This window comes from Triticum aestivum, chromosome 2D, assembly GCF_018294505.1.
Source record: "Triticum aestivum cultivar Chinese Spring chromosome 2D, IWGSC CS RefSeq v2.1, whole genome shotgun sequence".
NCBI classification, from domain to species: Eukaryota; Viridiplantae; Streptophyta; class Magnoliopsida; order Poales; family Poaceae; genus Triticum; species Triticum aestivum.
The window spans coordinates 587,715,306-587,786,423 of record NC_057799.1 but is presented as its reverse complement, the minus strand read 5'-3'; the positions used below and the strand labels follow the sequence as shown (position 1 = coordinate 587,786,423).

Genomic DNA, 71,118 nt, shown 5'->3' with positions numbered 1-71,118 from the left:
AGCACACTTCGCATGACATCTATTCCCTCCATTTCTAAATATAAGTCTTTTTAGAGATTTCAATGGAGACTAGATACAGATGCATATAGACGGATTTTAGAGCAAGATTCACCCGGTTTGTTCCGTATGTAGTCTATATTAAAATTTCTAAAAGGACTTATAATAGGATTGGAGGGAGTATATCTAAGTCAATATAAAAAGACCCAAAGGAGTAGATACAACCAACCTCAGCCATCAAACCATGTCTATCCAAACAATCGAGATTGCTCCAATGATGTACTCAACATGTTTAGTGTGTAGGAGTAATTAATATCATATCAAATATAAATATCAGCATTAATTACATAATTAGCAAGAAATTAATATTCCACATAATAGTACTTTTCTGTTTTCAAATATGAGTCTTTTTAGAGATTTTAATATGTACTACATAAGGGGCAAAATGAGCGAATATATACTCTAAAATATGTCTAGCGTATATTTAAAAACAAAGAGAGTACTACGTGCAATTAATATTCTATCAAATATCAACGTGCATTACACGCAAACATTTATTAGTGAAAAGATAGGGAAGTGTGCTGCTTGAAACTTGGTCCAAAGTGAAATTGCAGTTATTAATGAGAATTGAGATATAGACAAGCTTTTTCGAATGGAGGGAGTACAACCTAATGAGCACGTGTGGTGGAATCACGCACCTTATACCAAAAAATTGAAAAACTTCGGAAAATCGATTCACCCAAAATTTGAAATTCATTCACTGGAATTGGAAATAATAAAAGCAGGCAGCACAAGTGGACGCCGCGAGGCACGGTATAAAAACCCGGCTCGCTTCGGCGGAAGAGCGAGAGCGACCGCGTTCACAAGCCCCACACGGTCCCTTACCTCGCACGCCAGCAGACTCGCCGTTACCGCCGCCGCGTCGTCGAGGAACTCCGATGGCCTCCACCGGCGGAGGCACCGGCGGAGGCCGCCACTGGCTCGAGGACGAGGCGCCCGACCTCCGCTCCCGCATCCGCCAAACCCTGTGAGCAGCCACCACTCCTCCCTCAGCTCCCCCCCTGTCCGTGCACCCCCGTCCCCAGCCCGTACAGCGTCCCCCGCCGGTCCCCGCCCGCGGTCGATCGCCTGGGGGATAGAATTTCTGGCGGATCCCCAGGCCCCGCCCGGATCTGGGAGTTGGGTCGAATGGAATTGAGCGGATTGGTTGAGGGCTTAGGGGTTTCGCGTAGCCGGCGGGGGTTCAAGCCTTCCTCTCCTGGTCGATTTTTTCGCTGCTTGCTGCCGCCGCGATGCTATTTAATTTAGGCAGGTCGGGAATTGGTGAATCCATCGGGTGCGTGCGTGCGTGCGCCGATGACGGCTTTGTCAGTGCTGAGTGCCACTGGAGCTCAGCTTGGTTTTGATCCGGAGGCAGTAGGGTGTCTGTTAATTGACTTTTTGGGTGTCCATTACTTGGTCTTTTAGCAATGCTGTTTAGCTGGTTCGCTCCCCTGCTAAGTACATTGTTAATGGTTAATTTGATGGTGTGCCTCAACTGTCGACACACCTTTTTCATATGCACCTGAGGCTAATTTTCTTCTTCACAAACTGGAAACTGTTCTCGGATGAGTTTGTCAGTATTTATGGTTAATTGTGGGGCTAGGTTCCAAATGTATATCTTGTGCTCAGAGCTTCAGAGTGTTGTTGTAATACGAGCTCTTGCTTTGAAGTATCTTAACCTCATTTCTTTCTAATTCTATCCAGAACGAGCAAATTGGCCCGATATTATCAGCCTAGGTATGCCCCTGATTCCCAGGAGGCCCAGAGATTTGTTGCCAACTTCGAGGAGGTGGCATTCAGGGGGACCAACAGTAAGGTGTGTTTATCCGCTCTGTGCTTCCTTGCACCAGTCAGTCAGCATTTTCCTGCTATGTTTTAAATCAAGGCAATCTAGAATTTTTCATATCGTGCAGCCAATTTATATGTTTCTGCTACTTATTTGGACAATGTGAGGAAGCAACGTTACGCAGCTGCACTAATTGTGTTTTCTTTACTCGGCTCACATCTGAATTTTATTCACTTTGTGTCATGCTGTAAGGATTTAATTTAACTTTTGATCTGTCCAGGAAGACTACATGAGAAACATATCAAGCAAGTTGCTCATTATGGAGAAAAAAACAAGTGGACTCTTAGAACGACGAATGCAGTCACGTAGTCAATTGCGACTTGCCAATGCAGCTCAGGCTTTACAGGGAGGCAATCCTTCTGTAAGGCCAGAGGCAGGGATGATGGCTACTCCAGGGCCAACTTCTCAGCCTATGACGCCTCAAACTTCAGGCCTAGTGCCCAACCAGCAAATGGTTTACCCTCGCAACAAAAACTTGCAGACCGAGGTTGAGCAAAAGCACCCTGGCGTCATGAAAATTCTGGATCAGCGTCCAAAGTTTCAACCCAAAGAGATCACTACAGTAGGGCCAGGTGTCAGTCTGTGGCAGATGCAATCAGGAGCCAGTCAGAGTCAGAGCCAACATGCGTCCAGGCAAGCACAGACTACAAACTATGTAGGTTGCAGCCCACCAAGTGTGTCAAAGCCAGCTGGGGGACCGAATTCTCTGCAAAATCACCTACTTGGCCAAAATGGTAGTTCCGTTGGAAGGCAGCAGCCGCAGCTGACAAGTATGAATCAGCGAAGTTCAAGAGCCAACCAACAAGAGATGGGCATGCAAAAGTACCAAATGCTTGGAGCACAACAAACTGATATCTCCAAGATGCAGCCCAGTCAGCTTGGAGGATGGAATAATCAGAAGGATACTAGAAAGACAAATCTGTTACAGTCATCGGTCAAGGCATCTGAACGTGAGCCTATGACTCCACCTCTACAACAGATTGCCGGTGCTCAACAAAGCACTTTGCTTTGTCAGAGCTCCCAGAATACTGGTACTGACTGCTGCTTTCTTTAATTAAAAACTGTGAATGCCATAAAACTTTGCTCAATGTTTTCCTTTGCATTGGTTGCTGTTCATAAGTTAAAGTATTTGTTATTTCAGCTATGATGGGCAGTGCTAGAGAATACGATCTAATTGAGGGGATGTTTTCGCAGGTGAGAATCCTCTATTTTATACGTGTTGAGTAAACCCTGTTTAGTCATTTAAGGTTCTTGTATATATAATGGGTGTTGGTTTTCCTGTCCTTGTATTTAAACAAAGTGTTACTAGCTGAATGACTGAATCAAGTTGAGGTTGTTTTGTTAAATTTGTACAGCTCGGCCTAATTATATTGTTGCAATGTTTCATTGCAGATCAAGTCTTGGAAGGATGCTTATTTTTCGCAGTTTGTGGAACTGGAACGTCGAGTTGTTATTCCAACACTAACAGAGGTCCCTGTTCTTTTTCTAGAGATGAATCTTCATTCATTGATAATTTGCAGCGCATCTCTGTCACTTACAACCTTTGTTCCATCTCCATACAGGAACAATTCTTGTCACTACCTGCAGCAAAAGCTAATGAATACAAACGTAAAGCATATGCCAAGAGATCAATCAGAAAGATACTGAATTTCTTGCTGTTGGAGAAAAGTGATGTAAATGAGGGTTTGAAGTTGGACTTCCCCAAGTACAAAGAAGACGTACAGAAATTGGTGGCTTATATTGAGAGGGGTAAAGCTCACAATGCAGAGATGAATACAGGATATCAGTTGCCGAATTGTCGTGAGCAGCCTCAAGTAATTAATCTTCCTGGCAATGCATCCTCAACCAGTGGTGGTAAAAGGTAGGAAAAAAGCGGTAGCTTGGAAAAATCTGGAGATATTAAGATCAACTCTTCTGTTTGATGCTATTCTATGTATTTATTCTGAAATATCGAAACAGAATGCTAAGAATATCAAAACAGAATGCTAAGGAACATTTATTCTGAACAATATGTCATCCTTAATAACATGAATTTTATTTCTGTTTAACATTTTTATAGTAACCAAAGTCTAGCAATTCTGTTCACTCTTACTCCCTATTCTTCAGAACTTGACATGACAAATGTGTGTAATTCCCTTTATTTAATGTGTTTCTCCTATTTCATTTGCAGTAGACAGCAAAAGCAACCTGCAGACACAAGCATTTTGCAGTCAAGGCAAACATATATGGCTAGAACACCACCACCTCGTGAACAGAGCAATGGCAACCACTTTTCTTCCAGTATGCTTGAGTCCTTGACCCCCTCACCAGTTGCAAATCCAGTGATAGCACCAGCATCACGTTGTGATCCGCTGATCCCAATGGACGTTGACAGCATATCTGCCTTCTTGTTGCACGGAAATTCAGCAGCACCAGCACCAAAAGCAAACGGTTCTAACCAAGTCACTCCTACTAAACCGACATTACCAGCCTCACCACGTCAGGCAGACATAGCAGCTGGTCAAGCAGAGGTTCAGGCGGGAGCTGGAGACAGAACATCGGTGACTGAAAAGCCCATCGACCGCCTAATGGCTGCGGTAAGTGTACCACATGGCTGAGCTCAGTCCAAGTTCATGAATTGTTGCAATCACTTATACTGACGGTTCTGTGCTTATTTTGTATGTAACATCAGATACGATCTTCATCACCGGCAGCTCTACGCAGCTCAGCTAATTCAATTTGGTCTGTCCTCAGCATGAGCGACACTATACCACATGGGCAAATTGGCACAGTTTTGGATGGCACATCCTCTCAGCAGCAGCGGGGTGGATCTAATACTGCGAGAAAAATGAAGCGAGTTTTCAATGATACAGCAGCACACTCTGAATCGCTACCACTGGGAAGCATGGATGGCAGTTGCATGACATTTGAGTGTGACGCCTCAGACTCTGGATCCAGCAGCGAGCAGAACATTAAGCGGCCGAAAACACAGGTAACACGCTTGGTCATTAGTTTCTTATTAAGTTTCTAATCAAATGCCCATATGTTCTTTTATCTATTGAAGCCCACTTGACTTTCTGTTTGTCATCACCTCATGACAGTCTTAACATACCTTGAACATTTCTTGGCAGAATGTTAATGATGCTCTGTTGAAAGAAATTAAATCTATTAATGACACACTGATCGACACAGTGGTCAGCATATCTATGGATGGGATCGCCCCTTACGATGGCGGGACAACAATCAAACTGTCTTACAGCGCCGTATCGCTTTCACCGACCGTGAAATCACTCTTTGCAACATCTGAAATGGTACTTTATATTTCAGAGTTCAGACACTTTGCTGCACCTTACGCCACATCCTGCAGTTACCCCGATGTACTGACTGATTTTCTCCTGATGCAGTCCCTTGTCTTGCCCGTGAAGCTATTCGTCCCAGCAGATTATCCGAGCAGCTCTCCGGTGCCTATCAATGACGAAGGAGATGAGGTGCCAAGGTGAGTTGAGCATGTCCATGCTAGTCTACTACTACTGCATCATCAGGATGTCCAAAGTTGCCCCTGCTTCACAATAGCTTTGCCTACCCACAGGAGGAATTCCACCACCATCTCAGCCTCGGTAGACGTGGCATTCCGGCACGCCCTCCGTGGTCTCCTGGAACCCTGGTCGATTGAGGCGGTGGCCAGGGCATGGGATGCCTGCGTGCGAAAGGCCGTGACACAGTTTGCACACCGGCTTGGCGGGGGGACGGTCAACTCGATATTTGGCGGGTGGGAGAGATGCACTGCCGCATGAGAAATGGATCAGATATAGGAAAGAAATTAGTGGGGATCATAACCATCTTGGGTACAGGGCAGTAGCAGAAATGTAGAGACTTGCGTTTTTGACATCTGGGGCATATTTGTAGATGTAAAGTGTTGTTTTGGAAGGGTTAAATGTAGAGTGGTGAACGCCAGTGGATGACTGCAGATATGTGAAATTTGTTGTGCAATTGTAGACTCTGAAATGAGAAACAGTAAAGCCGAAACTGTAGATATGTGTTTGAAAATTGAAATTTGTTCTGAGTTCAAAGAGTGCAAAAATTGTTTTTGTTTCCAATCTTATTCTGATTGGGCAAGAAAGCCGGCCTTTTACTGTATTGGCAACTTATTTTGTTGACTCTGACAAGTAGTGAGAGCTTGATATATACTCCCTCCGTTCCTAAATATAAGTCTTTGTAGAGATTTCACTATAAACCACATACGGATGTATATAGATGCATTTAGAGTGTAGATTCACTCATTTTGCTCTGTATGTGGTCCATAATAGAATCTCCTTCAAAGACTTATATTTAGGAACGGAATGATTTCTGTTCCAAGTTCTAAGTGGTTACAAGCTTTGACAAAGAGGCATTCTTCTGTTGATGGGACAAGAAAGATGGTGCGTCGATCACTCGTGGTCATGGTAGTAATAACTATATTAACAAACAATTAGTTAGTTAGAAGGCCTGTTGGAACTCGAAAAACGACACCCTATGGTCTGCTTGTGAAGTGAAGCTTTCAGAAGTTGATACGTAGTTGATGGTTGGTTCCCACATATACGGGGCATTCTGACTTTCGTAGTTTAGCCGGCCTTTTAGTGGTCGACTGATACTGGTGTGATGCATATTTTCTACTCCTTAGTAATCTAAACGCTCTTATATTAGTTTGGAGGGAGTACTAGTAATGTGCATGTTTTGTTGAATAACTTTGGGTCTGAACACGTGATGGATTAGATTTTACATTCATCAAGTTTGATACCTCATGTTTTGAGAAAGCTTGACGCACATGACCAGTAGCAAAGAAAACACAGAAACTTCCCTCAATTTTATACTGTGTCCTCTGTTTGCTGTTAGGTCCGTCTTGTGCAAGCCCACCGCAAAGGGATTTGCAAGCATCTGTGAACAGTTTTGCCTTCTAATGGATGTAATAACCTTGACGTTTCCCTTAGTTTATAGGCCTGTACAATGTTAAATGTTCTTGAACTGAACCTGAACTTGGTTGCCAAAGGTTTCATTTTCGTATTGAAAATGGAAACAGTCGTCTGCCAACTCTGATATGATAAACCAGAAGAAAAAAGAGTATAGGATGAGACCTGCAAGTTCCAGATAGATAAGGACTGTTCACCTGAAGAAGAAATGAAAACATGACAGACGGCAAAACATAAAACTGCAACATGCTGATCATCGCGGAAGACAGACAACGTGTGGTTCTTCACTCCTCAGGGCCATGTCTTTGCAAAGAAACGCTTCAGATCCTCGTTGCCGCCGGAGAAGTCCATGGAGTTCATGGCCTCCACCCGCTCCTCGTCCATATACGCCCGGGTCTGGTCCCTGCCGACGATGTACTCCTCGGCGACCTCGACGTAGCCGCGCTCGGCGTACTCGCTGCGGACCCAGGCCTGGAACCTGCCGGCCTCCTCCTGGGTCTCGATCTGCGCGCGTGGGCCGTACATGTCCGTCTTCTCCTCCTCCTCCAGCGACGGCCACTGGTCGCGGCTCAGGCGCCTCAGGGCCTTTACCTCGGGAGGGTCGTGGTCGGGGTCGTCGCCGTGGTCCTGGGCGAGGATCCAGTCGACCTCCTCCTGCGGCAGCCGCGCCAGCTTCTTCCCGGACGCCCTAGCCCCCTCGTACAGCTCCGAGAAGCCGATCCCGGCCCCGGCCTCGGCCGCTTTCCTTTTGTTTTTGCGCACCTTGAGGGGACGTGGAGCCTTCTTCTTGGCGCGCCGCTTCCTTGGCGGCACGCTCGTCCGCCGTCATGCTCCTTGTGGTGCGACGGGAGGACGAACCCTCCGGCCGAGCATCGTTTTTGGTCGATGCGATCTACCACGCCGCGAGATTCTGGGGAGGATTGAGGAACGATCCTATATATATATTCCACCGGCGGATCGTGCGGGAATATCGGCCCTCGTTCCGTTCGCAGAAAAAAGGATTCGTCCCGCGCGCGTGGTCGCCTACCTACTTCGGCGCCTTTGTCTTGTTCTTCCCATTTTTTGCTAACTATCTTCAGGAAAAAAAACATAATACTCCTTGCACCATTTTTTTGCGGCTGCTCCTTGCACCATTCTTTGGCATACAGAACTTTCGGTCTCCTCAGACCATAAAGTATTTTGCGCTCGGGTCATTTGGTTTATCTTATATTTTTAGATTTACTGGGATAAATTAACATTTGCTACGACTTGTTGTAATTCTAAAGAATAGTGCTAAAAATTGGTGTGTTAATGGCCACCAAATTTTATCCCAATAAATCCAATAATTTGGTGTGTCATAGGCTAGGGGACCATTTGTGGGCATGAGCCACCAAATTTTAAGTAATAAGTGAGTATCGCAAAACCCCAATTTTCGCTAAAACCAAAACCCCAATCGTCACAAAGCCTTGTCTTTCGTAGGGTTTATCACTTAAACATAGTTTTTGGGCTAGCTAATTTCAACTTATTTGGCCATGGTTTAGTAGGTTTGACATGTTTGTTGGCAGTTGGTTCACTTCAGGTGATGTGGCGTTAGTAGTCGCCACATGTGCATCTAATTTTTCTTGTGAAAAGGCAGAAGACCATAAATCAAATAAAGCCAACCCTTACTAGAACTTCCTTACAAAAAATAAGAAATTAAAAGCAAGTTTTTTAAGAAATCATCACCATCTTCCTCTGTATCCATTGGCGAAGCGCCGTGTGAGAGAAACTCGTTGCCTCCTCTGGGCCTTTGTCTCACCGGAGCAATCTTGTTGAAAGTCATGATCTTGTAGAAGCAACGACCGGGAAGCCATCGATGTAGGCAAGAAGACGATGGCAACCACAAATTGAAAAAGATTGTCGTTTGAGAGAAGCACGCACCAAGGAGGGCCAAGAGATAATCTCGACTCTAGATAGACATTAGAGGGGGACAAAATCTCAGACGTCCCCCGATAGAGTCGCGTCGCTGAGCTTCATCGGACGGAGATGGAACCATAGAACAAAAACACACCGCAATGACCACCACTTCTCCTCTTATGTTACACGCCACACTCTATCGTAGTGTTGGGACTCGACATGCCTCGTCGTGGCAGATGTTGCATCTGGCTCGGGCTAGTCGGCCCAGACAACCCATCGTTCCATGCCAGCAAGAGTGTTTCACTAGTAGAAAACTGGGCTTTGGTCACAGGGCAATATTCACATTAGTCCCGGTTCAGTCACGAACCGGGACTAGTGTGAGCATTGGTCCCGGTTCGTGCGGCTAGGGGCCTGCCGGGCCTCGTGGGGGCATTGGTCCCGGTTCGTCCGGCCCCTTTGGTCCCGGTTAGTGGGACAAACCGGGACCAATGGGCCTCGCTCCTAGCCCACCACCATTGGTCCCGGTTGGTGGCTTGAACCGGGACTAGAGGCTCACCCTTTAGTCCCGGTTCATACCACAAACCGGGACTAAAGGGTTGGTCCTCGTTGCGGTAAGAGTTTAGTCCCACCTCGCCAACCGAAGGACGCTCACACCGGTTTATAAGCCCGTCCCTCTCTGCCTTGTTGAGCTCCTCTCAAAGTGAAAATAGATGCCCTTATACAGGGAATTTGACCTAAATTCAGAGTAAATTTCTTTGAATTTCATAGAAATTTATTATGAATTTAGGTTGAATTTTCTCTATAGGCGCATCTATGTTCATTTTTTATAGTAAATAAAATAAATAAACCTTAATAAAATAAATAAAAATAAATAAACCTTAATAAAATAAAATAAACTATAGTAAATAAAATAAATAAACCTTAATAAAATAAATAAAAATAGCAGCAGTAAAATAAATAAAAATAGCAGCAGTAAAATAAATAAAAATAAAATAAATAAAGTAAAATACATAAGTAATTAGAAACAAAATGGAATAAAATAAATAAGTTTTTTGTTGTAAGTAGAAACAAAACAAAATAAATAAAGCAAAAGAGAAAACAAAAAACAGGGAAAAAAAAATTATGCCACCTACTGGGCCACCACGGCCTGAATACGACTTGAAATCCATCCATGTGCCAGGATTCAGGCCCGCAGAAGGCCCAGTAGGCCCCACAGGCAAAGAGAACGGGTAGGCCCGAAAGCCTGCAGTTGAGAGGAGCTCGAGAGGGTGGGCGCAGCAGCGCTTATAAACCACTCTCGAGCTCTCTCAACTAGCGAGGTGGGACTAAACTTTTGATGCGGGACAGCACAAGGCCTTTGGTCCCGGTTGGTGCCACCAACCGGGACTAAAGGGGGCATGCGTACCGGTTCGTGGCACCAACCGGGACCAATGCCCCCCCTTTAGTCCCGGTTGGTGCCACGAACCGGGACCAATGAGTTGCCTATATATACCCCATCGCCACAGCAGAGCACTCCACAGTGCTCTGTTTTTTCTGGCCGGCGAGGGGAGGGCATTTGGGTGCTCTAGCTCACCTCCTATGCACATGAGGTGTTCGATGAAATGTCTGAGCCACACTAGTTAATCTTTCTCCTCTCGAAACTCGACCTCCGAGCTCCATTTTCCCCGAGATTTGTCTAGGTTTAGCGGTCCGTCACGTCCCGTCCCCGTCTTCACCGCCGTCGATCGCCCGCGCCGATCTCGTCGCCAGCACCACCGTGGTGAGCCTCTTGTTCTTATCTTCTTTTTGAAAGAAAAAAATTCTTACTTTAGATAGATACTTGTCTAATTTTGTTACTTTTATTATTCCTTCTTATTACATAGTGCGATGGTTTTGGTATCCGCCCCCGTCGGCCCTCGTCCTGTCTATGATTCGGATGTGGTATATATTATCTTTTTATAACTATTTGGTTCATTTATTGTTTATGACAAATATGCCGACCAATGTGACATAGATTTTATTTATCTAGGAGGTGATTGAACCGGAAATTCCAACCGACCCTATTGTCGAGAGGTTAAATTTAGTTGAAGAAGAAAACAATTACTTGAAGGAAAAAATAAAAAAAATTGAGGAGGAGAAGATGATATTGGAGTTGCATGTTGCGGATGTCGTCGATGATCACAAGATCAAGATGGATGCAATGCGCTTGAAGATTAGAAAATATGTCATTCATACCGAGGCTTGGTATCATTATGCCGTTGGATCAATTGTTACCTTGGTTGCGATTATGATCGCATTTGTTTTCGCATTGAAATGTTTTACATAGTTTCAATGTATGGTTTAATTAATTAGATGCTCTGGAGAGCTATATATATGTTGTTAGATGAGAACTATATATGCACTTTGGTTTTAATGTGATGATGAACTTCTATTAATTTGGTCACTTAATTATCTATTCATGATGTTCTGTAATGGTTTTTGACACACTTAATTATATATAATGCACGCAGATGAACCGGCAATGGATGTACGGTGACAGACACACCTCCGAGTACATTAAGGGCGTGCATGATTTTCTCGAAGTGGCTGAGGCAAACAAGCAGAATGGTTTTATGTGTTGTCCATGCCCTACATGTGGGAATACGAAGTCTTACTCTGACCGGAAAATCCTTCACACCCACCTGCTTTACAAGGGTTTCATGCCACACTATAATGTTTGGACGAGGCACGGAGAAATAGGGGTTATGATGGAAGACGGCGAAGAAGAAGAGGACGATGACAACTATGTGCCCCCTGAATACGGTGATGCTGCAACAGGGGAAGCTGCTGAAGATCAAGAGGAACCAGACGATGTGCCCAATGATGCTGCAAGGGGGGAAGCTGCTGAAGATCAAGAGGAACCAGTGCCCGATGATGATGATCTCCGCCGGGTCATTGTCGATGCAAGGACGCAATGCGAAAGTCAAAAGGAGAAGCTGAAGTTTGATCGCATGTTAGAGGACCACAAAAAAGGGTTGTACCCCAATTGCGAAGATGGAAACACAAAGCTCGGTACCGTACTGGAATTGCTGCAGCGGAAGGCAGAGAATGCTGTGCCTGACAAAGGATTTGAGAAGCTATTGAAAATATTGAAGAAGAAGCTTTCAAAGGATAACGAATTGCCCGACAGTACATACGCAGCAAAGAAGGTCGTATGCCCTCTAGGATTGGAGGTGCAGAAGATACATGCATGCCCTAATGACTGCATCCTCTACCGCGGTGCGTACAAGGATCTGAACGCATGCCCGGTATGCGGTGCATTGCGGTATAAGATCAGACGAGATGACCCTGGTGATGTTGACGGCGAACCCCCCAGGAAGAGGGTTCCTGCGAAGGTGATGTGGTATGCTCCTATAATACCACGGTTGAAACGTCTGTTCAGAAACGAAGAGCATGCCAAGTTGATGCGATGGCACAGTGAGGACCGTAAGAAAGAAGGGAAGTTGAGAGCACCCGCTGACGGGTCGCAGTGGAGAAAAATCGAGAGAAAGTACTGGGCTGAGTTTGCAGCTGACCCAAGGAACGTATGGTTTGGTTTAAGCGCGGATGGCATTAATCCTTTCGGGGAGCAGAGCAACAATCACAGCACCTGGCCCGTGACTCTATGTATGTATAACCTTCCTCCTTGGATGTGCATGAAGCGGAAGTTCATTATGATGCCAGTTCTCATCCAAGGCCCTAAGCAACCCGGCAACGACATTGATGTGTACCTAAGGCCATTAGTTGAAGAACTTTTACAGCTGTGGAATGGAAAGGGTGTACGTACATGGGATGAGCACAAACAGGAGGAATTTAACCTGCACGCATTGCTGTTTTTAACCATCAACGATCGGCCCGCTCTCAGTAACCTTTCAGGACAGACAAACAAGGGATACCACGCATGCACGCACTATTTAGATGACACTGAAAGTATATACCTGGACAAATGCAGGAAGAATGTGTACCTGGGCCATCGTCGATTTCTTCCGACCAACCATCAATGTCGAAAGAAAGGCAAGCATTTCAAAGGCGAGGCAGATCACCGGAAGAAGCCCGCCATGCGTACCGGTGATCACGTACTTGCTATGGTCAATGATTTACACATAATCTTTGGAAAGGGTCCCGGCGGACTAGCTTTTCCGAATGACGCTGAGGGACACGCACCCATGTGGAAGAAGAAATCTTTATTTTGGGACCTACCCTACTGGAAAGAGCTAGAGGTCCGCTCTTCAATCGACGTGATGCACATGACGAAGAACCTTTGCGTGAACCTGCTAGGCTTCTTGGGCGTGTATGGGAAGACAAAAGATACACCCGAGGCACGGGAGGACCTGCAACGTTTTCACGAAAAAGACGGCATGCCTCCGAAGCAGTATGAAGGTCCTGCCAGCTACACTCTTACGAAAGAAGAGAAAGAAATCTTCTTTGAATGCCTGCTCAGTATGAAGGTCCCAACTGGCTTCTCGTCGAATATAAAGGGAATAACAAATATGCCAGAGAAAAAGTTCCAGAACCTAAAGTCTCATGACTGCCATGTGATTATGACGCAACTGCTTCCGGTTGCATTGAGGGGGCTTCTACGGGAAAACGTCCAATTAGCCATTGTGAAGCTATGTGCATTCCTCAATGCAATCTCTCAGAAGGTGATCGATCCAGAAATCATACCAAGGCTAAGGAGTGATGTGGCGCAATATCTTGTCAGTTTCGAGCTGGTGTTCCCACCATCCTTCTTCAATATCATGACGCACGTCCTAGTTCATCTAGTCGACGAGATTGTCATTCTGGGGCCCATATTTCTACACAATATGTTCCCCTTTGAGAGGTTCATGGGAGTCCTAAAGAAATATGTCCGTAACCGCGCTAGGCCAGAAGGAAGCATCTCCATGGGCCATCAAACAGAGGATGTCATTGGGTTTTGTGTTGACTTCATTCCTGGCCTTAAGAAGATAGGTCTCCCTAAATCGCGGTATGAGGGGAGACTGAATGGAAAAGGCACGCTTGGAGGGGACTCAATAATATGCACGGACGGATATTCTTGGTCTCAAGCACACTACACAGTTCTACAGAACTCTACCTTGGTGACCCCGTATGTTGATGAACACAAGAACAGTCTGCACTCCAAACACCTGGAGCAGTGTGACGACTGGATTACATGTGAACACATCAGGACTTTCAGCAGTTGGTTGGAAACACGTCTCAGAGGTGACACCACTGTTTGTGATGAGTTGTACTCATTGTCCAGGGGACCATCTTCGACTGTATTGACTTACAAAGGATACGAGATAATGGGAATACATTTTACACGATCGCCCAAGATCAAAAGAGCACCAACCAAAATAGCGGTGTCCGCTTTGATGCAGCAACCGAGAGGGGAAATGACACATATTATGGTTACATAATGGACATATGAGAACTTGACTATGGACATGATTTTAAGGTCCCTTTGTTTAAGTGCAAATGGGTCAATCTGTCAGGAGGCGGGGTACAGGTAGACCCACAGTACGGAATGACAATAGTGGATCTAAACAATCTTGGGTACACAGACGAACCGTTCGTCCTAGCCAATGATGTGGCACAGGTTATCTATGTGAAGGACATGTCTACCAGACCGAGAAAAAGAAAAGATAAGGAAGCGAATACATCATACGATGAGCCAAAGCACCACATAGTTCTTTCAGGAAAAAGGGACATTGTGGGAGTGGAGGGCAAGACAGACATGTCTGAAGATTATGAAAAGTTTCATGAAATTCCTCCCTTCAAAGTCAAGGCTGACCCAAGCATCCTGATAAACGATGAAGATTATCCATGGTTACGGCGCAATAAGAAAATGACACAAGCAAAGAAAAAGTGAAGACTTTCTCCCGCAACTATTATGATGACACCATGCCAACTTTGTAACACACGAGTATGATACCATTGTCCGTTTTGTACACGAAGTGCATCTAGTTTTTGCCGTAACCCTCTCAACTTTCTTGCACATGCTATGTGGATGAAATGATGATACCATGCCAACTTTCAACCTTTTCAGAGTTCATTTGAAATGCTTTTCAATTTTAGGGTCTTATAGCTCAAAATAATTAGTAAATGCATGAAAAATAATAAATGAAGTCAGAAAGGGTTGAAAATTGATGATGTGGCTTTGAATGGTGCATTTTGAACACACAAAAAGTCAGGAGTTCAAATAAGTTTAAAAAAATGAAATCCCTTTGTAACAGACGTGTTTCCCTATGAAATCCTGATACTTCGAAAGAGATTGTCCGTTTTGTACACGAAGTGCATCCAGTTTTTGCCGTAACCCTCTCAACTTTCTGGCACATGCTATGTGGATGAAATGATGATACCATGCAAACTTTCAACCTTTTCAGAGTTCATTTGAAATGCTTTTCAATTTTAGGGTCTTATAGCTCAAAATAATCAGTAAATGCATGAAAAATGGTGCATGAAAAATAACAAATAAAATAAATAAGTAATTAGAAACAAAATAATATAAACTTTAATAAAATATATAAGTAGAAACAAAATAAAATAAACTTTAATAACATAAATAAAATTTATGAAACTAAAATTATCAAAGTATTTTCTGTTTAAAACATTATAAGCAACCTCTAGTATTATTGAAATTAAAATTATATAAAATTGAAGCAACTAAAATTACGAAGTATTTTCTGTTCAAAATCATTGAAAGCGAAAATAATTTCATAAAGAACTTTTTTTGTTAGAAACTTTAATAGCAAAAAGAATTATCATAAAGTAAAATAAATAAGTAATTAGAAACAAAATAAAATAAAATAAATAAGTTTTTTGTTGTAAGTAGAAACAAAACAAAATAAATAAAGCAAAAAATAAAACAAAAAAACAAGCAAAAAATAAAAATTATGCCACCTACTGGGCCACCACGGCCTGAATACGACTAGAAACCCATCCATGGGCCAGGATTCAGGCCCGCAGAAGGCCCAGTAGGCCCACAGGCATGTACAAAGAGGTTAGGCCCGTAAGCCTGCTTTAGAGAGGAGCTCGACAGCTCAGGCGCACCGCACCTTATAAACAGGTGCGGCTCTCTCTCAGCTAGCGAGGTGGGACTAAACTCCCACCACCACGCCGCTGTACAAGGCCATTGGTCCCGGTTGGTGGCACGAACCGGGACCAATGCGACCCTTTGGTCCCGGTTCGTGGCACCAACCGGGACTAAAGGGGGGCATTGGTCCCAGTTGGTGCCACGAACCGAGACCAATGCTCTCAGTATATAAGAAAGCACTTAGCGTTTTTCAGATTCATCTCCGCATCAGTTCCCCCCGCCCCGACGACGCCGCCAGGCTGCTCGAGCTCGCCCCGTCGACACCGTCGCCGCCCTCTGCTGCCTCGTCGATGCACAGCCGCCCCTTCCCCGAGCACGCCGCCGGCGGCCCGCCCCGACCACGCCGCGCGCCCCTGCCCCGACCAAGTCGTCATCGCCCCAGCTGCCCCGACCACGCCGTCGTCGCCTCTGCCTCGCCCTGCCCCGACCACGCCGCCGTCGCCTCTGCCCCTGCCCCGACCATGCCGCCGTCGCCTCTGCCCCTGCCCCGACGCGCCGCCGTCGCCTTGGTCAGGGCCGGCACTGCCCCTTCCTCCCTGTTTTTTCTGCACATATATATGATGTTTTTTCCTGATTATATGTATATGTATGAGTATATGTATGTGTGTATATCTGTTTATATGTCCTTTTTTAGATCTTTTTTTGCATTTTTATAAAAATGTATATATGTATGTATATATGTTCTCTGTGTATATATATGTTCATGTATATATGCAAAAGATAGATTTTTAGAAAAGTTAGGATTTTTTTCTGTTCATAGATTTTTTTGGTGATATTAATTATTGTAGAATATGCAAATGTTTGTATATTCATATGAACAATGCATTAGGCAAAACCTTTACTTTTTTTCGAAATTTTCTATTTGAACATTTTTTTATGAATGAGAGGAAAAAGGAAAATAAGAAGAGGAAGAAAGGAGAAGAAGAGGAGAGGAAGAAGAGGAGAAATAAATAAGAAGAGGAAAAAGAAGAAAAGAAGAGGAGAAGAAGAAAGGAATAGAAGAGAAGAAGAAAAATAGAAAAAATTCTATTTTTCTTCTTCTCTCCTCTATTCCTTTCTTCTTCTCCTCTTTTTTTCTTCTTTTTTTCTTCGATCTTCTCCTCTATTCCTTTCTTCTTCTCCTCTTTTTGTTTCTTCTTCGTTTTCTTATGTTTTATCGGGTCTGTCGTCGTCGATATACCCCTCTCCCGATAACTTCAACACGAGGGGGGGTCGATATACCCCCTCCCCGATAATATTATTTTCCCATGTACGTATGTCGTCGTTGTCGATATAACCCCCTCCCGATAACTTCAACACGTGGGGGGGGGTCGATATACCCCCTCCCCGATAACATTATTTTCCCATGTATGTATGTCGTCGTTGTCGATATATATAACTCCCTCCCAGATAACTTCGACATGATGGACGGTCGATATTTATACCCCCTCTCGACCGTGATAACTTATACCACGGGAGCACCCCCCGGCCCTCTCGCTCGACCAAAACTCTCGAGGACACCCAAACCCTAGAAAAAAACGATGTCGGTCTCCTACCCCCTCCCGCCGCGCCCCTACCCTTGAAGCGTTGCCGAGGCCACCCCAAACCCGGAATAAGCTAGGTCTACGTTTGCACTAATATATCCACCTGCTGTCATGTTTGTGTAATAATTGCCATGTTGTAATATTTGCAGAAACAATGGAGCACGGACGAGACGAGCAAGCAGAAGAGGTGTTGGGGGACATAATCTTAGCCGGAGGTGATATCTTGTCGTATCTTAACGACAATGATGGTCTGGAAGAACAGGGTGAAGAAGCAGGCTACGGTGATCGAAGAGTGGAGGAGGAAAGACATGATTATGATGGCTCCGGTGACCCAATGCTGGTGCAAGAAGGAGCCCGTGGTGACGGCTCCGGTGACCGAACAGAGTCCGGCCAGGTAAATATATTAGTTAAGCCTGTGCTGACTAGCTAATTGATGCATTCATTGTTTTGGTATGTACACATATTAATTAACACTCGTCTTTCTTCTTTTTTCTAGCCCTCCGGATCGAGCACAACTTCGGTAAAGAGACGAGGCCCGAAGAGAAAGTTGCGCTCGGATGAAAGGTTTGAGATCACAGCAATCGCGCGCGACGGCCAACCGATTGAACCCATCCGGACAAAGGATGCATTTGCTGCTCAGTGCGGGGTTCTAGTTAGGGACAAGATCCCGATCAGCATCCACCAATGGTATAAGCCTAAGAAGGAAGACCCTGAGGTGTCTTATGTCAATGATATGCAGAAAGATGATCTTTGGACTGAGCTGAAGGCAAATTTCACCCTACCGCCAGAGGAGGATCCGGAGAAGCCAGTTAAAGAGCAATTAATCAAGTCTCATGCTCTTAAGAAGATGGCAGACCTATTCAGGAGGTGGAAGAATGAGCTGAAAACGTTTGTCGACAAAGAAGAGACACCAGAATTCATCGGCCGGTATGAGAAGATCAGAGATCACTGGCCCGCATTTGTGGCCCACAAGACATCGGAAAAGAGTAAGAAGATGTCAGCGACAAACAAGAAGAATGCTGCGAAGAAGAAGCTTCACCATCGCACGGGGTCAGGTGGCTACCTCAAAGCCCGGCCTAAGTGGGCCAAGGCTGAGAATGATCTGCTTGAAAAAGGGATCGAACCACAGACAATGAACTGGACAGACCGTTGCCGGACTTGGTTCTTCGGGGCTGGCGGAACCTTGGACCCTGTATCAGGGAGGTGCGTTTGGACGAACGAGCTTTTGAGAATACCAGTCAAGAAGATTCAGCAATATATCGATGCAGCGCAGGAAGGGACGTTCGTTCCAGACAGAGAGAACGACGAGCTCACAATGGCCCTCGGGAATCCTGAGCACCCTGGACGGACACGAGGCACGCCAGGCTCCGTTCCGTGGAAGGCTGGTTTTCCGGACGCAGGCGGTTACAAAAGCCAGGAGAGGAGGAAAAAAATGGAGCAGACCCAAATTCAGAAGCTGCACGAAAGGGTTCAAGCGCTAGAGGAACGAGACGGCAATCGACATGCCGAAACTACCCCGAAGCTACCCCGCCATCTCAGCGGAGAAGCAGCGTGGCTTCCACCGAGCTGCTTCAGCCGGAGCATGTCTTGACGGCTCCTGCTAGCTACCCCGTGGATGCTATCACGGAGTCTCAACATTGCCACCTTATGGCGCAATGGCAGAACTTCAAAGTCAAGGCGGCTGTTGGCTCTGTTTTACCTCCTGAACCCGGCGCAACCTACCACTGCCGGCCGATTCCAGAAGGATATGCTAGGGTGATGGTGGATGAAATAACGGAGGGATTTGAGGACCTCCAGCTTGACCACCCTACCGGTGAAGGGGAGACTCGGCTGGGTTTAGCTCTGAAGACTCCGTGCCTATGGCGGAAGGAGCTCATTAACCTTCCGAACTGGACGCCTCCGGCGAGTAAGGGCACTCCGCCGCCGCCTCCTCCTCCGGCGAGTGATCAGGGCACTCAGCCTCCTTCTCCGGCGCGTGGCGGCACTCCGCCTCCTCCTCCGCCTCCTCCTCCGGCGAGTGATCAGGGCACTCAGCCTCCTTCTCCGGCGCGTGGCGGCACTCCGCCTCCTTCTCCGCCTGCGCCGGCGTGCCAGAGCAGCCAGCCTCCTCCTTCTCCGCCTCGTCAGCAAGGGCGGAAGAGACCCGCCGCCGCTCCGGCTGCTCCGGCGCGTCGTAGTCCTTCTCCTCCGCCTCGTAAGCAAGGAAAGAAGACAGCCGCAGCCGCTCCGTCTGCTCTGCCGGCGTCTAGCAGTACAGCTGCCAGAGGCGGGAGGCAATACAGATTCGGTCCTTCTCTGAAGACTCCAGAGAAGTTACCATACGAGAGGACCGAGGAGGAGAACGCGAAGATCGTGCGAGCCGAAGTGAAGAACTTCTTTGAAGGGGTGAAAGCAAAGAAACATCCACCTCCGGAGGAGAAGGTAGATCCGGTGAAAGCGAAGCGCACTCTGGATGCCCTGACAAAACCACCAAAGTCTCCGCCGAAAGGCAACTATGAGCGCATTATTGCAAAGACATTTGTCGAAGCGGAGCGGTCGGGAAGTACTGTCAGTGATCAAAGGTTAAAAGAACGACGAGCTGGGAAAAAAATTGCCCAGCTCGGCGAACAAGCGAACCAATCGTGCCCCCCGCTCAAGGTGTCTAAAGACATCGTCGCTAATGATCCGAGGATGGTGGCCGGTTATAGCAATCTTGGAGATTACCTGCCCGACGATGTACATTATGAAATCATGGAGGTGGACGAACACAAATACCATTACGGGAAGCCTCTCGTCAAAGATGAAAGATCTCTAACAACGATGATGCGAAGATTACATGATTGGTACATGAAAACCTGCAGAGAGTCTGATGGGATGAATACTTTGACGCTGAGAGTTAAACCGGAGCATGACCTCGTTGGAATTGAACTGCTGAATGTTCCATTTGAGGAGTTCTTCCAGTTTTTCAATCAAAAGGCCCTCGATAAATCAACGATCACTTGCTACTGTCTGTAAGTAGTACTACTTCTGTCATTAAGTCTCTCTATATAGGTCAGCTCTTTCATTGCATGTATTTATAATTATCCTCACTATATTATGCAGATTGAAGATCGCCGAATTGAAGAAAAGACAAATCGGTGATATTGGGTTCATTAACACAAATCTCATAGATGCATATACGGTTGAAAAACATGCCAAAGAAGCCGAGGCCAACTTGCTACGATCGTTGGTATTAAATCAAAACAAAGATATAATACTCTTTCCTTACAACTTCAAGTGAGTGTTACTGTCTTGTGCATATTCGGTTTCCCTTATTAGTCCAGGTTATGGTAATGTAATTGATGACTTATGCATGCATGCGCAGCTTCCACTATATTCTCCTAGAGATTAAGCTTGAGCAGGGAGTAGTAACCGTCTTAGACTCGAGACGAAAAGATCCCCAGGACTATGCGGACATGACTCAAATGCTCGAGAAGTAAGTTAAATCGATCATTATCCACCATATCAGCAACTTTGTTCATTTCCTGATATCAAGTAATTGTTTTCTTTGTCTGGCAGGGTTTGGAGAAAATTCACCACAAAAGCTCCGGGACTGCCGAAGAAGCTGCAATTTAGACACCCGAAAGTAAGTACTATAGTAGCATGTTCCGCACATCTCCTAGTGATTCAAGCGCTAGTTTCATCAATACCATTTAGCATGCTTGCTTATCAGTTAGATTGACCTCTATTTCTTGTAAAGTGGTTGTGGCAGGAACAAGGGAATGATTTCTGTGGATACTACGTTTGCGAGTCTATCCGCCACACGACCTGTGAGCGGGGCTACTCTGACGAACAATATGAAGTGCGTAAGCAATAATATTCACAATTTTATTTTATTACCATCATTTGTGTCGAGTTTCATTTATTCATATATATATATGTATTGACCCCCTTCTTCAAATTAGATGTTTCGGATGCGGGATGAACTCCTAGCACCAGATCGTATGCGAGCAATTCAAGAGGAATTGGCGGCATTCTTCCTTGACCACGTGATCGCTGAAAACGGAGAATACTATGTGGACCCTGTGTTCTTACAATTTAATTAGGAGATTATATTGTAAGAGATAATTATTGTATATATGTAGCCGGTAGTGTCAGATAGATATACGAGAACTTGTTGTTCGACCAATCTCTCGGAGAAGGAGAGGTGGTCGATATCACTTCTCTCTGTATGCATATGTTCATGACGATCTTCTGTTTCCTTCATTTGCTTACTAGCTAGCGTGTCTAGTCCTCTCCATACGTATATAGTACGTAGCGTCGACCAAGCACGGAGATAAGAGAGGACACTTCTCTCTATTAATTAGCTAGCTAACACAATATATGAAACACCTAAATTAACCCCCCAAAACCCCCAACCCCCCCCCTTTCAAAAAAACAAAAACCCCAGCCCCTGAAATGCTGACGCGTGGATGCCTATTGGTCCCGGTTGGTGACACCAACCGGGACAAAAGGCCCTGCCTATTGGTCCCGGTTGGTGGCACCAACCGGGACCAAAGGCCCCCCTGCCTGGGCTGGCAGCAGCGGCCACGTGGAGGACCTTCTGTCCCGGTTCGTGTAAGAACCGGGACTAAAGGGTTAGGGCTTTAGTAACGGCCCTTTAGTCCTTGTTCGAAAACCGGGACAAAAGACCCTTACCAACCGGGGTAAAAGCCCCTTTTTCTACTAGTGTTTAACAAGAGGCCCAAGCACCATACAAAATTGTGTGTACCACGAGGGGGGGGGGGGGGGGGGGCGGAGGGTGTGAAGGCCTGATCCTCCTCCGTGTCAATCCCTAGTGGCAACTTTTAGCGGCAGGTCACCCTCACACCAGTCCCACCAATGAACGAATATATATTTTTACTTTGCAAAAACAGACGAATCTCTCAAACATGAGATTTAGATGGGTTGAGGTTCCCTGCTCTAAACATGTGGTTATGCAACAAAAAACTTGAAAGTTGGTATTTTGGTGATACATTAACCCCAAATATTGAGGTTTCGCGCTATCCCATCTGTTTTATTTTTCACACAGGTAAGAACTAGCATCTTAAGGCATCAAAACAGAAGCGCGAGTTTTTATGGCTTGTTTCAGATGACATTTTAGTTCTGATCACATATTGATCAGCAGCCCACATACGTATCAGTAGGGAAGAATCCCTGTGGTCCTGCCGTACTCGACGAGGTCATCGAAGATCTCACTCAGGTCATTATACTTGAACGCGAATCCTTCCCCGATGAGCTTCTCCGACGACAGACACACTCTCGGCTCATCTGGGTACTCATCAAAGCTGCAAAACATATGTGGATGTTGGTAAACCAGCAAAAAAATAAACATGCGTCTGTGTAGACTGTAGAGTAGTTTAGACAACCGGTTCACATACCGTTCGGGTTTCACGTTGTATTCTGGGTACTTCTCCGCAAGGAGACGCGCGAGTTGCACGATGGTGGTGTTGTGGCTGCAGCAGATGTACCTACCTGCCGATGACTCGTTCTCGGCGACGAACAGCTTGGCACGGCAGAGGTCGTCTACGTGGCATATCGCCATGGAGTCATCTGTGACCGCCTGCAGGCCTAACAGGATGCCCAGCTGTTTCTCGTCGCCTGAAAAAACACAAGAGAAATGCAAGCAGGGATGCGTCTCTCACCGGACAACAGGGAGAGGGTGATGGGCACGCTGGTTCTGGCCTTGGAGTCCGGCGACGCACCCAAGGTGTACACGGGCAACATGGTGACAAGGCTGATGCCGTTCTCCTCCGCGAATTCGTTCGCCGCCTTCTCCAGAACCACCTTGGAAACCGCGTATCCCTGCCATGCAAATTACACATAACTAATACTGCCTTCTATGGATTGTGTATGTCCTTGTTAGAGAGACGGAATAAAAAGATTTATGTACCCAAGTTGGTGGCTTGTTGGCTCTGAGATACTCAACGTCGGACCATGAGCTCTCGTCCAGCACGTGGCCGCCGCCGTGCAGCGGCCTCCTCGACACCGCGGCATCTGACGATGTCAGTATCACCCGCTTCACCGTCCCGGCTCTCACGCAGGACCTCATCACGTTAAGTGTTCCTTGCACACCAGCTTCGATCAGATCTCTCTGCCGTCAAACACAAAGAACACTAAGTTATCCCCAAGGAGGAAATAGACTGACATAATTGTGTTACCACATGATGAAATGCCAACTGTGGGGGTGAACAAGATTTGAAGCCTTCTATGGCCGATAATAATTTGTCAGAGAGAGTCATGGTTGACAGCCTAAATGGTGTCCCGACTCACTCCTAACAATCGTGCAAATGAAAAAGAAACATGGTAGAAATGTCTGTTTACCTCAGGATCTGCTGATCCGAGGTTCGTCGGAGCTGCGACGAGGAAGACGTAGTCACAGCCGGAAACTGCGTTATCAAAGCTGCCTTCTTCATCCAACTGAGCATGGACGATCTCCAAGGGGCCAAGTGTTTCCAAGTCCTTGAGGTGGGAGTTCTTCTCCACGTTATCTTCATCATACAAAATACATAATCTTGAGAGTCTTTGGAAATTTGGATCAAAATACAGAATCTTTATCTAGTCGAGTCTGAACTCTGAAGAATCTGAGATTTCAGCTCAAATTCTACAAGATAGAACTAGAAACACGGAAGCAAACAATAATCCAACCGGGGTCTCTGACAGTCGTCTTGACAGCGTAGCCTTTCTCGAGCAGCAGCTTGATGAGTGCTGAAGCGATGTAGCCGCTCCCTCCGGTGACGCACGCCGTCTTCTTCACCTCAGCCACCGACATCTCGATCAGTACCTCTCCTGGCAAAGATCGAGAACGACGATTCGCTGGCTCACCTCACTTCAAGCAGCGAGGTCTGCTACGGTTGTTCGTTGCCACTCCGTAGAGAATCTGCATTTATACTGCACATACCTAGACAAGTTGCAGGTTCGTGACCAACTACAAAGAAATTTCTAGCAGTTGAAAGTGATCTGCACGCTCATCGATGACGCAGTGGCAGTCGGTAAGGTTGATGTGCGCTGTACGATACAATACAAACATTTGAACTTGGAATTGTTGACGCTGCTGTCGAGCTCACCAGCGAGCAACTGGTATATGGGAAGGAGGGGTTATATGATTTGGCTGGCGGCGGACGAGGAGTTGACTGAGAAATGTTGTTTTTTCTGAGCCTTAGAAGTCATATCCTTCTACGTTTTTTTTGGCATAAGGTTGAATAAAGTATTATACAACACAGTGAACATGTGTAGTGTAAAATAAATAGCAATGTTTCAACATATTTGTGCTTTATGGGGATATCGATTAGAGTTTTATCTGCAGTGCATCCCTTGGTTCTGAGACCCATCATATGTAATCTATATCTATATTAATTACACCTCAAACTCCCGTAAAAATTACCCATCACGCCATCCGTAAGTAAAAAAAATGTTCGTTAAAGCAGGAACCTTACAAAAATATCATCACTGCATTCGGCCTATTTTGGTCTGCCCCATCCTTGTGCTCTTCGGCCCACCCCGTCCCCGTGCGGTGATCCATCTCCCCTCCACCGCCGTGCTGACATATGTCAGCTCTGTGGCGCCGCTTCACCCGCCCACTACAAGATGCGCCGGACAAGACAAGGCAAATCTTAGGGCAACTCCAACGCGCAGACGCATTTGGTCTGCATGTGTCTGTTTGGACCGAAACGGACGAAAACGCCAGCCCAGTGCGCGAACGCAAACCCAAATCAAGTTCGCTCGCTGTCCGTCTGGACGCATTTCCGGCCCAAATTTGCACATAATTTGCGTCCACACGAACACGAGATGGACACCCCCACGTGTCCTCTCGGTGTTCGCCTCAGTCCCGCATGTCTACCGCCCAACCACCACCTAGGTCATAGTCAATGCTGTCCACCTACCTCGGGCCCGCATACCACTGAGTGGAAGCATCCACAGTCCACGCCCTTTTATATTATAAGCCGGCTGATAGAAATCCCAGACGCCATGGCCGGCTTCGGCAAGGGAAAGGGCAAGCACGACCCTGTGGCCAGCTCATCGCATGGTCCGGCGAGGTTCACGTTGGTGCTGCCGGGGGAGGGGGAAGGCGAGCCGGCCACACGACTGGCTGTAGATCCCGGTGCACCGCGCGCAGTACCACTGGGAGTACCGCGTCCCGCTTCCGTGGCCGGACGTCAATCTCCCCCACAGCTGGCACCTTGACCCCCAGCGCATTCCGGTGCCAGCCGTGCCACAATAAGAGCGGGCCCACGTGGAGGAGATCCGCAGGCGGTGTGCTCTCCTCACGGCGGAGCAACACCGCCACTCGGCGCATGCGCCAGACTCCCCGCATTGGGATGTCTGACGTGCACCGTGGTCTAGATCGACGCCCTCCCTCCACGTCGCCGCTGGTGGTGAGGCCGGAGGACGTGGAGGCTGAGGCCGCCTACTAGGCGGCACCGGAGGAGGCCTTCCAGCGCGCCATCGACGGTTCGAAGCGCGAGGAAGACGCCTGCTGGTCTGGCCTCAAGGAGGTGCTCCAGTTGTCTGTGGTCGGCGACAACGTCTACCCACTGCCACCACCATCACCACCGGCACCGCCAGCACCCGCACCGGCACCGCCTGCAACCAATGCATCCGCAAAATGTACCAGTGGACCGGCATCGTGCGGGGGTGGGTACAACACTTCGGCCGTGTCGATGGACACGACGACCGAGGAGGAGGCGCAACACCTAGACGTCTGGAAGGCCCACTGGCTGGCGGAGGAGCGGGCCGACGCCGAGCGCCAAATGCAGCGGGGGCGCCGGCTACATAGGGCGCGCTAGGAGGAGGAGGCACGCGCGTGATGTCAGGCAGCACCGCCGCAGTAGGAGGCGCCAAAGGAGGTGGTGCTGGTGGCCTACAAGGACGCCTTCCCTTGGGCTGCGCCGCCGGCGTTCTTCGACCTCACCCGCTTCGAATCGAAGGACGATGCCTAGGGCTGCGGGCTGTGGCGGTGGGACGCTGCACTTTTTTAGTTTTATTAATGTTTTATGTTTAATTATGTTGAAGTGAACTTTGGCCAAAGTTTTTAATATGTTTAATTATGTTTTGTTAATATGTAGTATGTTTTAAATTTAAATGTTTTATATGCCTATTTAATATTTTTAGGACCACGCGGACTAATGCGTCGGCCGTGAGGCGCATTGATGCCCCATTGCTAAAAACCAGACACACTCGTCCGCTGGACTGATGCGCACCTTTTGTGTGAGAGTGAGACGCATTGGAGTTGACCTTACGCCCCTGCCCACCCCTACGCCGTCTGTGCACTCGACAACCTCCCCTTGTCCTTTTGCTACACATGGGACGCCCACACCTTGAAGGTCAAGGGAAGACCCTCTGCTCCAAGATCGTATATGTCGGCCTCCACCTTCACTCCGCCCATATGCTCCACCGTCCTCTGCACCTCCCTCTGTCTAGCACGAGCGAACACAAGTTTGACTCATCTCCCATCCTCCGGACTAGATGGGGAGGACAGTCAGAAGGGACCTGTAGCTATCCGGCCCGCTCCGCGACCTCATCCCATCGGTGGATTTTAGTTCTATGTATGCTCCGCCCTCCTTCTCCATGGCGGCTAAATTTCGTGTTTTGACCATTTTGCAATACAAATTTAGGATCTGACCCCGGTTGGGAAAAAATTCGGGATTTGACCCTTTTTCTTACCGCCAGGGGCTCTGGCGGTAGGGTTAGACAAGCTACCGCTAGGGGCCCTGGCGGTAGGGTGCGACGGAGGGGGACGGCGGGCTTCTCCGCGTGCTGACGTGGATTAGTACCCTACCGCCAGGGCCCCTGGCGGTAGCCTGTTTAATCCTACCGCCAGAGCCCCTGGCAGTAGGGTCCGGGCAGTTATTTCGCCCGAGACCCCGCGCCCCTGCCCATCTCCCCACCCCTCCCCTCCCCCCCGTCGGCAGTTCCTCATTTTCTTCCCCAACTCGCCCCTCTCCCCCCTCTCATCTTCTCCACTTTCCCCCTCGGATCTTCACCGTTTCTTCATCGTTTTTGCGGATCAAGATGGCCCCGAAGAGAGAAACGTAAGCTCCTCCAATCCCTCCAATTAGTTTTTGCAAACTTTCTTCCGATTCGACGCATTATTTGCTTGAAATCCCTCGTATTTTTGAACTTAGATTGGATTTTTTCACCTAAGATTGTTTTAGCTTGATTGTAGTTCTAGTTCTTAGTTCTTTAGTAACTAGTGGTATTGAATATGAACTCTAATCAATAGTTCATATGTTAGTGTGAAGATGAACCCTAGTTCATAATTTTTTTTGTTAAAAAAATTATGATGTAATGCATGTGGGAGGACTTGATTGTAGTTTTATGATGCATGTTGATATGATGATATGAAGATGTTGTTTTGAAAATTTTGTTTAAAAATATGATGATATGATGCATGTTGGAGGATTTTTTTTGATATGATGCATGTTGATATGATTTGATCCATCATGTGTACTAGATGTTGTTGGAGGAATGTGCTTAAGATTTTATTTTGATATGATGCATGTTGATATGATTTGATTTCATTTTTGTTTATGTATGCTTATGCTTATGATGCTTTTGTTTATGAAATTTTATTAAGGCGGGCACCTCTTGCGGACAACATCGGCCCACGGTACTCCATGCTTGACTACGCATTAGACAAGGGTCATCGTGCTCGTTTCATAGAGAACGGAGAGGTAAGTAATATGAATGAAATATTGATAAAAGTTTTCGGATTGATGAAAATAATTTCCTAACTTTTGGTGTTCACTTTTTGACAGATGCTCCAGCCACTGCGCATGAGGGGGCACGGGGTTCATGGGCATATGGACTACGACGAGCGCTACACGCCGTTCTTCAAGAAAGCCCGACTATTGGGTTTCGTGTTGCAGTTCAAGCGTCAGCCGCCGACGCTTGTCCACGTAGCTCTGACAGCTTTGATTGACCGGTGGCGACCGGAGACCCATTCTTTCCATCTCCCATGCGGGGAGATGACGGTGACCCTCGAGGATTGGTCGATGATTACTGCCATGCCGATCGAGGGTCATGCACTCACCGGGCGAGTGGAGAGGACCAACTGGCAGGAGAGGGTTACCACCCTCATCGGCGACTGCCCCGGTGCTAAGGGTAATTGTACATCCGGTGTGTCGTTGCCCTGGCTCTCGGAGCACCGGAAGACATGCCCCCAAGACACCGATGAGATGACTGTGGAGTGGTACGCGAGGGCCTACCTGTGGTATCTTCTCATGGAGGTCGTGTTTCCAGACAGCTCCGGGAATCTCTGCCAACTGGTCGTAATCTGTTCTTCCTAGCGGACTGGGATGCAGGGTACAGCTGGGGGACCGCATCTCTCGCCTACCTATACCGTTCGGTAAGAGAGTATCTAATTGCCTACCTACGAAAGTATGTCCATGACATTTTGTTATATATGATCCTCATTTGATTTTTTGCAGCTTGACGACGCAACGCAGAGGACGGGAGACAAGTCCAATATGGGTGGCTTTGTCTGGGCCTTCTCCATTTGGATGTGGGAGCGGCTGCCGGTGGGGCGTCCTGAGAAGATGCGAAGACGCCCATGGGGTGCCTATAGCGAGGACGGCGACGAGACTCGACACCCCACCCTAGCTTACGAGTGGGACGTTGTCAAACTCTACACGGGCCTAAACAAGACTTCGTACAAGACCTACACCAACGAGTTGGACGCTTTGACGCATAAGCAGGTATATGAACTCGCTCAACACCTTTAACTTTGATTCACTTTTGACCGAGAGTGGGAACTCACCAGCGTATATGTAAGAGGTAAACTGGTGGCCGTATCATGACCGAGAGTGGGACTTTGATCTGAACGTGATGTGCAATGAGGACCGTGGTCTCTGGGGGTGCATCGTGCCCATGATCTGTGTGTATGCCGTCGAGTGGCACTTGCCACACCGCGTGGCCACGCAGTTTGGGGTGTATCAGCATACCCCACCGGGCACGCCCACCGATATCGGCGGCCACGCGCTCCACCTGTGAGCGCTTTGTTCTCCGTGCCCATGATTTCATTGCGTGGCGACTTTATTATGATGTTTCTTGTGGCCTATGCCTTGCAGGATGAGCCAGCAGAAGAATCAGTCGATCACAGACTGGGGAGAGGAGCATAAAACTCATGTGACGGAGTGGAACCGACGGAGGTACCGGAAAGACGTGGAGAGGAAAGTGACTGACTGGGATGCTTACCTGGACCGACACATGAGGTGGTACGATGATGGCCAGAAGCACCGTCTTCGTCTCAGGCCTAGGTGGACGGAGGAAGACATCGCGGAGCTGGAGAGGGATGACCCCGAGGAAGAGGCCTACCAGACCGGCATCAGAGACATGCACAGTGGATTTAGGGAGTTTGCACCCCTCATCAACAGAGTGGTAAGTTTGAACCGACTGTTGTATTTAAATTATTGTATTCATCATCGTGACTGACTTATGTCGTTGCAGTCTGGTGAGCTGAACAGATGCATCTTTGAAGCCTCAGATGCACTAGGTGATGCCCCCGGGAGCGTACAATCTGAGAACAAAATGAGGGGGACGATGAAGGTACAATTTCAGCCTTCTCGGAACAGATGCATCTTGTTCACTTGCAATCATAAACCTAATACTTATTATGCCCTTGTTTCATTGTGAGTGCAGAAGTTCGTGAAGCGTTGTCGCAAGCTAGTAGGGCTGCTTGGGTGTGCTGGAGCTGGGTCGGTTGAAGCTTATCGGCATGTAGCCATACAAGGTCACATCGGCTCATCGAGCCATGTTGCCTCGTCGTCTAGGTTGGTTGAGGAGGAGGAGGAGGAAGAGGATGAGGAGGAGTAGGAGGCCACACATGAAGAAGGGGAGGATGAGGAGGATGAGAGCAACGGGGAGGAGGAGTACGATGAAGATTATGGACCTCCACCAACTCAATCATCTCAACCACCTCAGCTGCCGAAGAGGAATCCGAAGAAGAAGGATTTGGTGAGTCTGGACCCTTTCCAGAGACCGGTTACTCGACGGCCCAAGAAGAAGACTGAAGAGACTCGTTCAAAGAGTAACGAGGACCGTACCTCCAAGAGGGGAAGGAGTAACTGATTCTGCTCTTCGATAGTTGGCTCTTGTAGTAGGAACTCCGTTTGTGGAACGGTATGTTTGCTACTTGTGTGTTGGAACTCCGTTTGTAACTTATTTGTGGAACGGTGTGTTTGTTACTTGTGTGTCTATCTGGAACTCCGTTTTCTAATTAGTTGAACTCCGTTTGCTATTTGTGGAACTATATTATCTTCAAGTTTTGTTAATGTGTATGTGATTCCCAAGTTTAATTATTTAAGATCTGTGATATTGCTGTTATATTGATTTTGAAAAGAAGCAAACAATTGAACTTGAAACAACAAAACACAGGACCCTACTGCCACGGACCCTGGCGGTAGGGTTAGAGAGCCTAGCGCCAGCCCCGCCAGGGCCCTTTCATATTTCGTTACAGAAGGTTTGCGAGGCAAAACCTAGCCACATCCTACCGCCAGGGGATCTGGCGGTAGGGTACTTATCCACGTCAGCTCGGGCAAACGGCCGCCGTCCCCCTCCGTCGCACCCTACCGCCAGGGCCCCTGGCGGTAGGCTGTGTAACCCTACCGCCAGAGCCCCTGGCGGTAGCGAAAGGGTCAAATCCCGATTTTTTTGCAAACCGGGGTCAGATCCTGAATTTGTATCCCAAAAGGGTCAAAACACGAAATTTTTCCCTCCACGGCCGCCCTTGATGGGAACCCATCTGCTACGCTGACATCCTTGCCGATGAAAGAAGGCTGGAGATTCAGATACTGCAGAAGATCCTGCAGGATGGATTATGCTAGAAGGGTCTTCCAAGATGCGGGTGGGGATTTTGCTGTCCGCCGTGCTACGTCAGAAGCTGGCAATCGGCGGCGAACTCATCACGTACATGTGGGTTCTGTTGACACACGGCAGCATCAATGAAAAGCCAATGAGTCGGTTCGAGCGAAAGGGCCCTCGAACGCTCTTATATTTCTTTACAAAGGGAGTAGTTTTTAGATGGAACTTCAGATTCCATAGACCACATGACAACAACCTCAACCACATCCCTGCCCGTAAGCAGTTCAACACCAATACAGAATCGCAGATTACCTAATTTGCTGTATATGCCACTTCGAATATCGATGGCCGTGAAGTGTATGTTTCATATGCTAATTTTCTTTTGGCCAGACTCATGAAGTGAATGTGTAGGCCTGGGCACCACCAACCCACACCAAGCACCATTCATAAATTTAGGAGGATGAAATGACCTACCATTTTGGCATCACGATGCTTGCTATTTCCTGGGCATGTCATACATCGACGGGTTACACATACATGCCATTGACAACTAAATTTTGCTGGATAAATAAATATGACTGCATGCATGCAACACTCATTAAACAAAAACTAAAGCCAAAGCTAATACAAAATTAAAAACAAAACATAATTTGTTCTAAGAAAGAATGAATTAAGGGCATTTGTATTACCTAGAAGAATAAAGAAAATGTAAAGATACGTAAAACAAACAACGGCACAAAATTGCACACCATTGGCATAGAAATTGAATTGTTTCATAATAAGCAAAAATAAGTATATGGGAGTGGACTTTTTAGAAAGCTGTATGAATCACACACATATTGCATAAAAATTAGTGAGTATATATCCCTTTTATGGGGACTATTATTTGATAGGCACATAAATTTTTAGGGCGTTTAGTTAAATAATCTCCATTGCTCGATCAAGATCCAAAGGTCGAGCCACCTTCTTCTTTCTCTACCCTTATTCTTCACCCTGTACCAATACAAAAACAAACTAAAAAAAACTATAGTTTTCTAGGGAAAATGAATTAGTGGCATTGGTATTACTCTTTAATAATAAATAAAATAAAAAACTAAAACAAACAATGACAAAAATTGGTATTACTATCAAAAAGAAACAAAATGAAATAGAATCCAAATAATAAAAATAATGAAGTTGTCTAAGAAAGAATGAAGTAATGCTATTAGTATTACCCTTTAAGAAGAAGGAAAATGAAAAAAAATCAAAATAATGAAGTTCTCTAAAGAAGAATGAATTAGCGACATTGGTATTACCCATTAAGAAGAACTAAATTATAAAAAAACAAACAATGATGAAGTTTGAACATAATATCCACAATTTTTTTATAATATGAAAGAATAAGCATGCGATAGTGGAATTTTCACAAAAAGGGATTTCATAAGGAGTGAATTAATTGCATTGATATTACCATTAAGAAGAAATATAATAATAATAATAATACAAAAATCCAAATAATGAAGTTTCATATGGAAAAACGAATTGGTGGCATTGTTATTACCCTTTAAGAAGAAAGGATATGAAATAAAACTAAAACATTATCAAACTAATGAGTTTTCTAAGGAAGAATGAATTGGTGGTATTGTTATTACCCTTTAAGAAGAAAGAAAACAAAAGAAATGTAAAAATAAAAGTTTTGCAAAATTATACACAAAAATTATGTTCTTTTAAATATGCAAGAATAAGCATATATATATGTATGTATGTATAGGGTCGCGCTATTCGTCACCCTGGGTGAGGAATAGTTATTCTTCACCCCTCTCTATTTTGACATCAATGCACCGTATTTTTACGTTTCGTAAATTTTGTCTTATTTCATACGTAAAAAGAGAGCGTAAGAAAATATATACTTGCCGTAAAAAATATTTTATGTTACGTAAAGTTACGAACGTAAAAACATACATAAAATGCGATATTTCTGGTCTTATAACCTATTTTTTTGTTTTCTTATACCAAATTTTACGTAGTGAATCAATATGAATGTAACTATTTGTATTCTAAATGTAATTTATTTATGAAGCGATCGTAAGATTACCTCGGACGAAGAATCACTTATTCTGCAACCTGGGTGATGAATAGTATTCGTCACCCTGGGTGAGGAATAGTTGTTCTTCACCCCTCTCTATTTTGACATCAATGCACCGTATTTTTACGTTTCGTAAATTTTGTCTTATTTCATACGTAAAAAGAGAGCGTAAGAAAATATATACTTGCCGTAAAAAATATTTTATGTTACGTAAAGTTACGAACGTAAAAACATACATAAAATGCGATATTTCTGGTCTTATAACCTATTTTTTTGTTTTCTTATACCAAATTTTACGTAGTGAATCAATATGAATGTAACTATTTGTATTCTAAATGTAATTTATTTATGAAGCGATCGTAAGATTACCTCGGACGAAGAATCACTTATTCTGCAACCTGGGTGATGAATAGTATTACTAGGGTCGCGCTATTCGTCACCCTGGGTGAGGAATAGTTATTCTTCACCCCTCTCTATTTTGACATCAATGCACCGTATTTTTACGTTTCGTAAATTTTGTCTTATTTCATACGTAAAAAGAGAGCGTAAGAAAATATATACTTGCCGTAAAAAATATTTTATGTTACGTAAAGTTACGAACGTAAAAACATACATAAAATGCGATATTTCTGGTCTTATAACCTATTTTTTTGTTTTCTTATACCAAATTTTACGTAGTGAATCAATATGAATGTAACTATTTGTATTCTAAATGTAATTTATTTATGAAGCGATCGTAAGATTACCTCGGACGAAGAATCACTTATTCTGCAACCTGGGTGATGAACAGTATTACTAGGGTCGCGCTATTCGTCACCCTGGGTGAGGAATAGTTATTCTTCACCCCTCTCTATTTTGACATCAATGCACCGTATTTTTACGTTTCGTAAATTTTGTCTTATTTCATACGTAAAAAGAGAGCGTAAGAAAATATATACTTGCCGTAAAAAATATTTTATGTTACGTAAAGTTACGAACGTAAAAACATACATAAAATGCGATATTTCTAGTCTTATAACCTATTTTTTTGTTTTCTTATACCAAATTTTACGTAGTGAATCAATATGAATGTAACTATTTGTATTCTAAATGTAATTTATTTATGAAGCGATCGTAAGATTACCTCGGACGAAGAATCACTTATTCTGCAACCTGGGTGATGAATAGTATTACTGTATATATATATATATATATATATATATATATATATATATATATATATATATATATATATATATATATATATATAATAGGGAAATTAAAAAAATTAGTGAGAAGGAATTAATTCGTGGTATTGATCTTACCCTTTAAAGAAGACAGAAAATGAAATAATAAATAAATAAAAATCAAAATAATGAATTTTATAATTTACAAATGAAGTAGCTCCATTGGTATTAAGCTTTAAGAATAAAGATAATGAAAAAAGTAAAAAAAAAACTTGCAGGCAACTTTGCACCAAAATTACACTTTTGTAGTATGCAAGCAATAATCAAATAATAGTGTAATTTTCGCACATATTACAAAGTATTTGTGTGTATACATCTATACTCACCCAAATCCCAAAAATAACTCAAAAAATTTAAAACCAACTCAATAAAGAAAAACTAATAACAAAAGGAGAACACATAAAAACTGAAAAACAGAAGGGAAAAAAAAGGAAAGAGAGATGGGTTGGGCGGTATAGGTAATGGGCTTCAGCCCAGTAGGAAATTGAGTGACCCAAGTATGAGGTCAGTCAAAGAAAAACAGCCCAAAAAAGCTCACAGAACAGTTTAGAGAAAAAGCACAACACGAATCTCAGAGCAAGAATCGACGGCGAGGAAATCGACTGGCCAAATTGAAAATTCGAACGACTTACATATAGGTGAAGTGTTAAACTAATAGTTACTTCTCGAGATATGAGTGTACTTCATTCACCGCAAAAAATCACATGCTTTTTTACGTACGCGCACCACACAAAGGGGGCTTACACTGCTGGATAACTCCAATCTCCAGGTGTCTACACGTGATGCATGTGCACCAATCTAAAGAGAATAAACTAAGTCTCATCTAGGTGATATTAGCATAGATTTTATTTCCTATTTTATTTTCTTCTTTCTTTCAATATTATTTTTCCCTTTTCTTTTTTGTTTTTGTCAACATTTTCATTGTATTTCTTACAAAAAAAATTGTATAGTTGCACGTAACTAGTTGCCATGCAGTTGTGCACGGGTGCGCCGCTAGGATACACAGTTGCACATAACCGGCAAATTTGCTCGCACAGTTGCACCCGACCGACAGGCATGTTGCGCGGGACCGATAGACATGCAATTACAGGCGATCGCTGGACATGCACAGAGGCGGATCCGAGGAATAAAACCTCTATCTTCCTTTAACAAGCATGCTCAGGCGATTTAGAAAAGTAAAACCGTCGGCCTCCAATGAGCTGACCCACTATTAGAGGTTGTTCCAGATGCAAAACCGCCTCCGACTTGGATGTATTGGAGTCGGTTTACACCGGGGAACCACCTCCGGTTTGAGTTATCGATAAGGTATATAAACCCTCTGAGTCTGTTGTGTTGTGCCTCTCTTTCTCCGACAGATAATAAGGTTTTAGGGTTGCCTTTTCAACTACCGAGATGTTTTCGAATTGATCCTCTATTTCTTCAATCCAAAACTTGATGTCGCTATAGGACTACCATATAAAACTATACCGGAAAACCATCACTACGTGACTCGGAAATAGTTTTTCCTCGGTCTTACGTATGAGACAAAAAAAACGTGTCAACATAATCCCCTCCAACTAAACAATTGAATAACTAAAAAATATACAAGCCAAACTAGGCGAATCCAACATAGTTTGTAACCCACACACGGAGGACAGAGAGAGTGTACAACCAAAATCTGACACAAGTTGTCCGATCAGCAGCATTTCAAATCAAGAGAATAACCAGAAAGAACAAAAATACAAGGTAATAATAAAAAAACAAATGAGAGGAATGTAAACAAGGAGACTTAATTAGTTACACCCTAGTGACTGGCACCGGCCACCCAGGATGATCATTGCATCTTCCCAGGTATTTCAACAACTTTTCTTTCTTGTCAGAGAAGTACTTCCATACAGTGAGCTGCTTAGCCTTCCCCAGCACCGCGTCGAATGATAGCAACACGTAGATCGTGATGAAGACGACCACCACGGCGACGAGCGCTATTACGTACCCGGACGTTTCCCAGTCTCTGCAGCTGCCGGCGGCGTAGGCGCCCAGCAAGCCCAACAAGTCCAGCACCACGGCGGTCTGCATCGCCCAGAGCGGCGCCCCGCGCTTCTTCTTCACGGTGCGCAGCAGCACCAGCATGATGACCACGACGGAGGCGACGAATGACGTTGCATTGCAGTAGAAAAAGGCCTGGTACCGTGCCGCGTTGGTGTCGAGTAGGATCGGGTTGCCGGCGACGGAGATGTACGCAGCCGACGGTGATGGCGACAGCGACGAGGGCGACGGCGAGGGGGACGGTGATGACGCGTTATCATCGTCGCCCCACGTGCCGCCGGGAGGCGCGAGACCTGCTTGGTACGTCACGCTCGCCGCAAGGATGCCAAGCAGCATCAGGGACTTGCGTTTCTCGTACTTCACGCGGCGTCGTTTCTGCTGCAGTCGCTTGGAGGCGGAGACCTTGTCCTTGTCGTTCTCATCATCCGGCCCCATCGGCGCCGAAGATAGCGGCTCGAGCAGCCTTTGCAGCCACTGCGGAACCCATGGTTGCTCTGACAGATTGCGGCGGTCCGCGTACAGGTAGAAGAGGATCTCCAGGACGAGGAAGGCGATCACCGCAGCGACGAGCGCAAAGACATAGATGGAGGTGCGCAGCTTCCGGCAGCTGCCGGTGGCATAGGCACCCATGAGGCCTAGAAGCCCGACCATGACGCAGACGTGGAGCGCGTTGCTCCGAATGCCCTGCTTCGACAGCGTCTGGTTCACCAAGAGGAGAATGACGGCAACGGAAGCCATGAACCCCGTCGCGTTACAGTAGAAGAACACTTGGTACCTGACCCCGTAGTAGTCGAGGAGGATTGGGTCACCGGCGGTGACCTTCCTGACCCCATTGCTTTCCGTCCAGAACCCACCCGGCGGGTTCAGCCCGGTCTGGTACGTGACGGTAGCGGCGAGGATGGCGAGCTGCAGCAAGAACTTGCGCTTCCTCTCGAGGCTTTTTTTCTCAAGAATAACACGCTTGTTCTCGAGGTTTTCTTCAAGAGTATGCTTTCCCTCGGACTCAGAGCCTGGCTGGGTTTCTTCAAGAATAAATTGCAAGTGAAATTTATTTCAACAAATGTCAGAAACCGTAAAAGTTAAATGAGTATAAAATATATTCAATAATAGTCTTGTTCGAAAAGAGTATCCTCGGGTCCATATATATATAAACATCAATAAATAATTCTTTGATTTATAATATATGAAGCATCTAAAAATGACTAAGAAAAAAATGCTACTCCCTCCTATCCGTATTAACTGTCAATTATTTTGTATAAAATTGTACTCTCTCCGTTCCATATTAAGTGTAGTACGAAATTAGTGACAATTTGTACTAATTTATTGTCAATTAAAATAGATCGGAGGGAGCAACTTTTTCACTGGAATGGCAGATGCATGCATACACACTCTGTCCTTCCCTCTAAAAAGAGGCGGTGAGACCTTTACAGGCAACTTAAATTCGCTACACATGTGAGCAGCACTGTTCTAGAATATAAGGTGTATTAGTTATTTATAAGTGAATGTTTGACTTAATTTATAGTGAAATATATGAACATCTACAATACTAGAAGGATGGCTTTCCCCTCTCCTCTCTCTCCCCTGGCGACGCCTCCCTCCCCCTCCTCCCCTCTGGCGGCGGCCTCGTCTCGTGCGGCCTCCCCCCCCCTCTTCCCTGTTGTCTCCTCCTTGTTCCCCCTCGGCGGCGCGCCCCGCCCCCTCCTCCGCCCCGGCCCCCTTGCCTCGCTCCGTCCTCCCCGCTCCTTCTCGGGCCAACAGGTTCTGGGCTCTCGACTCGGATGATTCGGGGTCGGATTCTGAGGCTCTTCCTCCCCCTCCTCGTCTGGTCCCTGCGGGCGGTCTCTCCGTCGTTTCGGCCCCGGGCCGCCGTCGGAAGTTCGCACCTGGCGGGCGCGGTCGGCTTGCCGGTGTCGTGGTGGAGGAGGATGGCTAGCGTCACGTTTCCCGTGGGAGCCGCCGTGCTGCAGCCTGGTCTCCGGTTCGAGGGCCTCTGGGCTCTGGTGGGGGTGGGGGGGGGGGGGGGCGGTGGCTGCGGCTTCCTCTCCGTCCTCCCCTCCGGTGGTCCTCCCCGCCTGTTCGTTCTCTAGGGGGTCGGCTCCGGCTTCGCCATCGGCGCCGGCGCCTGACCTAGATCTGGAGATGGGGTTGGTGGTGGATTCTGTGTCTGGGCTGCGGGCCCTTGTGCCGCTTGATGGGCCTGGTGGGCTTGGGTCGGTGCCTGCCCTGGCCTGCGTGACCGTTTTTCCCCCTCCCTTCCCTGGACTCTGGGCTGCGGATGGCCCAGGCCCAGTCCCCTCCTCCCCCCTCGGCCCTCCCTGTCGGCCCGGGCCTGGCTCGGTCCGGGTATATATGGATCCGGAAGGGGTCGGTTCCCCCATTTCTAGGGTTTCCTGCCTCCTCTTCCGATCTGCGTCGTCGCCGCCTCCCCATTCGCTTCTTCTCCCGATCTGCTCCTCCTCCCCTTTCCCATTCGTTTGCGGCGGTGGTCGCGATGGATTCGCGTGGGTCCTCAAGCGAGGCCGTCTCCGGCCAGAAGCGGGGGCGTGATGGATCTGGCGAGGCGGCGACCGATCTGGAGTATGAAGCTGTGCTGCGCGCTAAGCTCCAGGCGTCGCTCGCTCCGGAGGCGGGGTCAGCGGCGGCCGGCTCGTCCCGCGCGCCTCTGGTTCTGGGCCGTGGATCCCTCGCCGCCCCTGCATGGCGCTCCTCCGGCCGTTGCTGATCCTTGGGAGCTGGCGGCCGCGGGCAGTTGGGCTGGCTCTTCTAGCCCGGTTCCGCCGCCTCCTCCGCATGGTGCTGCTCCCCTGGGTGGTGGGTCCGGTGCGGGCTCCGGCGGTGGCTGGTGGGGGTCCGTCGCTTTTCGTCCCGCGAGGTGCGTCGGGGGCGCCGGTCCGCCGTCCCGTTGGCGCTGCTGCTGGGCGGGGCGTCGGATCTGGGCCCGGCGCGGCTGGTGATCGTATTCTCCCCCCTCCCCCTTGTGGTCCTGGTCGCGCTCCTCCTCAATCTCAGGTCGCCAATCCTACTCTCACCTGCTTCGCATGTCACCGTCCTGGTCATTTTCAGTCCCAATGCCAAAACCCCCCCTTCTGCCTCATCTGTAGGGAAGATGGTCATCTCACTATGGATTGTCAGAACCGTACCAAGCCTCCTGCCTTTGTCCACTATGGTCTTGGCCTTCCTGGGTGCTCCTTCTTCGCCTTAGATAGGGAGGTTCCTGCCGTTGCTCCTATTCCAGCGCTCTCCAACGTTGGCATCATCTCTGTCTAGTCCAAACGCATAACATCCCAGGTTCTTCTTGATGAGCTCCGGTTGTGGGATGAGGGAGGGTGGAACTGGCAAATCCGTCAGCTTTCAGACTTTGAGTTTGCTGCGACTTTCCCCTCCAAGGAAAGCCTCCGCATGATTTCCTCCTGTACTAGCTTCACGTTGCCTCTGAACCAATTGGTTGTCTCGGTCAAGGCTGCATCTAATGGCTCCAAGGCTATCTCCTCCCTGTCTGATGTATGGGTTCTAGTTGATGATGTCCCTCCCTCCTGTGTTGCGTTCCACGGCGTTTCTGATGGCTTTCGGGGTGCTAATCGGCAAACCTATTGAGGTTGATCATGAGTCTTTGGCTATCCTCGGGCCGGTCCGTCTGCGGGTGTGGTGTGTGGATCCCCTCTGTATCCGTGGCTCCATTGATGTCTTCCCCTCGGCTGGTGGCTTCTGGCTCAGGGTCCTGGTGGAGGGTGACTCGGGTCCGGTGTCGCCCCCGCCTCCTCCCCCGCCCTCTGCTTCCGGCAATGATGACAAGAGCAAGGATGGTGACGGCTGCTCGGACGATTCTATGCATAGCAATGATCAGCGCTTTACCCAGTCGGAGTGGGACGGGCTCTCTCCAGAAGACCAGGACCTGTTGAAGGAGAATGCTCCGGTCGGCCGTGGGGCTAATGATTCGTTGCCGGACTCGGTTGGAGGGGCTGCGGCTTCTGGTGGGGCGAAGGGAACTCCATTTTCGGTGGTGTGCTCTAATCTTCCAGCCCGCCCTGCCTCTCCATCCCTCTCAGGCATTGAAGACTTGCCCCCGGCTGGCCCCTTAGCCTCCAAGAAGAAGAAGAAGTCGTCGGTCAAGAAATACTCTGCTAAAAGCAGGGCGTCTGGTGATTCAAGGCAGTCTGCGGCTGGGCTCTGCCGCAGGCTGGATGCTGACTTGGGTACGGCCTCGGGCCCGTCTTCTGCTGCGGCATCTCCCTGCCTTGCTCGTCATGCGCCGTTGCGCTCGCCGGCATCCACGGCTCGCAAGAGTGGTCGCGTCTCCAACAGCGGCGAGCGGGTGGCTGATCGGGCCGCTCGGGATCTACCTCCTTCAGGTTCGCGTCCATGCCCCCCTCCTCTAACCCCGATGTTCATTCTCCTGTTCGTTTAGTGCTTCCGTCTCAATCTGATGAACATTTGCTTAGTATTTGAGATGATGTGGGTATTTGCTTTGACGCTAGTTTGGGTTCTCCCTCTTCATTGCTTGGCGTTATTAGGGCTAATGAAATAGCTCAGGCTGACATCGCTAAAGCCAAGGAGGCTGGGCTGGGATCGATTGCCCCATTGGTTGTGGCCGGTGGGGATGAGGGGGGATCTGACAGGAGTCAGGCTCCCCCGACTGCTTCTAAACGTGGGGCTGGGAAACATGCTAAAACCTGCAAGGCTCCGAGCAGGTCGAGCCTTAGAATTAAAAACCTCTCTTTTAGATGAAGGCTCTATTCTGGAATATTAGGGGTTTCGGCGCTAGGGGGCGCAGGGACCAGCTAAAAGACTTGGTTTGTTCTGAAAATGTTGATATCATTGGTCTTGTCGAGACTCTCAAACCCTCCTTCTCCCCAAATGAACTCTCGGCCGTTGCTGGGACAGATAGATTCGATTGGAACTTTGTGGCCCCTGTTGGTCATTCGGGTGGTATTCTTCTTGGCACTAAGAAAGATGTTTTTGATTTTGTCGCTTTTGATCATGGCATTTTTTGGGCTAACACAGTGGTTTCTCACCGAATCCTTAACTCTTTACTAGAAATCATGGTGGTATATGGTCCGGCTGATCATTCTATGTCATATATTTTTCTGGATGAACTTCGCAATAAAATTGAATCCTGTGAGCTGCCACTATTGATTGGGGGAGACTTCAATTTGATGCGCTACCCTTCGGATAAGAGTACCTCTAACTTCTCGTGGCCGCTGGCCGACGCGTTCAATGCTTTCATCAGAGATACGGCGATCCGTGAAATCCCTAGGATCGGGGCCCGTTACACCTGGACGAATCGCCAAACTGCTCCCATTCGTTCTGTCCTTGATCGGGTTTTCTTGTGTCCTAGTTGGGATTCGTTGTTTCCCCGTGTCATTCTCAGAGCCCTGGCTATAGTGGGCTCGGATCACTCCCCTCTGATTCTTGATGATGGTACTCGTTCGGTTGCCTTCCCGAGGTTTCAGTTCGATGCCTCTTGGCTCCATGTGGAGGGTTTCGCTGACTTGATTGCGCAAAAGATTTCGTCTTTCCTGTCTTCTAACCGCCGACCTTTTGGTCCGATGGACGACTGGCATCAATGCTCCTATTTTCTTCGTAGATTCCTTCGGGGTTGGTCTAAAAATCACTTTGCTGAGTCAAGGCATGACAAAGTTTGGTTGGCTGCTCAAATAGAGGTGCTTGATGCTCGTGCGGACAACTTAGGCCTCTCCTCGGCCGAGTGGCAGACCCGTTATGGTCTTGAAGATGCACTTTTGGGTATTCGTCGTCACGAGGAAGTGTATTGGAAGCAAAGAGGCACTACTAATTGGACTTTAAAGGGTGACTCGCCCACGGCCTACTTCTTTGCCATCGCGAATGGTAGACGTCGGAGATGTCTGATCGATAGCCTCCTTATCGAGGGCGTCAGGGTCTCTGATCAATCTGTGATTATGCGTCACGTGGTTCATTTCTTCTCTACTCTCTTATCTGCTCAACCCAAGCTGGGTTTTAGGTTGGCGCCTACCTTTTGGTCTCCCCTCGAACAGGTTTCGAGCGATGAAAACGAGGGATTAATGATTCCCCCTTCTGAAGAGGAGATTTTCGATGCGATCCGAACTGCCAATTCTAACGCGGCTTCCGGGCCTGACGGTTTCTCCATTCCTTTCTTTAGGCAGTTCTGGCCTCAGTTAAAAGGCCTCATTCAGGCAATTACACAAGGCTTTTGGCTGGGAACTGTTGACATCTCTAGATTGAATTACACGGTGCTCACTCTCATCCCTAAGGTCAAAGGTGCTGACTTGATCACCCAGTTTAGGCCCATTGCCTTAATTAACAACTTCGCGAAGATCCCGGCTAAGGGCCTGGCTACTAGGCTGTCTCCGATCGCCCATCGCGTCATCAGTCCTTTCCAATCGGCGTTCATAAAGGGTAGATTTATTCTGGATGGTGTTCTTTGCTTGCATGAGATTGTCCATGACCTGCGGACCAAGGGCACTAAGGCAGTGGTTCTTAAACTTGATTTCGAGAAGGCTTATGACTCGGTGAGCTGGAATTTTCTTCGCCAAGTTCTTCTTGCTAAAGGCTTCGAGGGAGAGGTGGTTCACCGTCTTATGCAGCTCGTTTCGGGAGGGCACACGGCTGTGGCGGTTAATGGACAGATTAGTAATTTCTTTGCTAACGGTAGGGGCCTTAGACAAGGAGATCCGGCGTCCCCCCTTCTCTTTAACTTCGTTGCGGATGCTCTTTCTCATATCCTTTCTCGAGCAGCTAGTGCTGGTCACATTACACCTGTTAGCTCTCACTTGATCCCCAATGGCATCACTCACCTTCAATACGCGGACGACACCATTATTATGGTGGAACTTAATGAGGCCAGCCTCACGAACCTGAAATTCCTTCTCCTATGCTTCGAGACGCTATCGGGTCTTAAAATTAACTTTTCAAAGAGCAAAGTAATTGTGACTGGGGTACCTGACTCTGAAGCTCAGAGAGTGGCGCATCTTCTGAACTGCTCCCTTGGTTCTTATCCTTTCAAATACCTGGGCGTCCCAATCTCCCCTCTCAAGCTATTGGCAAAAGACTTTGCCCCGACAGTGACTAAAGTAGGGAACAGAGTCCTGCCGTGGAGAGGCCGTTACAATTCCCAGGCGGGCAAGGTCGCCCTCACTAATGCGTGCCTCTCCTCCCTTCCGATGTTTCTAATGGGCTTTTATCTCCTGTCCGGAGGGACTCACGCTGGTTTCGACAAGCATAGGGGTGCTTTTTACTGGAACTCCTCTGACAATAAGCGCAAATATAGGATGGTTAAGTGGGATCTAATTTGTAGGCCTAAGAACATGGGGGGCCTAGGCATCATTAACACGATGGTCATGAACAAGTGCCTCATGATAAAATGGTGGTGGAAAATTATGTTCCTCGAGGAGCGCCCCACCTGGCTTTCTCTTCTCAAAGCTAAGTACTTCCCCTCCTCGAGCCCCATGTTCGCCTCTTCCTCTGGTGGTTCTTAGTTTTGGTGTCAGCTTGTTAAAGTTCGCCCGATTTTCCGGTCCCTCGTTAAGTTTGTAGTTCGGAATGGTAAATCCACTCGCTTTTGGTTAGATTGGTGGGTTGGGGATACCACTCTCGCGGTGGCCTACCCGACCCTGTTCTCGTATTGCGCTGCTCCCGAGATCTCTATCTCTGAGCTCTCGGCTCACAATTGGGACCTTGACTTCCGGCGAACCCTTTCTCCTGTGGAGTTGGATGATTGGCAACGTCTTACTACCTGCTTCCCCTTGCTCTCGGAGGAAGATGACTCGGTTGTCTGGCCTCACTCTGCTTTGGGGCGTTTCTCAGTTAAATCCGCGTACGCCAAACTTATCTCGGGTGCCCGTATAGTGAAATTCAAGGATATTTGGTCGGCACGTATCCCTCCTAAGATAAATTTTATCTTGTGGCAAGCTTTCCGCCGTAAACTCCATGCGGCTGATCAAATTAGGAAGAGGAACGGGCCGGGCTCTGATAGATGCGCTCTATGTGGGGCTCTTGAAAACACCGAGCACATATTTTTTCATTGCTCTTTGGCTAAATTCCTTTGGAGTTGTATTAGACTTTGGCTTCATGTTAATTGGAATCCATCTTCTTTCGAGGACATGCGGCGCTGTGTCAGTACTTTATCAGGACGGTCTAAGAGGGTATTCTGGGTTGGTTGGGCAGCGATTTGTTGGTCGCTGTGGACTACTAGAAACAAGTTCACTATCGAACATATTTTCCCGGCTAACCCTGTGAATTGCTTATTTAAAGCCAATGTCTTTTTGCAGCAGTGGAGATCATTGACTAAGGAAGTGGATTTAGAGGCTTTCGATGACATGTTATCTAAGATGAGATCTACGGCTTCTTCCCTGCTGCGGCGATCTAGGAGGATGGCTTAAACTCCGGTTCTTTTGGACTCTTGGCTGGCCTGCGTGCCATGTTTGGCTGGTTGCCATGTACTCATACTTCTTAAACTTTGCTCTACTTATGTGATATTTGGTTGGTTGTGTCGTGACTCTGCCTGGTGGCTTTATTTATAAAGTCAGGCGTATGCCTTTTCTCTAAAAAAATCTACAATACTAGATGGATAAAAATTTATAATGAAATATATGAACATCTACAATACTAGATGGATAAAAATTTATAATGGAATATATGAACATCTACAATACTTAGATGGATAAAAAATGATAATATACTTCCTCCGTTAACTAACGTGCTTTTATTAAAAACCATGTCACTTATTAGTTATTACCGAACTAAAACCGCGCTAGTTATTTTCAAACAGGGTAAATATTTCATAAAAAATATAAAGATAATAATCGGATACTATTGTACATATTACTATTTTTCTTTATAAACTTAATCAAAGTTGAGAGAAGTTTGACTATTGAAAAATTAATAAGTACAACTTATATTTTGAAACGTAGGGAGAGCATGTGATGCATATGAGTCCAAAATACATAAACGGTAAAGCGAATGAGGAGAGGTATTTGGTCGGACCTTGAATGCTGCTCGTACTAGATAGGACTTTGGACTGCTTCTGGTCGTCGGTAAGGAGGCCAGCAGGAGCATGAACTTGCGCCGCTCCTTGAGGTGTGTCTTCTCCTCCTTGCGAGGACGGCTCGTCCGGACGGTGGCCAGCGCCAACGGCAGGGAGACCTTGTGTCGCTGGTTCTGCTCCTCCTGGCCGGGGCGGCTCGTCGGAGGAGAGTTTGAGCAACCGTGAAAGCCTCCCCGACAAGCGCTTCACACATTCAATCGGCATGGTCTGGCGCCCCTGAGCTGTGAACGCCACGACCTTGGCGATGGAGTAGACAAAGACGGCGACGGCGAGGGCGGCGACGTAGATGGTGGTGACTTTCTCCCGGCAGCTCCCGGCGACGTAGGCGCCCATGAGGCTGAACAGATCCAGTATCATGGCCGTCTTGAGTGCGGCACGTCCGACGGCGCTCAGCTGCCTGCTCTGGACGATGATGATGACGACCACCGACGCCACGAACGCCGCCGTGTTGCAGTGGTAGAAGGCCTTGTACCTCTTGGAGTGCATGTCGTGGAGAACTGGGTTCCCCGGGATGTGATGCGTGCGGCCTTGGTCGTCGTCTTCCGGCCAGACGCCGCCGGGCGGGCTCAGCCCAGCCTGGTAGGTCACCGTCGCCGCCAGGGTTGCCAGCAGCAGAACAAGGGACCGCGACGCCTCCACCTTGTCTTCTGGACCATTGTCCAAGTCGATTTTCTTGTCTCGTTTTTGCTTCACTATCCTATACAGTAGTACGTAGGAAATTATGAATAAGATAGTGTATACCGTAGACATAGAGAGTTGGTTAGCAAAACAATAATAATATTAATTACGCTTACTCTTGCTTTGGCCCCGATTTGCCTGCGCACGTCGTCACTATATTACAGATGGCTTCTCGCCATTTCTTGAACATGTCCATGGCGAACACGGCGATGGCCATCTGCAGCACAATGTACAGGAGCACGGCGCCGACGAGGGAGAAGACGTACACGGTCGTGGTGGGCCATCTGCAGCTGCCGGCGGCGTAGGCGGCCATGAGGCCGAGCAGCTCCACCAGGACGCACACGAGCAGCGCGTAAGACCGGGCGAGGCGGTCCCTCAGCGTCCTGCTCATGAGCAGCATGATGATGGCGAGGGAGGCGACGAAGGAGGTGGCGTTGGCGTAGAAGAAGGCGTGGTAGCGGATCTTGTAGCGCCCGTCGTGGAGCAGCGGGGCGCCGGCGCGGTGTCCGGCCACGGTCTTGGTCCAGAAGCCTCCCGGCGGCGCCAGCCCCGCCGCGTACGTCAGCGACGTCGCGAAGGTGGCCAGGAGGAAGAGGAATTTGCGGCGCTCCCTGATGTACTTGTTCTCCTCCGCGTCCCAAGGACACGAGTCGGGCGCCTTCCTCCCGAGTAGAAGTAGCAGGCTGGAGCCGGAGGAGGCGGAGGCCACGCCGACGTGGAGGGCGACGTAGACGAAGACGACGGCGAAGAGCGCGGAGATGTAGATGGACGCGACGACGTCGCGGCAGCTCCCCGCGGCGAAGGCGGCCATGAGGGCGAGCAGGTCGAGCAGCATGGCGGAGCGGAGGACGGTGAGGCCGACGCGGTTGCCGCTGATGCGCCGGTCCAGCAAGAACATGATGGTGACCAGGGACGCAACGAAGGCCGCGGCGTTGCAGTAGAAGAATGCGGTGTAGCGGCGCATGTAGGTCGACACCAGCACCGGGTCACCCACGCGGTTCGGGTACACCGCCGGCGCTGGCGCCGGGGGCAGGAGCGGCGGGGCCCGTGGCTGGACGGCGGCGCCGCGGGCGTTGCTGGTGCCCCCCTCCTGGTCCTGGGACCACACGCCGCCGGGCGGGTTGAGGCCGGCGCCGTAGGTGACGCTGGCAACCAGCGTGGCGAGCAGCAGCAGGTACTTGCGCCATTTCCAGAGGAACTCGATGTCCTCCGTCGGCTCCATCGCTAGCTTCCCGGTCGGGGACACAGTTTAGACTGCTGCACCGTGAAATATATGCCCACGATCGGTCCGGTCGGGCCGCCGTGTGCTGTGCTCTGCTCGCTCCGGGAATCATGGCGATGGAGTGCCCGTAGGTGTCTTCTTTTGGCAACGAATCATTGAAAGGCACACGTTGCTTAAACACCGTCGCCAATAATATATTCATCGATGCTCCATACCTCCCTTACCAGGCACAAATTAAGAATGGGATGCTAACTCAGACAAAGCCCCCCTGGTACCAAACCTCGCTCTCTCCTTCTCCTTTCTCTCGCATCGCATCACACTCATGACAGCAATCGAGCTGGATGTATATTGGTGCTGGTGCACGGCACGCGGCAAAGCGAGCGGAGACCCATATCCCCATGAAAACCAACAAAAGAATTCAGATTTGTTTGAAACATTTAAATAGAAGTTTTGAAATTTGAAATCATGAAAAGCATGTAATGGATGGAAGCACTCAACCGTACTGTCTTTGCAGGCCTGCATGTAGCAAGTGCGACAACACGGAATGATTTCGGTTTATCCGTGCTATAGACGAGTACCGACATTTACAATCGATTGGTACTCCCTCTGTTTCATAATATAGTGCATATAGATTTTCTCAAAAGTCATACCTATCAACTTTGATCAAATTTATGAATGAAAATATTTACATCTAAAACGGCAAACATATATTATTAGATTCATCATAACATTTAGTTCATATTTTATATACGTTGTACTATTATAGATATAAATAGTTTTCTCGTTAGACTTAGTCAAAGTTAAATTTAACTTTAACCTTTAAAAAAATATATACACACTACACTATCGAACGGGAGAGTACTACTCCCTCCGTCACATAATATAAATAAGAGGACGGTATTGCTGCCATCCGCCATATTGAATTAATCTTGTTGTCCCCTCTGAAAGTAAAAGCACGTGCAACTTTCCGGTGTTTCAATTCAATCTACCGTCAGATTCAATGCGTGGAGGGGTAGCCATGTCTGTAGCGCTTTGCTGCTCACGACCTAGCTACCAGGCTCGAAGGCTTTCACGCACGTAATCCAAAGAAAAGAAAATAACAACACAAGTAGTTGCTTTTTACTGTTTGATTACAGAGGCACACATAAGTCGGGGGAGACTAGTATAGCATCTGACATCAGGTGAGATCAACCAAAAAATTCATATTTAGGCATTTTGAAAAAAAAACTGAAATTAGCTAAGACTTTTTGATGTTGTACATCAAAAATTGATGTGTGTCTACAAACTTTTTTAGAAGTATTGAACATGTTTTGTATTTAAAAAAAATGTCTCATTGATCTCACCTAATGTGAGATCCTATACTAGTCGCGACCACATAATTAAGTCCTTGATTCAATATGGCCCCTGTTCAAAGTGGAGTATCTCGGTCTGCTTCATGCATGTATCAACGCATGTCTTCTGTCTAGGGGTGTTTTTGCATAATCATAGGCATCTAGAGGAGAGGTATATGGCCACCTTATACAATGCCTAGAGATACGGTGTGACCAAAGATCAATGTCATCTGCAATGTTCCTAATTGACATGTTACAGCTTGTAGCCTTGCCTAAATGCCATGCCATTCCGTGCATCCCAAATCTTCAACAGAATTGTGAACATGACGAAGGGCCACACATCTCGATCCAGTCCATTCGAAGTGCAACAATCCCAAAGACCCTGAATAGAGTGGCCAGGATTGATCCAAAAGTTGTCACCTGATACTTGCAGTGAGAGGGCAAGAGATAAATATGTGTTCCATGTCCTCAAAGCCAGAGGTGCGGCGATAACAATTTGTCGTGTTGATGATGTTTTTGAAGGCAAGGTTTGCACTTGAGTTTAGGTGGTCCCGGAGAGTAACCAAGCAAAGATCATCACTTTGTTAGGAGCTGTATTATGCCAAATTGCTTTGGCAACGGGATCTCCACCTTGCTGGCTCATAACTAGATCATAGGCTAACATGTTAGGGAAAATTTTCCCACCAATGAGGAGGCGACAATCAGGCTCCGTCATCAGCATATAGTCCTGCAACACAAATGACCCCCCCCCCCCCACGGCCCGTTGTCCCGCTTCGGCCCAGTCTACCTGGCCTCCCTTGGCTTTATATGGGTGCACCGCGGTTCCATCCCCCCTCCTAGGGTTTCCGGCTTCCGCCGCCGATATTCGCAGGGCGCGTCGTCCTATCCGCCACTTTTCCAGATCCATCTCCTCTCCCCCTCCTCTCCTCCTCTCTTTCGCCGAAGTGCTCGCCATGGACAAGTCCAGGGGCTCCTCCTCCGAGGCCCTCTCGGGTAGCAAGCGGGCCGTGAAGATTCGCCGGGCAATGGTGATGATCTGGCGTATGAGGCGGAGCTGCGGTCGAAGCTCGAGTCTGAGCGGGCGGCACGCGAGCTGTCGCGCGAGCGGGAGGCCTGGGAGGCGGGGCCGGAGCGGCTCCTTCGCGATGAGCATGAGCGCTCGGCGGCCAGATCTGGGACGGCGCTCCCTGGATCTGGTGGTGTGTCGGGGTTGGGGGCGGATCCGTGGGAGGCTGCCGCTGCTTCGGTGGGTGGTGGCTCCTCCTCGTCGGCACTGCGTCCTGCTCCAGCCAGGGGTCCGGCACCTCCGCCTCGGCCGCCTCCTCGCTCTTTCGCGGCTGGTGCTGCCTCTCGCTCGGGGCCGCGCTTCGGGTCGGGTGCCTCCTCCTCGCTGGTCAGAGATCGTCGTGCTTCTCCCTCTGCCCTGGGTGCCTCTTCTTCGGTTCGTGGTGATGGGATCCTGCCGCCGCCGCCTCCCCCTCCTCGCCAGTTACCTGCTGCCACTGGTCCCTCCCTAACCCTGACCTGCTTTGCTTGCCATCGCCCGAATCACTTCCAGTCTAGGTGCACGAATCCACCTTTCTGCCTCATTTGCCGCTCGGATGGGCATCTTACTGTTGATTGCCGCAATCGATCCAACAACCCTTCCTTCATTCAGTTTGGAATGGGCCTGCCAGGCTGCTCTTTCTTCGCTTTGGATGCTGATGTTCCTGTGGTGATGGCTGCGCCGTCTCTCTCTAACGCGGCCATCATAACGGTGTGTGGTCAGAAGATTTCCCCGCAGATCCTCCTGGATGGTTTGAAAATTTGGGACGATGGTGGTTGGGACTGGCAGGTGCGCCAGCTTTCAGAGTATGAGTTCGCAGTGGTCTTTCCATCCAAGGACTGTCTAAGGATGATCTCCTCGTGCACCAGCTTTACTCTTCCTCTAAACCAGCTTGTGGTGTCAGTCAAGGCGGCTTCTTGTGGTGCGAAGGCGGTGGGCCCTCTCACCAAGACCTGGGTGTTAGTTGATGACGTGCCAGTTGGTTTACAATCTGTGGAGTTCATGATGGCTTTTGGTACTCTCATTGGCAAGCCTGTGGAAGTTGATCAGGAGCCTTTGGGCAAGGTTGGTCCGGTGCGTCTCAATGTGTGGTGTATTGATCCTGTGTGTGTTCATGGTGCCATTGATGTTTTTCCATCTCCCGAGGGTGTGCGCCTACGAGTTCGGGTCGAGGGTGCTGATTTCCATGCTCCCCCTCCGCCCCCACCTCCCAAGCCTTCTGATCAAGATGACATGCAGGGGGACGGTTCGGCCGGGGGGCAAAATCCAAGTGGTGGCACGGATCCTCGTTTCACTCAGTCTGAATGGGACAAACTGGAGCCTGATGAACAGGAGCTGCTCAAGGACAATGCCTCGGCTGCTAATCCTCAGAAGGAGGGCCTGGCTCCTCGTGAATCTGCTGCTTGTAAAGGGACCCCCTTCTCTGGTGTGTGCTCCAACGTGCCTACTCGCCCACAATCTCCTTCCTTCTCTGGGATTGAGGATCTTCCCTCCCCCCCCCCCCCGCGCGATCCAACGAGCACTCAACTAAGAAGAAGAAGAAGTCATCGGTTTGGAAATTTTCTACTAAGAGTCGGGCATCTTCTGCCTCCAACAGTCGGTGGCGGGCCTGGCTCGTCGTCTGGATAAGGATCTGGGCTCTGCCTCGGGATCTGGCCTGGGTCCGTCGTCGCCTGTGCGGTGCTCCCCAGTGCTGCAATCTCCGGCGTCCAAGGCGCGAAAGGGACGTCGCGTGCGCGACTCTGGCGTTTCGGTGGCGGTGCGGGCCGAGCGGCGCGCCGCGGCCAGGGATCTTCCTCCTCCAGGTTCGTCTGTCCACCCTCCCCTCCCCGCTTCCCCTATTCGCCTTGTTCTACCTGCGCTGTCGGATGATCATTTGCTTCATATTATATCTAATGTTGGGGTGGCTGTTGAACCGGGGTTGGGCTGTCCTTCTCGCCTACTTTCTGTCATTAGGGCGAATGAGGTTGCCCAGGCTGCTATTGCAAAGGCCATGGAGGCTGCGGCTGCTGCTGGCCCTGCTGGGGCCCAGGGTCAGGCTGGGGAGGGTGGAGCGACAAATGGTTGTGGTCAGTCGTCTCCACCTCTCGCTCAAGTTAAGAAAGGTCATTCCAAGCGCTCTAAGCCTTGTTTGGCCCCGTGCAAGTCGAGTCTTCATATTAAAAACCTTACCTTCAAATGAGAGCTCTATTCTGGAATGTTCGTGGTTCGGTGCTAGGGGGCGCCGAGACCAGATTCATGACTTGGTTTGTGGAGAGCATATTGACATTTTAGGGCTGGTTGAAACGTTTAAGGAATCCTTCTCCTCTCCTGAATTGTCTGCGGTGCCTGGCATGGACAGGTTCGACTGGCACTTTCTCCCCGCTTCGGGCCATTCTGGGGGCATTCTGATAGGGTCCAGGCGGGACGTGTTTGACTTCATTACCTTTGATCATGGCATCTTTTGGGCTAGTTGTGTGGTTCATCATTGCCAGCTGAACACTTTATGGGAATTTATGGTGGTACGGCCCCACGGATCACTCTCTTGCCCCTCTATTTTTGGATGAATTGTCGATTAAGATTGAAGCCTGTAACATTCCCCTTCTAATTGGAGGCGATTTCAATTTGTTACGATCTCCGGCGGATAAGAATAGTCCTAATTTTTCTTGGCCTCTTGCCAATGCAAGAATAGAGTGGGGGCGCGGTTCACCTGTAACTGCGGATAATGACTTCATCAGTAACTGCGCGCTCCGTGAGCTCCCTAGGGTGGGGGCGCGGTTCACCTGGTCTAACCATCAATCCTTTCCTGTGCGGTCGGTGCTGGATCGGGTCTTTGTCTCTGACGGGTGGGATTCGCTTTCCCCCCGTGCGGTGTTGAAAGCCAGGCCTGCGGTTGGCTCTGATCATGTCCCCCTGGTCGTGGATGCGGGCATCCTTTCCCTTGTGTCTCCTTCCCGCTTCCAATTCGATGCCTCTTGGCTTGTAGTGGAGGGTTTCTGTGAGATGATGGCTTCTAAGATCTCTAATCTTCTCTCTTCTCCTCGCTGCTCCTTTGGCCCCATGGATGACTGGCACAAGGTGTCAGATGAGCTTCGTAAATTCTTGAGAGGTTGGTCTCGGAATAGGGCAGCTGAGCTCCGTAGAGATAAAGATACCCTTGAATCTCAACTTTGGGATCTGGACCACTCCGCTGACTTGTCTGGGCTCTCCGCCTCTCAATGGGCTACTCGATACTCCCTGGAAGACGGCATGATGCTGCTGCATCAGCAGTCAGAAATTTACTGGCGCCAACGTGGTGCCCTTAATTGGACTTTGAAGGGTGATGCTATGACGGCTTATTTCTTCGCGATCGCCAATGGCAGACGCCGAAGATGCTTCATTGACAGTCTGTTGATTGACGGCGTCAGAACCTCGAACCAGTCTCTTATTATGAATCACATTGTTGGGTTTTATTCCAATCTCCTCGGCTCTAAGCCGGACCCTGGGCTTACCTTCTCATCTGAATTCTGGGATGCGGATTGCAAGATTTCTCCGGACGAAAACATGGGATTGATGGTCCCTTTATCCGACGAGGAGATTTGGCAGGTGATTAGTTCGGCTAACCCGAACGCTACCTCTGGGCCTGATGGTTTTTCGATTCCCTTCTTTAAGAAATTCTGGCCGCAGTTGCGGGCTCTCATGTGTAAAATCATCCAAGGTTTCTGGTTGGGAACAGTGGATATCTCTCGTCTTAACTATGCTGTCATTACTCTTATTCCTAAAGTCAAGGGTGCGGACTTGATTTCACAGTTCAGGCCTATTGCCCTTATCAATAATTTCGCCAAGTTTCCTGCCAAAGGGCTTGCCACACGCCTCTCTCCCATTGCCCATCGTACCATCAGTCCTTTTCAGTCGGCCTTTATTAAAGGTCGTTTCATTTTGGATGGGGCTCTGTGCCTTCATGAAATTGTACATGACCTTAAGATTCGCAAATCGAAAGCGGTGATTCTTAAACTCGACTTTGAGAAGGCTTACGATTCGGTGAGCTGGCCTTTTCTGCGTAGGGTCTTGCTGGCTAAAGGGTTTGAGGGGCCCCTAGTTCATAGAATCATGCAGTTGGTCTCGGGAGGCCATAATGCCATCAATGTTAATGGTCAGGTTAGCAAGTTCTTTGCCAATGGTAGGGGCCTGCGGCAAGGTGGTCCTGCCTCGCCCATTTTGTTCAACTTCGTTGCGGATGCCTTATCCCGCTTGCTTTCGAGGGCAGCTATTTATGGGCACATCTCTCCGGTTAGCTCTAATCTTCTTCCCCAAGGGTTGACCCACCTTCAGTACGCGGACGAGACTATCATTATGGTTGAGCTGAACGATGCCTGCCTTGCCCATCTCAAGTTTATTCTACTCTCTGCTTCGAGGCAATGTCGGGGCTGAAGATTAACTTTGCCAAAAGTGAAGTGATTGTTACTGGTGTAGACGAGTCGGAAGCTATGCGAGTGGCACATCTTCTCAATTGTAAGCTGGGGTCTTTCGCGTTCAAATACTTGGGCTTGCCCATATCCCCGGACGTGCTTCATGCCAAAGAATTTGCCCTGGTGGTCACAAAGGTGGGCAACAGGGTCCTTCTTTGGCGGGGTAGGTATAATACTAATGCGGGTAAAGTGGCTCTAATCAACGCCTGTCTCTCCTCCCTCCCCATGTTCCTGATGGGCTTCTACCTATTATCGGCTGGGACTCATGCTGGTTTTGATAAACACCGCGGGGCGTTCTACTGGAACGCGGCGGATAATCGCTGCAAATATCACTTTGTCAAATGGAAGTTGATGTGTAGGCCCAAAAACCTTGGGGGGTTAGGGATTCTTAATACTTCCATCATGAACCAATGCTTGTTGATCAAATGGTGGTGGAAGATTATGAGTGCGGAGGACCAGCCCCTCTGGCTGTCTATTCTCAAGGCTAAAATTTCCCTTCCTCGAGCCCGATGTTTGCTCACTCGCGTGGTGGCTCTCAGTTTTGGAAGTCCTTGGTCAAAGTTAGACCTGTGTTCCAGTCTTTTGTTAAGTTTGTTGTTGGTGACGGCTCCTCGATTAGATTTTGGCTGGATTGGTGGTGTGGAGACTCACCACTCTCGGTGACCTTCCCCACCCTTTTTTCTTATTGCTCTGATCCGAATATTTCTATTGCTGAGTTGGCTTCCCATGGGTGGAACCTGGTCTTCCGCCGCTCCTTGTCGCCTGTAGAGTTTGAAGACTGGCAACGCCTTACTGCTTTCTTCCCTACGCTCTCGATGAATAGTGATTTGGTGTTCTGGCCACTGTCTACCTCTGGGCGCTTCTCTATTAAGTCGCTTTACTCTAAGCTGGTTGGTGGCACGCCCACTAATCGTTTTTCCCAGATTTGGAAGGCTCGGATTCCCCCTAAGATTAAGATTTTCCTCTGGCAAGCCTTCAAAGGCCGGTTACCTTCAGCTAATCAAATTCGTAAGAGAAATGGGCCGGGCTCCCAGTTCCGTGCTCTGTGCGGTGCCGTGGAGGACACGGAGCATATTTTTTCCACTGTGTCTTGGCCAAGCTCATTTGGAGTTGCGTGAGGGAATGGCTTCTTGTCTCTTGGGCCCCTGCCTCCTTTGCCGAGCTGCGCATCTTAGCAAGCAACCTTTCGGGCGTCTCTAGACACATCTTTTTGGTGGGCCTGGGGGCTTTTTGCTGGTCCCTTTGGACGACTAGGAACAAATTTACTATTGAGCACGTGTTTCCGGCTAAACCTGCGGACTGCTTATTTAAATCGTGTGCTTTCTTGCAGCAGTGGAAATCATTGACTAAGGTCGACGACCAGGATGCGCTCTCTATGCTGATCTCCAAAGTTCGGGCTTCGGCTTCTCAGTTATGCAGACAAGAGCGGGATGTTTAAATGCTTTCTTTTGGGCGGCATCTGTAGCTTTATTTGGGACTTTCTCTTCCGGCCTGCGTGCGGTGTACTGGCGAGGGAGCCATGTACTAGACTGTCGTTTCTTTCGTCTCGCCCATCATTGGGGTCTGGTTGATGTGTGGTACTTCTCTGTTATGTGGGTTTCTACCTGCCTTATGGCTTTATTTATAAAGTCGAGCGTATGCCTTTTCTCTAAAAAAATAGCTCACGCCAAGATGCATGGTCTAGGCGATCTTGAAGGTTGTATTCTAAACCGAAGTGCAAGATATTTGCCACCCTGACCATGGGACTAGGGGAAGTAGGGAATAGTGATGTTACTACCGTTGGGAAGCAGCGATTTGGTGCCAGGTGCAACTGGGCATGAACAATAAAATCATTTAAAACAGGAACTTTAATAATCTGCTTTTTTTACATCCAAGATGATTGAAAGGATGATGTGCGTGTAAAAATCCATGCGTTTCTGCTCCGGTGCTCCCCCCTGGGCTCAACGCGAGGTGGAAAAACACATCGACGGCCAGGATGAACCAAAAACGGTTCATAATGAGGGGCACGATCGTCTTTGTTTCCCCCGCGTATAACCGTTGAGGAGCCCTGGGAGGCCCGAACGGGCCCGGTTAGATCGTATGCCCGGCCGTATACGTATTTGTATACGGCAGCGTTTCGCTCACGCGTGCAGCCGCCCGCGCGTGGGGCAGCACGTGTCACGGGTAGTTGCCAAAACTGTCCCATCATATAAATGTGGACGGCAACCACCTCCGGCTGCATCGCCCACCATTTCCCCCTGCCGCATTGTCTCCCTCTCTCCACTCCCCACTCCCTCTCCTCTCCAACCTCCTCGTCTCCCTCTCCCCAACCGCATCCTCTCCATCGCCATGGAGGACGTTGGAAGCGAGCGCCCCGCTTGGGGCGCAGATCTGGTGGCGCAGGAGCAGCAGGTCGCGGCGGGCACATGGGTGAAGGGAGGTGCCGGCGTCCAGGGCGGTGCAGTAGATGTTGCAGATCTGGAGAAGGTGGACGCAGGCTCGAGGGACGCAGTCCAGCCAGATGCGCCCGCTCTAGCGATCTCCGGCAAGGCGCAGAAGGTGGAGGCGGGCTCTGGCAAGGCGCACGAGGTGGAGAAGGTGGAGGCCGGCTCCGGCGAGGAGCAGGTGGAGCAGAAGGTATCTGCTTATCCCTTTTAGTTGGTAGTTTTTAAATTCTAGGGTTTTTGGCCAGAAGTTTCTTGGGTTAGATTTGTTGGATGTAGGGTTTTCTCTGCATTAGGGTTTTTCTGTATTTGATTCGTGCAAGAATGGTGGACCACATATGATTATTAGATTAGGTTAGAAGTAGTCGGATTGAGGGATGTTTTTTTTCCAGATGCTTATTAGATTAGTAGTGGAATTTTTGCTTGTTAGATTTTAATTAGTATGAGGTTGAACACCTTATTTAAGGGGGAATTTAAGGTCAGATAGACCATATATGATTATTAGTTCTGTAGTTCAATGCTGCAGACATATATGATTATTTGATTTGATCTGTGGTTCAATGCTACTGGATGGAAACATATTTGATTTGGAATGCATTAATTTGATGTGCCAATGAATTGATTTAGATGATACAAGATTCATCTATAGTATAATTTGTTGTTGTTTAGGTAAGTAATGAAATTTTAGATGTTTGCTGGAGATGTATGCATTTATAGTTGAAGTTGTACCTAATTAACTACTGCATTATGTTAATATGTGTAGGAGCTTTGCTGCATTATCCCAAAAATGCTTAGGTACATATTAATTATTCTTTTGTGTAGGTTTCCTGTAATTAGAAAGTTTTCCAGAATATGTATTTATATTAGCTACGTTGTTCAGATTGCGTGCATGAAAATGGAAAATGCAAGTATGATCACAGTTTGGATAGCTGATCAATGTGTCATGTGTGCATATTAAAATTTGTAGTTGGATTCTGTAATTAGTAGCAATGGATGTAATTTTTTATTTAGGAGGCTAAGAGATAACTCACTATACAATTGCAGAAGGGTGGCCTCAAAAACAGTAACATGGCCTTGAAATATTGTCCTTGTACAAAATTTTATAAACCAAATGTTGTAGGCCGGCCTATTGTCCAGCCTCATAAAATTAACTTGGCCAGAGATTTTCCTCTTGTGCAAATACTTATGATGAATTACAAAAATATGCAGCTGGGTTGTCACCATTGCATAACTATGAAGTAAACATTCCAAGGCAGGATCCTAGCAACAAAATATACGGTATGTTTCCATTAAGTAGTGTGGGGGAAATTCCCTCAAAAGAAAAGTGTTGGGTTAATCCAGAAAATGTCAAGAATCCAGCTTGGATTTTCATTAGCATTTATGAAGGAAAGCATTTGTCTGTTGATTGATTGCTTAGATTATGTATTTATAAGGAAAGCATTTATTTGTATGTACACATCAATGAACTTGTATGTTGATAACCCTACTGTTTAATATGTAGATAGCTTAATATATAGTCTATCAATTAGTTGTTGAAATGTACATACCGTGTGTAACCAGTGCACTTTTTCAATATAGTTTGGAGCTTTCCATCATTATGCAAAAACAAATTGTTTAGGTAGCTTTATTTGTTTATCTGTAGGTTTCATATTAAATTATTTTGCATTGGAAAATATATTGACAATATTGGTCACGTGCAACATACTTTTGTGGTTCACATTAACAATTTTGTTTGTAATGACATTCTTTGAACTGCAATTCAATTCCTTGTAATTGATGTGCTTGTTTGACAATATAGCATGAGGAGGATCTTGTGGGCAACAAGAGGAAGTGGGACAAGACTGGGTTCTACCCATATGACAGTGATGAAGATGAGCCGTACGAGGTAAGGCCTAGTTGGAATGTTATTTGTGCATTGAGTTAGTCTTACATGTTTATAGTATTTGAATGCATAATGTATTAATGTCTGTCATTAATGTGTGCAGTATGAATCTAGAGATGATGTGGTCGAGGGGAACGTCGAGTCCTTTGAAGAGAAGGTGGTGGAGAAGATCATGGCCCAAGGATCTGGTATGTACCACAACGCGAGGACAAACAAGTTCCGCTGCCCCTACTGCAGCAGGCCCAATCCCAGGTCTGGGTTAATGGAGCATCTTATGGAACATTGTCGGGCTACAGCGATCAGCGGTGATGACTACAAGATCAGGGCTCAGCATTCTGCCCTCCTGAAGGTCCTGAGAAGCCCTAACATCTAGTCCTACATCATGCTGATCATCAGAAGCTGGAAGCCCTACTCATCATCAGTATATTTGATGATGTTTTACTTTTGGAAAGCTACATCTGGGTCGAAACTGATGGGAAACTAGCTCTAGTAATATAATGTAATGTATTATGTGTCTGAACTGGATCTGTTGTGAACTGGCTGGTACCTGTGGTGGTAATCTAGAATGCTACCTATATTTGTGTGGCCTTAACTTTATTGGTGGTGAATGCTTCCTTTATGTTTAGTTGTTGTTTCGATGGTGCAATGATCACAAATGGCGCTTCAGTATTGCTTCAGACATGCTGCAACACTTGTCTATGCTGTGGGCAAGTGCAACATGTTGCGCCCATGTGCAAATCATACCAAATTTATAATCTGGCAATGTTCCAAATTAGCTGTCATGAATTATAGTACATGCGGTTTAGTAAAGTTATTGATAATTGTTCATCCTCACACATTCCATCAATGCATAATTTGAATAAGCAAAAAAATCAAATGTTCCATCATTTGAACATATGTTGCAATAACAGAGCAAATATTCCATCATCAAAGTGTGAAGGAATTAAAATGTAAATTTAGAAGAGTAATGTAATACTAGTTAAAAATAGTGTGTGCAAAAAAAGGAATTTGAAATAAGATGTACTTTATTTTTTTAATAAAGTTATATTAACCTACTTATTAGAATTTTGAAAATGTCACTTATTTATAAGAAAAGAAAATATAAATATTTAAAAAGATGTGTTTGATAAAAATACATTTTGAATTTTTGGTATGTTATTATTTGAGGGGTCATGTAATTTTATGTTATTTTTTGAGTGTTCAGGTAATTTTTATGTAAACAAAAAGAAAAGGAAAAATAAACAAAAGGAAAAGCATGGGCTAGCCTAGCCATCTTGGAAACCTAGCTTTATAAATTCAAAAAATTCAAAAAAATAAGAGGGCATTAAAAAATAAACAAATATAAGAGGGCATTATAAATTTTAAAAAATTCAAAAAAATACAAAGAAAATATAAGAGGGCATTATAAATTTCAAAGAAAATATAAGAGGGCATTATAAACAAATATAAGAGGGCATTAGAAATTTTAAACAAAATTTGAAAAAATATATTTTACAATGCCCCATTGAGATATAGACCGATGTTTTGACCAGTCAGTCTAGAGGGCATTATAAATTAATAAAGAATTTAGAAAAATATAAAACCTTGGAAACCTAGCTTTGTTTGTGCAAGAGATCATGTGTGCAAAAATTGAGGTGATTTGGAGGTGGTCGAAAAAATGACCGCATTCCGGAGGGACCATTTGGTCAATAACATAAAAACAAACACATTCGATTCTTATAATCATAAATAGATTGATCCATATGCTCTACTCTAAATCCATATGCTTTAAATGGATAAGAGAGATGTGGATTTTCCGCTCAGCTCAAATTGTATCATTTTCCTTCTGCTTGGACACGAAGAGATATGAAATATTTGACTAAGAGGGACTCGAACCTCCACGCTCTTCAACACGAGATTTTGAGTCTCGCGTGTCTACCATTTCACCATCAAGGCATCTTGAAAGTGAATCGTATTCCATGAATATGATATCTATCTAATGTGATATATGGAATATATGACAAAGGTGGAGTCTTGGAGTATTTCGATCGATCGATCATATAGGCCTGAGTCAGACATCAAATAGCTTCGATTTGCATTATCCGTAGGACACCTTATATGTATCAAAATCGATAACTTAAGCCAGTTTTTGAACAAAGGTAATTTTTTGCACCACCTCCAAATCAACCAAAATTTCTTGTACATGGTGACCTACATGTGCCAAAGATGGCTATCAAAGAAAATTTGAAAAAATATATTTTACAGTGCCCCCTTGAGGTATAGACCGATGTTTTGACCAGTCAGTCTAGAAGGCGTTATAAACTAATAATTTTTTTTTAAAATAAAACCTTGGAAACCTAGTTTTGTTTGTGCAAGAGATCATGTGTGCAAAAGTTGAGGTGATTGGGAGGTGGTCGAAAAAATGACCGCATTCTGGAGGGACCATTTAGTCTAACTTAAGCCAGTTTTTGAACAAATGTGATTTTTTGCACCACCTCCAAATCACTCAAATTTTCTTGTACATGGTGACCTACATGTGCCAAAGATGGCTATCAAAGAAAATTTGAAAAAATATATTTTACAATGCCCCCTTGAGGTATAGACCGATGTTTTGACCAGTCAGTCTAGAGGGCATTATAAATTAATCAAAAATTCAAAAAATATAAAACCTTGGAAACCTAGCTTTGTTTGTGCAAGAGATCATGTGTGCAAAAGTTGAGGTGATTTGGAGGTGGTTGAAAAAATGACCGCATTCCGGAGGGACCATTTGGTCTACTTAAGCCAGTGTTTGAACAAAGGTGATTTCTTGCACCACCTCCAAATCACCCAAAGTTTCTTGTACATGGTAACCTACATGTGCCAAAGATGGCTATCAAAGAAAATTTGAAAAAATATATTTGACAATGCCCCCTTGAGGTATAGACTGATGTTTTGACCATTCAGTCTAGAGGGCATTATAAATTAATCAAAAATTCAAAAAAAATATAAAACCTTGGAAACCTAGCTTTGTTTGTGCAAGAGATCATGTGTGCAAAAGTTAAGGTAATTTGGAGGTGGTCGAAAAAATGACCGCATTCCGGAGGGACCATTTGGTAAGCCAGTTTTTGAACAAAGGTGATTTTTTCCACCGCCTCCAAATCACCCAAATTTTCTTGTACATGGTGACCTAGATGTGCCAAAGATGGCTATCAAAGAAAATTTGAAAAAAAAATTTACAATGCCCCCTTGAGGTATAGACCGATGTTTTGACCAGTCAGTCTAGAGGGCATTATAATTAATAAATAAATCAAAAAAATATAAAATCTTGGAAACCTAGCTTTGTTTGTCCAAGAGATCATGTGTGCAAAAGTTGAGGTGATTTGGATGTGGTCGAAAAAACCTCTAGAACAGTGCCCTGACGTGACGCAACGTGCGTATTGTGTCCGAATTCGTGCACACCTTGCCTGGGGACCATATTGGCCATGCCCACATGGTCCCAAAAAGTTGGGGTCATCTCATGCATGCCTCCACATGAACCATGTACAAGCCGGACCATTCGGGTCTGCCGGAGGGCAAGTCTGAAAGAGGTTTTCCTTGCCGATCCCACCAAATGATCCCAAACTTTATGCACACCCTACCATGACCATGGCATGCATGTGGGAGGAGAATTCATACACCACGGGCTCATTTTTGTTGAAATCCCATTAATAGAGATGTGTATTACATGTAAGAGAGCATGTGTAAAATTTATTAGGTGATTTAAAGGTCAAAACATTAACTTGTCATATATGCAAAAAAATGTGTATTGCATGCAAGTGAGCATGTGTATAATTTAGTACGTGATTTGAAAAGCAAAACACATGGCAATATGCTAAAAAACTGCCCACCTACCAGAGCAGGAGAATTCATACACCACGGCCTGCATATGACTAGGAACCCAGCCATTCATGGTCCAGGAGGCAGGCCCGTGGTGCGGAATATCTCTGCTGCTAGTAGGCCCCACGGGGCAGAGGGGATGAGAGTTAGGCAATGTACTGCTTGCATATGATAGGAGCTTGAGAGGAGAGTCGCAGCCGGGTATATAAACCGGTGCGGCGCTCTCTCGCTTGGCGAGGTGGGACTAAACTCCCAGCACCCCATGGCTGGGCGTCGGGCGTGGCTCTGCCTTGGGCCCAATTCGGGCAGGCAGGCCCAGAGAAGCCTTACCCCCGCGCTGAAATAATTAGCTTTTCTAAATTCTTAAATTTGTTTCTGTTTTATATTCTCTTGTTTTTCACTTCTTAACTCCAAAATTTCTCTTCTTTTTTATGTTTCTAATATTTAAAATCAAATCTCTTTTTTCTATATTATTTCTAACAGTGTTTACTAAAATTAAAAAAATATGCCAAATTCTGTTGTGTTTTATTTCATTTGTTCGTTCTCTCTTTTATATTGATACTATTTACGAAATATAAACTAAAATGGTGTGTTTTATTTCAATTCTTCATTCTAATATTTCTTATCTTTATTATATTTGAAATATTTTTACTTTGTAAGATAAAATGTTATGTTTTATTTCACTTCTTCATTCTAATATTTGTTCTCTTCTTTATATTTGAAATATTTTCAAAATGTAAGATAATATGTTATCTTTTATTGCACTTCTTCATTCTAATAGATCTTATCTTTTTTATATTTGAATTATTTTTTAAATGTAAGATAATATGTTGTCTTTTATTGCACTTATTCATTCAAATGTTTCTTCTATTTTCTATATTCTCCTCTTTTCTTTGTTCTGATAGTTATAAATTTAAATAATTTATGATATAATGTTGTCTTTTATTTCACTTTTTATGGTTGTCCTTCCTAATTATAAATTTTCTTTTCTGTTTGATACTTGAAATATTATTAAATCAAATCTAGTTGGGACAATCGCATGCATGCCTCCACTTGCACCATGTACTAGAAGCAGGTTTTTGTTCTCGGTCTCACCAACTGAGACCAAATTTAATGCACACCATACGATGACCATGGCAAGTATGCATGGCAAGTATCGTTCATTTCCGACACTCGATGCATTTTGTAGGGGTTTTGCAGCGATAAAACCCTAGAACAGTGCCATGACGTAACGCAACGTGTGTATTGTGTCCGAATTCGTGCACACCTTGCCTAGGGGACCACATTGGCCATGCCCACATGGTCCCAAAAAGTTGGGGTCATCTCATGCATGCCTCCACATGAACCATGTACAAGCCGGACCATTCGGGTCTGCCGGAGGGCAAGTCTGAAAGAGGTTTTCCTTGCCGATCCCACCAAATAATCCCAAACTTTATGCACACCCTACCATGACCATGGCATGCATGTGGGAGGAGAATTCATACACCACGGGCTCATTTTTGTTGGAATCCCATTAATAGCCATGTGTATTACATGTAAGTGAGCATGTGTAAAATTTATTATGTGATTTGAAGGTCAAAACATTAACTTGTCGTATATGCAAAAAAATGTGTATTGCATGCATGGCAATATGCCAAAAAAATGCCCACCTACCAGAGCAGGAGAATTCATACACCACGGCCTGCATGTTGGGAATCGTAGCATAATTTTAAAATTTTCCTACGCTCACCAAGATGCATCTATGGAGTATACTAGCAACGAGGGGAAAGGAGTGCATCTACATACCCTTGTAGATCGCGAGCGGAAGCGTTCCAATGAACGTGGATGACGGAGTCGTACTCGCCGTGATCCAAATCACCGATGACCTGTGCCGAACGGACGGCACCTCCGCGTTCAACACACGGACGGTGCAACGACGTCTCCTCCTTCTTGATCCAGCAAGGGGAAAGGAGAGGTTGATGGAGATCTAGCAGCATGACAGCGTGGTGGTGGATGTAGCGAGATGCGGGCAGGGCTTCGCCGAGCTTATACGAGAGAGAGAGGTGTTGCAGGGGAGGAGGGAGGCGCCCAAGGCAGTAGTATTGCTGCCCTCCCTCCCCCCCCTTTATATAGGCCCCTTGGGAGGGGGGGGGCGCCGGCCAAACCCATCTAGGGTGGGGGGCGGCGGCCAGGGGGGGTGACTTGCCCCCCAAGGCAAGTGGGAAGCCCCCCCACCCTAGGGTTCCCAACCGTAGGCGCATGGGGGGAGGCCCATGGGGGGCGCCCAGCCCACTAGGGGCTGGTTCCCTTCCCACTTCAGCCCACGGGGCCCTCCGGGATAGGTGGCCCCACCCGGTGGACCCCCGGGGCCCTTCCGGTGGTCCCGGTACAATACCGGTAACCCCCGAAACTTTCCCGGTGGCCGAAACTTGACTTCCTATATATAATTCTTTACCTCCGGACCATTCCGGAACTCCTCGTGACGTCCGGGATCTCATCCGGGACTCCGAACAACTTTCGGGTTTCCGCATACATATATCTCTACAACCCTAGCGTCACCGAACCTTAAGTGTGTAGATCCTACGGGTTCGGGAGACATGCAGACATGACCGAGACGCCTCTCCGGTCAATAACCAACAGCGGGATCTGGATACCCATGTTGGCTCCTACATGTTCCACGATGATCTCATCGGATGAACCACGATGTCGAGGATTCAATCAATCCCGTATGCAATTCCCTTTGTCAATCGATATGTTACTTACCCGAGATTCGATCGTCGGTATTCCAATACCTTGTTCAATCTCGTTACCGGCAAGTCTCTTTACTCGTACCGCAATGCATGATCCTGTGACTAACACCTTAGTCACATAGAGCTCATTATGATGATGCATTACCTAGTGGGCCTAGAGATACATCTCCGTCATACGGAGTGACAAATCCCAGTCTCGATCCGTGCCAACCCAACAGATACTTTCGGGGATACCCGTAGTGCACCTTTATAGTCACCCAGTTACGTTGTGACGTTTGGCACACCCAAAGCACTCCTACGGTATCTGAGAGTTGCACGATCTCATGGTCTAAGGAAAAAATACTTGACATTGGAAAAGCTCTAGCAAACGAAACTACACGATCTTTATGCTATGCTTAGGATTGGGTCTCGTCCATCACATCATTCTCCTAATGATGTGATCCCGTTATCAATGACATCCAATGTCCATAGTCAGGAAACCATGACTATCTGTTAATCAACGAGCTAGTCAACTGGAGGCTTACTAGGGACACGTTGTGGTCTATATATTCACACATGTATTACGATTTCCGGACAATACAATTATAGCATGAACAATAGACAATTACCATGAACAAAGAAATATAATAATAACCATTTATTATTGCCTCTAGGGCATATTTCCAACAGTCTCCCACTTGCACTAGAGTCAATAATCTAGTTACATTGTGATGAATCGAACACCCATTGCGTCCTGGTGTTGATCATGTTTTGCCCTAGGGAGAGGTTTAGTCAACGGATCTGCTACATTCAGGTCCGTATGTACTTTACAAATATCTATGTCTCCACTTTGAACACTTTCACGAATGGAGTTGAAGCGACGCTTGATATGCCTGGTCTTCCTGTGAAACCTGGGCTCCTTCGCAAGGGCAATAGTTCCAGTGTTGTCACAGAAGAGAGTCATCGGGCCCGACGCATTGGGAATCACCCCTAGGTCGGTAATGAACTCCTTCATCCAGACTGCTTCCTGTGCTGCCTCCGAGGCTGCCATGTACTCCGCTTCACATGTAGATCCCGCCACGACGCTTTGCTTGCAACTGCACCAGCTTACTGCTCCTCCATTCAAAATATACACGTATCCGGTTTGTGACTTCGAGTCATCCAGATCTGTGTCGAAGCTAGCGTCGACGTAACCCTTTACGACGAGCTCTTCGTCACCTCCATAAACGAGAAACATATCCTTAGTCCTTTTCAGGTACTTCAGGATATTCTTGACCGCCGTCCAGTGTTCCATGCCGGGATTACTTTGGTACCTTCCTACCAAACTTACGGCAAGGTTTACATCAGGTCTGGTACACAGCATGGCATACATAATAGACCCTATGGCCGAGGCATAGGGGATGACACTCATCTTTTCTATATCTTCTGCCGTGGTCGGGCATTGAGCCGTGCTCAATTGCACACCTTGCAATACAGGCAAGAACCCCTTCTTGGACTGATCCATATTGAACTTCTTCAATATCTTTTCAAGGTATGTACTTTGTGAAAGACCAATGAGGCGTCTTGATCTATCTCTATAGATCTTGATGCCTAATATATAAGCAGCTTCTCCAAGGTCCTTCATTGAAAAACACTTATTCAAATAGGCCTTTATACTTTCCAAGAATTCTATATCATTTCCCATCAATAATATGTCGTCCACATATAATAAGAGAAATGCTACAGAGCTCCCACTCACTTTCTTGTAAACACAGGCTTCTCCATAAGTCTGTGTAAACCCAAACGCTTTGATCATCTCATCAAAGCGAATGTTCCAACTCCGAGATGCTTGCACCAGCCCATAGATTGAGCGCTGGAGCTTGCATACTTTGTTAGCATTCTTAGGATCGACAATACCTTCCGGCTGCATCATATACAACTCTTCCTTAAGGAAGCCATTAAGGAATGCCGTTTTGACGTCCATCTGCCATATCTCATAATCATAGTATGCGGCAATTGCTAACATGATTCGGACGGACTTCAGCTTCGCTACGGGTGAGAAAGTCTCATCGTAGTCAACCCCTTGAACTTGTCGATAACCCTTAGCGACAAGTCGAGCTTTGTAGATGGTCACATTACCATCCGCGTCCGTCTTCTTCTTAAAGATCCATTTGTTTTCTATGGCTCGCCGATCATCGGGCAAGTCAGTCAAAGTCCATACTTCGTTTTCATACATGGATCCTATCTCGGATTTCATGGCTTCTAGCCATTTGTCAGAATCCGGGCCCGCCATCGCTTCTTCATAGTTCGAAGGTTCATCGTTGTCTAACAACATTATTTCCAGGACAGGGTTGCCGTACCACTCTGGTGCGGAACGTGTCCTTGTGGACCTACGAAGTTCAGTAGCAACTTGATCCGAAGCTTCATGATCATCATCATTAACTTCCTCCCCAGTCGGTGTAGGCACCACAGGAACATTTTCCCGCGCTGCGCTACTTTCCGGTACGGAAGGGGTGACTATCACCTCATCAAGTTCCACTTTCCTCCCACTCAATTCTTTCGAGAGAAACTCCTTCTCCAGAAAGGACCCGTTCTTGGCAACGAAGATCTTGCCTTCGGATCTGAGGTAGAAGGTATACCCAATAGTTTCCTTAGGGTATCCTATGAAGACGCATTTTTCCGACTTGGGTTCGAGCTTTTCAGGTTGAAGTTTCTTGACATAAGCATCGCATCCCCAAACTTTTAGAAACGACAGCTTAGGTTTCTTCCCAAACCATAATTCATACGGTGTCGTCTCAACGGATTTCGACGGAGCCCTATTTAAAGTGAATGCGGCAGTCTCTAAAGCATAGCCCCAAAATGAGAGCGGTAAATCGGTAAGAGACATCATAGATCGCACCATATCCAATAGAGTGCGATTACGACGTTCGGACACACCGTTTCTCTGAGGCGTTCCAGGCGGCGTGAGTTGTGAAACTATTCCACATTTCCTTAAGTGTGCACCAAACTCGTGACTTAAATATTCTCCACCACGATCTGATCGTAAGAATTTTATTCTCCTGTCACGTTGATTCTCAACCTCACTCTGAAATTCCTTGAACTTTTCAAAGGTTTCAGACTTGTGTTTCATTAGGTAGACATACCCATATCTACTTAAGTCATCAGTGAGAGTGAGAACATAACGATATCCTCCGCGAGCCTCAACACTCATTGGACCGCACACATCGGTATGTATGATTTCCAATAAGTTTGTTGCTCGTTCCATTGTTCCGGAGAACGGAGTCTTGGTCATCTTACCCATGAGGCATGGTTCGCACGTGTCAAATGATTCGTAATCAAGAGACTCCAAAAGTCCATCTGCATGGAGCTTCTTCATGCGCTTGACACCAATGTGACCAAGGCAGCAGTGCCACAAGTATGTGGGACTATCGTTATCAACTTTACATCTTTTGGTATTCACACTATGAACATGTGTAACATCACGTTCGAGATTCATCAAAAATAAACCATTGACCAGCGGGGCATGACCATAAAACATATCTCTCAAATAAATAGAACAACCATTATTCTCGGATTTAAATGAGTAGCCATCTCGAATTAAACGAGATCCAGATACAATGTTCATGCTCAAAGCTGGCACTAAATAACAATTATTGAGGTTTAAAACTAATCCCGTAGGTAGATGCAGAGGTAGCGTGCCGACGGCGATCACATCGACCTTGGAACCATTCCCGACGCGCATCGTCACCTCGTCCTTCGCCAGTCTCCGTTTATTCCGTAATTCCTGTTTTGAGTTACAAATATGAGCAGCCGCACCGGTATCAAATACCCAGGAGCTACTACGAGTACTGGTAAGGTACACATCAATTACATGTATATCACATATACCTTTGGTGTTGCCGGCCTTCTTCTTGTCCGCTAATTATTTGGGGCAATTCCGCTTCCAGTGACCACTTCCCTTGCAATAAAAGCACTCAGTCTCGGGCTTGGGTCCATTCCTTGACTTCTTCCCAGTAACTGGTTTACCGGGTGCGGCAACTCCCTTGCCGTCCTTCTTGAAGTTCTTCCTACCCTTGCCCTTCTTGAACTTAGTGGTTTTATTCACCATCAACACTTGATGTTCTTTTCTGATCTCTACCTCAGCTGATTTCAGCATTGAATATACCTCAGGAATGGTCTTTTCCATCCCCTGCATATTGAAGTTCATCACAAAGCTCTTGTAGCTTGGTGGAAGCGACTGGAGGATTCTGTCAATGACCGCGTCATCCGGGAGATTGACTCCCAGCTGAGACAAGCGGTTATGCAACCCAGACATTCTGAGTATGTGCTCACTAACAGAACTATTCTCCTCCATTTTACAGCTGAAGAACTTGTCGGAGACATCATATCTCTCGACCCGGGCATGAGCTTGGAAAACCAATTTCAGCTCCTCGAACATCTCATATGCTCCATGTTTCTCAAAACGCTTTTGGAGACCCGGTTCTAAGCTGTAAAGCATGCCGCACTGAACGAGGGAGTAATCATCAGCACGCTGCTGCCAAGCGTTCATAACGTCTTGGTTCTCAGGGATTGGTGCTTCACCTAGCGGTGCTTCTAAGACATAATCTTTCTTGGCTACTATGAGGATGATCCTCAGGTTCCGGACCCAGTCCGTATAGTTGCTGCCATCATCTTTCAGCTTGGTTTTCTCTAGGAACGCGTTGAAATTGAGGACAACGTTGGCCATTTGATCTACAAGACATAGTGTAAAGATTTTAGACTAAGTTCATGATAATTAAGTTCATCTAATCAAATTATTTAATGAACTCCCACTCAGATAGACATCCCTCTAGTCATCTAAGTGAAACATGATCCGAGTTAACTAGGCCGTGTCCGATCATCACGTGAGACGGACTAGTCAAGATCGGTGAACATCTCCATGTTGATCGTATCTTCTATACGACTCATGCTCGACCTTTCGGTCCTCCGTGTTCCGAGGCCATGTCTGTACATGCTAGGCTCGTCAAGTCAACCTAAGTGTATTGCGTGTGTTCCGAGGCCATGTCTGTACATGCTAGGCTCGTCAACACCCGTTGTATTCGAACGTTAGAATCTATCACACCCGATCATCACGTGGTGCTTCGAAACAACGAACCTTCGCAACGGTGCACAGTTAGGGTGAACACTTTCTTGAAATTACTATAAGGGATCATCTTACTTACTACCGTCGTGCTAAGCAAATAAGATGCAAAAACATGATAAACATCACATGCAATCAAATAGTGACATGATATGGCCAATATCATTATGCTCCTTTGATCTCCATCTTCGGGGCACCATGATCATCTTCGTCACCGGCATGACACCATGATCTCCATCATCATGATCTCCATCATTGTGTCTTCATGAAGTCGTCACGCCAACGATTACTTCTACTTCTATGGCTAACGCATTTAGCAACAAAGTAAAGTAATTTACATGGCGTTATTCAATGACACGCAGGTCATACAAAATAATAAATACAACTCCTATGGCTCCTGCCGGTTGTCATACTCATCGACATGCAAGTCGTGATTCCTATTACAAGAATATGATCAATCTCATACATCACATATATCATTCATCACATCTTCTGGCCATATCACATCACATAGCACTTGCTGCAAAAACAAGTTAGACGTCCTCTAATTGTTGTTGCAAGTTTTTACGTGGTTTGTAGGTTTCTATCAAGAACGTTTCTTACCTACGTATGACCACAACGTGATTTGCCAATTTCTATTTACCCTTCATAAGGACCCTTTTCATCGAATCCGTTCCGACTAAAGTAGGAGAGACAGACACCCGCTAGCCACCTTATGCAACTAGTGCATGTCAGTCGGTGGAACCTGTCTCACGTAAGCGTACGTGTAAGGTCGGTCCGGGCCGCTTCATCCTACAATGCCGCCGAAACAAGAAACGACTAGTAGCGGCAAGAAGAATTGGCAAACTCCACGCCCACAACTGCTTTGTGTACTACTCGTGCATAGTAACTACGCATAGGCCTGGCTCATGATGCCACTGTTGGGAATCATAGCATAATTTTAAAATTTTCCTACGCTCACCAAGATGCATCTATGGAGTATACTAGCAACGAGGGGAAAGGAGTGCATCTACATACCCTTGTAGATCGCGAGCGGA

General features: G+C 46.8%; 3 protein-coding genes across 6 annotated transcripts; 1 reads left to right on the top strand and 2 right to left on the bottom strand.

Annotated features, from left to right (window-relative positions):
- Positions 1-834: 834 nt before the first annotated feature.
- Positions 835-5,934, top strand: LOC123054734 (mediator of RNA polymerase II transcription subunit 15a). 2 transcript variants are annotated; one of them, XM_044478571.1, is made up of 11 exons: positions 835-1,024; positions 1,744-1,855; positions 2,106-2,916; positions 3,027-3,079; positions 3,278-3,355; positions 3,448-3,746; positions 4,059-4,461; positions 4,557-4,856; positions 4,996-5,175; positions 5,269-5,360; positions 5,454-5,934. In XM_044478571.1, exons 1-11 carry the CDS (start codon positions 936-938, stop codon positions 5,656-5,658), a joined length of 2,622 nt encoding a protein of 873 aa, XP_044334506.1. In that variant the 5' UTR covers positions 835-935; the 3' UTR covers positions 5,659-5,934. The 2 variants fall into 2 exon arrangements, with proteins under 2 accessions (XP_044334506.1, XP_044334505.1); XM_044478570.1 differs by having other exon boundaries at positions 4,056-4,461.
- A 16,483-nt stretch (positions 5,935-22,417) lies between these two features.
- Positions 22,418-24,049, bottom strand: LOC123050175 (anthocyanidin reductase ((2S)-flavan-3-ol-forming)-like). 3 transcript variants are annotated; one of them, XM_044473010.1, is made up of 6 exons: positions 23,926-24,049; positions 23,602-23,768; positions 23,171-23,371; positions 22,923-23,082; positions 22,655-22,878; positions 22,418-22,555 (listed from the first exon to the last, which is right to left on the bottom strand). In XM_044473010.1, exons 1-6 carry the CDS (start codon positions 24,047-24,049, stop codon positions 22,418-22,420), a joined length of 1,014 nt encoding a protein of 337 aa, XP_044328945.1. The 3 variants fall into 3 exon arrangements, with proteins under 3 accessions (XP_044328945.1, XP_044328944.1, XP_044328943.1); XM_044473009.1 differs by having other exon boundaries at positions 22,418-22,565; positions 22,659-22,878; XM_044473008.1 differs by having other exon boundaries at positions 22,418-22,878.
- A 12,095-nt stretch (positions 24,050-36,144) lies between these two features.
- On the bottom strand, positions 36,145-47,333 carry LOC123055983 (uncharacterized). The gene is made up of 3 exons (XM_044479769.1): positions 46,228-47,333; positions 45,373-46,130; positions 36,145-37,415 (listed from the first exon to the last, which is right to left on the bottom strand). The coding sequence occupies exons 1-3, from the start codon at positions 47,331-47,333 to the stop codon at positions 36,145-36,147; spliced, it is 3,135 nt and encodes a 1,044-aa protein (XP_044335704.1).
- Between the last annotated feature and the right edge of the window lie 23,785 nt (positions 47,334-71,118).

Coding starts and splice junctions, on each gene's coding strand:
- LOC123054734 (XM_044478570.1), top strand. CDS start 936: ATGGCCTCCACCGGCGGAGGCACCGGCGGAGGCCGCCACTGGCTCGAG. Junction 3,080..3,277: donor TTGAGGGGATGTTTTCGCAG/GTGAGAATCCTC, acceptor GTTTCATTGCAG/ATCAAGTCTTGGAAGGATGC. Junction 3,747..4,055: donor TCAACCAGTGGTGGTAAAAG/GTAGGAAAAAAG, acceptor TTTCATTTGCAG/TAGACAGCAAAAGCAACCTG.
- LOC123055983 (XM_044479769.1), bottom strand. CDS start 47,333: ATGGAGCCGACGGAGGACATCGAGTTCCTCTGGAAATGGCGCAAGTAC. Junction 46,131..46,227: donor AAATCGGGGCCAAAGCAAGA/GTAAGCGTAATT, acceptor ACTACTGTATAG/GATAGTGAAGCAAAAACGAG. Junction 37,416..45,372: donor TAGTACGAGCAGCATTCAAG/GTCCGACCAAAT, acceptor TTATTCTTGAAG/AAACCCAGCCAGGCTCTGAG.
- LOC123050175 (XM_044473008.1), bottom strand. CDS start 24,049: ATGTCGGTGGCTGAGGTGAAGAAGACGGCGTGCGTCACCGGAGGGAGC. Junction 23,769..23,925: donor GACGACTGTCAGAGACCCCG/GTTGGATTATTG, acceptor TGTATGATGAAG/ATAACGTGGAGAAGAACTCC. Junction 23,372..23,601: donor TCGGATCAGCAGATCCTGAG/GTAAACAGACAT, acceptor GTTTGACGGCAG/AGAGATCTGATCGAAGCTGG.